At 41.2% G+C, this 72,089-nt stretch overlaps 1 protein-coding gene across 5 annotated transcripts; it reads right to left on the bottom strand.

Moving 5' to 3' along the window:
• Positions 1-2,541: 2,541 nt before the first annotated feature.
• si:dkey-283b1.7 (von Willebrand factor C domain-containing protein 2-like) lies at positions 2,542-35,339 on the bottom strand. 5 transcript variants are annotated; one of them, XR_007447800.1, is made up of 6 exons: positions 34,854-35,339; positions 32,462-32,591; positions 10,442-10,507; positions 10,082-10,123; positions 5,855-8,016; positions 2,542-3,482 (listed from the first exon to the last, which is right to left on the bottom strand). XR_007447800.1 is itself a non-coding variant. In XM_049560323.1 (5 exons), exons 1-5 carry the CDS (start codon positions 35,283-35,285, stop codon positions 7,775-7,777), a joined length of 912 nt encoding a protein of 303 aa, XP_049416280.1. In that variant the 5' UTR covers positions 35,286-35,339; the 3' UTR covers positions 4,599-7,774. The 5 variants fall into 5 exon arrangements, 4 of the variants coding, with proteins under 4 accessions (XP_049416280.1, XP_049416282.1, XP_049416284.1 ...); XM_049560323.1 differs by lacking the exon at positions 2,542-3,482 and having other exon boundaries at positions 4,599-8,016; XM_049560325.1 differs by lacking the exons at positions 2,542-3,482; positions 10,082-10,123 and having other exon boundaries at positions 4,599-8,016.
• Between the last annotated feature and the right edge of the window lie 36,750 nt (positions 35,340-72,089).

A 72,089-nucleotide genomic window follows, 5' to 3' on the forward strand; every position in this document is an offset into this window, starting at 1 on the left:
CCTCCGAAGGGACACTAACAACTCAAAGTACACGTCAAATAAAATTTCTCCAGACATGTTTCTTGTTATTTTGGGTAGTTATTATCACGCTAATGTATGTTCAAGTGTCTATTTCCCCCAATAAGTTGGTTTTAATTCATTATTTGATTCTATAAACACAGTGTGACCATCTCGAGCTTTTATTTTGGTACTTCCAGTGACCGGCAGTGTGAATTTGCATATTAGCTAAATATTTAGTTTCACCCAGAACATTTAGATTTAACATTTAACATTTAGATTTATATTTAGCATTTAGACTTAACATTTATATTTAGATTTAACATTTATATTTATATTTAGCATTTAGATTTAACATTTATATTTATATTTATATTTAGCATTTAGATTTAATATTTAAATTTAGATTTAGCATTTAGATTTAGATTTAGATTTAATATTTAGATTTAACATTTAACATTTATGTGCCACATTTAATATTTAGATTTAACTATTTAATATATTTCTAAGTTTACAAATATTGCTGTGAATGTGGTAAAAGGTGACATTAAAAAATTCACAATACTTTTTTAAACATTGTTTGAAGCTAAATGTGGCAAAATGTTGATGTTATTTTCAGCGTGAGACACTTTACAAATGGCACCCCATAACCAAGTAACAATTGTCAGATTTATCTGAAGAAAAAACATATAGTAATGAAAAATAATTATACAAGAACGCACAGTACAAGTACTACGGAAGACGATAACGGCCATGTATTATTCTTTTTTTGTGCACTGTTATCTCGTGATAACGACTTATTAATTCGTTATCTCGAGATAACAGTCTTTGTTATCTATGTTATAACGACTTAATTAATTCGTTATCTCGAGATAACAAAGATTGTTATTGCGCTGCTTAATGTGTTCGTGCTGATTTCAGCCTACAAGAGCTGCCACTGGTGTCCCAGGGAGGTGAAAATGGCAGATCACATTATTGATCAACGCATCAGGGTGTACTTTAATCAAGGTCTAACACAGGCAGAAATTGCATTGTGGCTTTCTGTTAGAGATGGCATTCAGATTGGTCCTTGTCATTTAAGGAGAAGACTAGCACGGTTACAACTTCACAGGCGACGGTTAAGTGATCCTGTTCATCAACGGGAAATCACATCATCCCCCTTTCCATGAGAGTGGCTAAGTCTTGAGCTGGACATACTGAGGGATGTGTGTAGGGGATGAGAAGTTAGCATCATCCAGGATGTTGCATCCGAGCGCTCTTTCTCAGCCTTGTGCAGGCTGAAAACCTGGCTGCGCAACACCATGACGCAGGAGAGACTAACACATTTGGCCATTATGAACACTCACAGTGACCTTATGGATGAAAGCCATGTCTCGACCCTACTTAAAGTCTTCATCAGTAGGTCAACTGAGAGAAGGTCCACTTTTGGAAATGCATGAGTCAGGAGCGCAGACTTTTTTTTTTCATTCAAGGTTACAAATAATGTTATGTTCCTTAAATGGCTTGATTTAGTTATCAAAGTTTCATTTTCTTAACAATAAAGATGTCGTGTTCATCCATTCTAGTTCTCTTATAACTGCATGTTATTATAAACTTCAAGTCAAATCTTTAATCACTGATAAGTGTGCGTGCGTCCCCCGCCCCTCCCAACAAAAATCCCGCACCCCCTCTCAGAAAATAGTTCCAACGTCCATGGGTATTCCCCAGGCACCGTGAACCTGTGCCTCCCGTGACTTGTAACAGTAGCGTTGTGACATAAGCTTCAGTTTCTGCTGTTGGCGAATTATTACAAGCTGATGAATTCGCTGGTCAAGGCAGGCCAAACAGGTGAGATGACAGACAGATGGATGGTTTGTCTCTAACAAAATACTTTCTGTAGATGTGCTGCAAGAACGGATTAATGCTTAGTACATCTGCAGCCAGAGCGCATTACGCTGTCAATAGGCTTTATGTGTGGGGAATACCACGATGTGTTATCCAAATAAGGGCATGTACGTCACATATAGCAAATGGTGTGATTTCCCGTCGATGAGCAGGATCACTTAACCGTCGCCTGTGAAGTTGAAACCACACTAGTCTTCTCCTTAAATGATGAGGACTAATCTGAATGCCTAACAGAAAGACACAATAGCTACAATTTCTGCCTGTGTTAGACCTTGACTGAAGTAGCCTACATCCTGATGCGTTGATCAATAATGTGATCTGCCATTTTCACCTCCCTGGGACACCAGGGAGGTGAAAATCTTGTAGGCTGAAATCAGGACGATCACATTAACCAGCACGCAATCATCAGACTTGACAATTATCAAGAGAAAACAATCTTTGTTATCTCGACATAACGAATTAATAAATCGTTATCACGAAATAACAATCTTTGTCATCTCGAGATAACGAATTAATTAAGTCGTTATCACGAGATAACAGTCTTTGTTATCTCGATAAAGAATTAGCCTAATAAAGGCCCGAACATACTCGGGCAGAACATACGCGGAACGGACTCCGCGGAGGCGTGGACTCCACTCCGCGCACCAGTGACTGCTTGGCATGTAGCCTATTTTTCATAGATATATATACATGTATATATGTCTATGCACAAAACAAACTGTGAACTACGGTGGCTGCGGATGGTCAAAAAGACTCAAAACTACAGTGGGCCAAAAAGGACAGAAACATAAATACCGCCCTCTGCTGGTGAACATGAACTGAAGCTGATAGTCTGATTTTACTGTGGCCACTACTCTGTGCAACCCACATTATTTTCATAATGATATATTCAGGAAAGGATGCTATCTGTTGCCTGTTTAAGGTACACATCAATTTTTCTCAAAGATGTTTTCTGTCTTTTAAGGTAGTTTTTATTATGCTGCTGTTTGTTGAAGTGTTGGTTTTTCTGATAAGTTTGGTTTTAACTAGTTACTTGATGCTATAAAGAGGGGATTTTACATTATGACTGACAGCTGTGTGTGCCAATCAGTGTGCTTGCAATCAATGACGCTGCTCACTGGTCTGAAGGGTGTATGCATGGGAACTCAACACCCACAAAGATCGCTGCTGCACAGACTCCAAATGATGTCACTGGCTCAAAATGGCAGTTGCCTTATCCGTCCATCTTTATGTACAGTCTATAGACCCAAGCATGCAGTGTTCTCTCACCTGTATCTCTGTTGCATATTGTAATTCCCCTATGTACTTTTGGCAGTAAATAGAAATGTTACTTTTTACTTTTTCAAATAAATAACGCAATTACAATTACTGAAATTTAAATGGGCTCGTTACTCGACCCGCAGAGCTGAAAAATGAAGCTAATATCGAAGTGCCCGAAACTTCAGAAAAACAGGTTTGGTCTTTATAGCTAATTTCCCCATTTATAACAACTGCACATGTGCTGTTAATGCATGTATATATATACATTTTATTCAGGCTTACAGTTAGGCATAATTAAGGGTGTGGTAGCTTTGAGTGAAAGGCTGTCTGTGGGGCCTCACCTCTTGTTCTCAGCAGTTCCTATTCTTGAGATAAGGGACATAACAGGTTTTAAAAATCTTTTTTAAAAAATGCACACTATATTTATTGGAATTGGATATGTCTGTAGAAAAAAAGTCTTAACTATTTAACTATGTAAAGGAAAAGGTTCTAAATAAAAAGACTTTTTAAAAAAATAAACATGTTTCACTTTAGAGCTTCATTTGTGTCAGCTCCGTCAGAACCACTAAAAAGTCTACAATTTTAATTCTTCCAGTCCAAAAGAATCAATCTTTCAATCTTTGTTTTTAATTTTAATACCATAAAAACAATTTCCTTAGATAAATAATACATACGATGATGTAGATTAGATAACCCTTTATTACATAAGCAACATTAACTATAAAAATAATTAACATTTTTTTCAAAAATCAACAAAAACATACATCTGAACTGACGGTATTGACAAAGAACTTCTGTGCATTACTGATTAATAAACAAATATGATTTTAAACATATTGAGGTGACAATAGATGAAGAACAAACTATTTTTCTCTTTTACTGAACATAAATAACATAAGTAACAGTAAGCAAACATCCTGTAAATTACACTGTTTACAACTATCTAAAAAACAGTGATGGAGCATAGGGCCCCTCCTTCTCCTCCACCAATAATTAAATTGACATTCCTAAACAACAATACTGCTCAAAATGATTGATTCTATATGTTGCTAAAATCGAAATACTGGCTTCAATTTATTTATAATTACATAATATAAATGCTGGGAAAGTTACATTATAATCATGAAGACAACAGATGTGGAAGTGCTGCTGGGTCCTTCTGTTGGTCACAATACAGGTGCTCTTTGGATACTTCAGGTATTTTGCACTTATTCCTCAGGTGAAGGGCTCATTGCGTTCTCATTACATTATAATCAGTAGGCCACAAAGCTTGTCCATACTCTACATGTCAGAAGTGTAGGGTATCTGGTACGAGTTTAAATTATGTAATTTAATATATATATATATATATTTATATATATATATATATATACAGTATATATATGTATATGTATATACAGTATATATACAGTATATACATACATATATATATATATATATATATATAATCCCTGAAATAAACCTTTATTATGTTCACAGACAGGGCCGTCGCAACCGGACAGGCAAACTAGGCAATTGCCTGGGGCCCCGAGCTGGAAGGGGGCCCCCAGAGACGGCTGACATTGGTCTGCATCAATGACAATATGATGGAACCCCTATAGACACTGCAACAACGACAACACGTTGGAATCCCCCCTAATGGGGCCCCCTACTAGCTGCTGCTTGCAAGTGGCTAAGTAGAGTGACCAGACACCCCGCATTGTGCGGGATTGCACAGCATTTCTTTCTCTTTTCACGCGTCACGCATATTGAGACCATGTCCCGCATGATTGGTTGCCACCTGCACTGGCATTGTTGGAGTATCGTAGTACTATGGTACCTCACGGTACCACTACTGTGAGATAAGTTCAAAGTCCAATCTCAAGAGGGTGAGTGTCCATGCGCCGTCCAACAACGTCGCGCGCTGGCAACCTGGCACTCAATATGCTGCTTTCATGACTGCCCAGAAATACCTGAACAGCTGAGCTGTGGCAGCACACAGGTATGTGATGTGTCAGAGGAGAAACGAGCCTTTCACATTTCAGCTTTCCAGCTTTCTCTCTTTGTGGCAGGTAACGGTCCACAAACCTCACCGCACTTTAGGGACTGTTCTTTACTTATGAAGGGACTGTTCTTTACTTGTCAGGGGAGGAGGGTGGCTGGTCTTGAAACAGCCCTGTTCACAGATAATATTATATTCACACATTTAGAGGTTATAGGTGGATTTGTCAACTCCGTCAACTCCGTCACAGAGTTGGCAAAAGGGAATGTATTTTCCCGCCAAAACAGGAGTTGTACACTGCAGCTACCTGGGTTTTCCTTGCTTGCTAGCTGTCTCAGTAACCTCGCTAACATGTCTAAATTCGATTCACTACTGTTTTAAAAAAAAATCATCATAATGGAGAGACAGTGTTGACATGTTCCAGCTGTGACCGTAGGAATATCAACATTTTTCTAAAATATTAAAAAAAACTTAAAAAACTGTAAAACTTAACAGAGCATATTTGGTAGTGCTGCATTCAGCACAGTCAGGAAGATTAAAAGGTGTCCTCAAGGATTTTGCTAACCATGCTATTGCCTGATTTAGTTAGAATTATGAAAAAATATGATGGAGTTGACAGAAACTGAGGACATAACTTTGATAGGCATTTTTAAAACATTTTATTCAGGCTTACAGTTAGGCATAATTAAGGGTGTGGTAGTTTTGAATGAAAGGCTGTCTGTGGGGCCTCACCTCTTGTTCCCAGCAGTTCTCAGTCAGATTCACTCCTCACTCCTCCACACCTCCACTTCCTCATCCAGATATGGTTGATTCCAGCTAAAGATGGTGATGGCCAAGATGCTAAAATCAATGCTTCAAACAGGAGTCCACAAACAAGTGTGTGACATCATGGAAGCTATGTCCATAATTTGACACAGCCTGTGAAAAAAGTCACATTTTGACACATCTGCTGGCTGTAAATATGTTCATAATAGACTGAGAAGTATTTAATAATTTACATGCAGCACAAGAGCTCTTGTTATAGGTTTTGTGGGTGTGTCAATGTCCAACTGCAAATTGGGGCAAACTTAACGGTAACTTAAATTACTTGAAACTTTTTTTTTCATATAATAGAATAGAATACATCTTCATCATACATCAAGGTGGAAATTCTGTCCTCAGCCCACCAGACTCAGGAGAGAAACTTAAGAAAGAAAAAGGCAAGCAATAAGTAAAACAGACATATAGACAAGGACATTACTTTACACATTAAATGAGTTCATGTCAGTGTCTGTCTGTGGTTTAAAATTCATCAGTCACTTGCTGACTGAAGAATGTTGATGCCATTTGAGATAAAGGACGTCTTGACTACATTTTTAGTTGCCGGAGGGACTCTATAGCAACTCCTGGAGCTCTCGAGCTTAAACTGGCTGAAGAGAGGATGAGAGCTAACTGCTAAGATACTACCTACTTTAATCCTCTTGTTTGTGTCAAGGGCTTTTGTGGCTAGGCAGCTATTTTGCCTGCCATTGACACAACCCTAAAGAGTTTATTCTTAGATGTGCAGTTCTGGTGACCATACTAGACAGAAAGGTAAAAAGTTGAAACACTCAATCTTAGTTTTGTACACTAGTTCTGAAATATGCTGTCTAACACCGAGGCCACTAAGGTTCCTTAGAAGTTGCTGTGAGCATTTCTTTAAACTACACTCAGTATTTCCAGAGAAGCTCACCTGAAGTGTACCAAGGTATTTAAAGTTTTCTACAGTTTCAACATGTTGGCCATCAAGACATACTGCCTCTGTGTTCAGATCTTGATTTATGCAAATAATTAATACTTTAATCTTGGCTACATTAATTTCTACCTTGTGCGACACCATGCTTGAAGGGCCTTAGTGTGGGCCAGATAGGCAGCTTCACCTGATGGGTTTTTTTGGGGAGTTTTTCCTTATCCGCTGTGAGGGTCCAAAGGATAGAAGGATGTTGTATGCTGTAAAGCCCTCTGAGTCAAATTGTGATTTGTGATATTGGGCTTTATAAATAAAACTGATTGCTTGAAATTGATTGATTGAATGTGTTTTCTGTAAAACACCAACTATGGCCATATCATCAGCATACTTAAACAAGGAGCCATTGGAACTATATCGGTAGTGTCAGAAAGACTTTCATATTAGCCCCGCAATTAGACATCAATCAACTCAACTCAACAATACTAACTAAAGCTATGAACAAAATTTCATTTTAAAATTACACCAGTGATTTTCCTACTATGACATGCCAAAATGTCTGCCTTAAAAAAGGTCTATGGTGGCAAAATTGATGGAAATGAGAAGCCTACTTTTATCTACTGAAATCAAAGAGCAATTGTTTAAAAAAATGACTCAGAATACTGTTGGTAAATCTGCCACTGTATTTAAATATGGGACAATTGAATAAGTGAATTAAAATGGAAATTGCGCGAATATGAAAATGGAAAAAAAAGTCTTTTTTTTTTAGGATGTTGCTAATTTCACCTCCAACACCAACAACCCTGCAGATTATCCCACATTTCTTCAGGCAATTATATATATAAATTTAGATATTCTGATACTAATACATACAACTTTTAGTTAGTAGTTTATTTGTACGAGCTGACTGGCTTTGTCTCTATGAAATTGGTATTTTACACTCCACTTCATGGTATCACATCTAGTCTGGGAATAAACGGCCTCCCTGCTTTCCCGCTAAAATCCTTGTCATCGGGGGGCTTGATGTGGGTGCTGGGTGTTGGGCTGGGCTGGGGGCGCCGTTCACAGGTGGCCTGGGGATGGGTGTGCCACGTCCCATCCCGGTAGGTGCAGTAGCATACTGTCTGCTCGTCAATGTTGACACGCTCCCCTGCTGGAATCACCCTGTTCCCAGCAAAGCAGTTTGGACCTAGAGTGACAGCAAAGGCAGTGAAGGGGCAAGTTACTCTCACAACATTTATTATTATTATTATTATTATTATTATTATTATTATTAGGGATCAAAGCGGTGACCTGCTGCTGGAGACCTATAGTTTTTTAGGGGTTCCAGGACAAGGGGCTTAAACCCTATTCTTTTTGTGCTGATTTATTATCATTTTTCCTCACAACTGATTTTTTTTTTAAAGATATTTTTGAGGGGCATTTTGTCTTTAATTGATAGGACAGTCAAGCATGAAAGAGGGAGAGAGAGTGGGAGTGACATGCAGCAAAGGGCCACAAGCTGGAGTCGAACTCGGGCCGCTGCAGCAACAGCCTTGTATATGGGGCGCCTGCTCTATCCACTAAGCCACCGACACCCCGCTCACAACTGTTTTTAGCAAATTCCTGTGAGATGGTACATCATAGACCCATGAAATGTACTCCAAAGATTGGAAGTTGTGTGCAAATGCTGCCCAAGAAATATGGCCTCAATAACCCTGACAGGAGCAGTATCAATACAGGTCAGCTTTAGAGAATGTGTGGCTCAGCACATAAATAAACCTAACTCCATAACCCTTATGCAAATAATCACAAAACCTACAGGAAATGTCTACAGAAATATTAACAACATACCTTGCAAGTTTCATCCAAATTGACCACAAGGGGGTGCCACAAATGCAAAAAATGGGGGTGGCATAACACAAATTAAACTATAAATCCGAAGTTGTTTGTCCAGTCATTACAAAACTAGCAGGATATGTTGAATAATAATGTTGAACCACATATGTAAACTTATTTTTATATTATATTCATAATTGTTAAATCGGTAGTATCATAGTTTTTGATTGATATTCCCTAGCTTTAATGATCTGGTCCAGTCTCACCACTGTCATCAGTGCCCTTTCACTGCAGCAGTCAACTGTTTCCAGTTAAAAGCTCTTAAAACCCACTGAACGCTCCCCACCCTCTCTAGATGGCAAAGTCAGAAACTAAGAACATGGTAAAGCATTTAGCAGCTGTAGAGACAGATTATTTCTCCAGAGTTGGTAGAGACCAAACACAGAACTAAGACTGAGTGAATATGATTCTTCAGGTGGCCAGAAACACAAGTCCAAATAAATACTAATGTTGCTCCATAACTGCTGAATGTGTAAATAGGTTACTGCTTTATTTGTTTTAAGTCATTAGGTGATAATATTTCAGTGTTTTATTTATGGATTTTTTTCTCTGAAGTGAATGCAACATTAAGTGAGGCTGTAGACTGAAAGTTATGTGGAAAAAAAAAAAATAGAATTACCGCCCCACGGTTGTATGCCAATCAATTTTAAATTTTAAATGTCTGTGAAAAGATGGATGCTTCATACACAGAAGAGCTATAAAATCAGCACAATTTCAAGGTGAACATCTAAGATGAGTGCCACCAATTAAGTATCTGACCAAATATATGGTCCTGAGATATGACATTGAATAATGGCCAGTTAAGTGTTTTATGCAGAACATTATGATGTAACAGTAAAGCTGACCTTTGACCTTTTTGGTATAAAATGGCATCACTACATCATTTTATAATCATATTATATGTCACATTTTGTCATAATTAGCATATAAAAACATATTTTGTGAGATCACATTGACCTTAACCTTTGACGACAAAATTCTAATCAGTTTATTCTGTAGTCCAAATGGACGTTTGTGTCAAATTTATAGAAATTCCCTCGGGGTGTTCTTAAGATATCGTGTTCATAAGGATGGGACAGACAGTCGACAGACAGTCGACAGACAAGGCAAACAACCTTGAAACACAATGCTTCTGGATTGCGGACATTGGACAATACATATTGAGAAATCTGGCATTGACAACTGCTTGGACAGCAACATAGAGCAAGGAAAACGGACTGAAAGACAAATGTTGGTAAGCTGGCTGCTAGCAAAGATAGCTAGCGTGGCAGGCTGGAGCAGTACTCCAGCGTTAACAACGTGATCATAGCAGGCTGGAGACTAAGGTGTTCCTATGCCAGGGCGGTGACACGGTCGGAAAACAGCAGGGAACCCACCGAGTCTGACTTGGAGTCCCTTGAGCATCAGGTGACGGCCTTCTTTAAAAACAAAGGAATTACCATCAACATCTAAATAATACATGTTGCTACTGCAACGATGAACAAAATAACAGCAACGTACATCTGAGCATGGTATGTCAATTATTCACTTTAATAGTAGAAGTTTATATGCTAATTACCATAACATAAAAAAATATTTCAATCAATTCAGAAAATGATTTAAGGTCATAGCTATATCCAAAACCTGGCTTAAGGGAGCAGGCTTCAAGTTAGAAGAATACAAATTCTATTACATGAACAGGAAAAATTAAAAAAAGCAGGGGGTGTAGCCTTATATGTCGGTAATAATAACCTTACCCATAAGGTGGTAGAGAACATGCCAACCACAAATGATGATGTAATGGAATGTATTTCTGTAGAGATCTGCATGGAAAAGCAAAAAAATGTGATTGTCAGTTGTGTGAACTGGGCACCAGGATCCAGCATTGAAACCTTCACAAACATTATGGAGGGAATATTTGCTAAAAACAACCAGAAAATTATGTTCCTCTGTGATGATTTTTACATAGACCTGTTAAATCTTAACAAACACAAAATGACTGATGAATTTATGGATATAATGTACAGTATGAGTTTATATCCACTGATCACCAAACCTAGCAGAATAACAACACACTGTGCCACTGTAATTGATAACATTTTCACTAATTATATGGAAAACAGCTTAAGGAGTGGATTGATGATAAATGATATCAGTGATCATTTGCCTGTTTTTGTGATGTATGACTGTGATTGTGGAAAAAAGAAAGAGAAACATAAAATCAAATACAGTAGACTAAGAACAGAAGATTCTATAAATGCATTTGGAGCGGATTTGCAAGCGCAAAACTGGGAAAGCCTTCATGAAGAAAAAGATATTGACATAGCTTATGAATCTTTTCAAAAAAAATATTTAAATCACTGTATGACAAAAATTGTCCAATAAAGCAATATAATATGGCACAAAATCTTACAAACAGGCCATGGGTCACAAGGGGATCACTAAATGCCTGCAGAAAGAAAAATACTCTATATAGACAATTTATAAAATATAGAACCAAAGAGGCTGAACAAAAATACAAGAAATACCAAAATAAACAAACTACTATTATGGGGTAATGCAAGAAGGATTCATTCATTCATTCATTCATTCATTCATTTTCCATAAGCACTTATCCTGTTGGGGGTCACTATAATATTATTACTTCCATTAATGTTGTTGTAAGATACTGTCATTACCTGCATATCTCTCTCTCGCTCTCTCTCTCTCTCTCCCTCTCTCTCTCTCTCTCTCTCTCTCTCTCCCTGTGTCATATGGATTACTGTTAATTTATCATGTTGATCTGTTCTGTACGACATCTATTGCACGTCTGTCCGTCCTGGAAGAGGGATCCCTCCTCAGTTGCTCTTCCTGAGGTTTCTACCGTTTTTTTTCCCCCGTTAAAGGGGTTTTTTTGGGGAGTTTTTCCTTATCCGCTGTGAGGGTCTTAAGGACAGAGGGATGTCGTATGCTGTAAAGCCCTGTGAGGCAAATTGTGATTTGTGATATTGGGCTTTATAAATAAAATTGATTGATTGATTGATTGACATGGAGGCTGGAGCCTATCCTGCTGACACTGGGCGAGAGGCAGGGTACACCCTGGACAGGTCGGGTTTAATGATTTTTTTTGTCAATGTTGGACCAAAGTTGGCTGAAAACATCAGGGACAAACATTCAAAAGACAGGTAGGTTGTTGAAAACTACATCGAAAGAAATCCAAGCTCAATCTCTATCTATGCTGTGGAAACAAGAAATCATAGATATAGTAAACAAATGTAAGAATGAAACATCTACTGATTGGAACAGAATTGATATGACATTAATCAAGAAAGTCACTGACAGATTTGCAAACCCATTAAGTTACATCTGTAACCTATCATTCTCAGCAGGTACATTTACACAAAAAATGAAAGTTATTCCATTATATAAAGCCGGGGACAAACAACAGTTCATCAACTAGAGACCTATATCATTACTCTGCCAGTTCTCTAAAATGTTAGAAAAACTGTTTAATAGGAGGTTGAATCATTTTATTGAAAAGTATAATTTACTCTCAGACAGTCAGTATGGGTTTAGAGCAAACAGATCAACATCAATGGCATTAATGGAATTAACAGAGGAAATTACTGGTTGTTGGTTGATAGAAGAATTACGCACACTCAAAAAATTGATTCAAGCTCCTCTTAGAGGTGACAAATATTGTTTGCCTAATGAAAATATATTAAATCCGTCAAAACCCAAATATGTTGAACAAATGTAACCTAAAATTAATTAATTGGGCCACCTGTGCCACCCTTCAACCCAAAATGAACAAGTTTAAATTGGGAAGCATGCGCAGGAGACCACAACGTCTGACCTTGCCAAGCAGGAACTGTCCACCATTTTCTGCCTCTGCTTAAGACCGCAGGACTGGCATGGCGGGTGTAAATCCTTTTCTGGTTAAGTTTTCGGTCTTTTTTTTTTTTTTTTTTTTAAGTAGGCCTAATAGATTCATGTGAAATAATGTTCATGCTGTAACATAGATGGACATGTGTGCACTTAGCTTGATGAAGGTGAGAAGATATTTCATTCAGCTTATAAGTCGGAGTTGGCAGGTGGTGGCTGTATGAAGCCTCATTTGAGTTTTTAGACACTAACAAGTAACTTAGCCTATATAATGGCAATGTCTGCTATGTTACTCAGGCAAACAGGGACATAACATTGTTTTACTTTTTCGCTCGATTTAGCTAGTTTTCATGTGCTCTTATCGATTTAAGTTCAAAAGCTGTTCCTGCATGAATGTCGTGAACGTCGAGGAACGCACGCACACAGTGCCGGGGTTCAGAAGATGAGTCAGACACAGAGAGGGACAGTACAGTACCGATCAGCTCAGTGTCCTGTTTGCCAGCTATAGAAACTGTAATGTTAGTGAAAATATAGGGATGCTTCTGAATTGGTCGTCTGTTGAGCTTTGCTAGGTAAGCGGCAAACAAAATTTTTATATAAGGTTTTTTTTTTTTTAATTATATCGGTTTCACGGTATCTGACAGTAATTTGCTCGGGTTCAGCCCACTTGACCTGCTGCTGTGTTGTGCTATGGCCTATTTCAGTGCTGGAATTTGTTATTTACGTGACAACGCCTGAACGCAACATAGGCTCTGCTCCATTAGTGCCTTTGTAGGTACTGAATGTGTCCGGGCTGCCAGATTTGTCTGGGGTCCCGCAACTTCTGATGACGCGACATACTATCATTGGCTGAGTGGTGCGTAGACGAATGGCACTGGCTGAGTGGCTGCATTTGAATGCGAGAGAAACAGCGTTATGCGAGAGGGAAAACAGCGTTAGTGGCAGGATGGCGAACGAGTCGAAAAGGATGGAGAAAGATCGGGAAAATTTTAATTTCTATGTTGAATTGAGACACTATATTGAAAATAACACGTACCACCAACTTACAATGACATGCTGTTATGGTTATTTATTTTTCATACTGTATACAGATAGCCTACACATAAATATAGTGTATGATACACTAACCCTGGATTTGTGAAACACTGTACATTGATTTGTGAAACGCCCTTCGACCCGAGCCGATCTAACAGTAATTTCTTATGTTTCTTATGCATTTCTCTTCTTTTTAGCCATTTTATTATTAGCCGCTAGCTGTTAGCTTAATGCTAACTTAAAAGAAGGCTAATCCGAAACGAGCCGATCTTGTTGTTTGCCGCTTGTCAGGTTAATGTTTTAATACTTCATTCAGCATACAGCTGAAGAGAAAACTTTCAATTTATTATTTTTATTTCTCTCCTCAAACTCTCTACAACCATTTCCTCAAACTTCCAGCAACAACCATGGCTACAACCAATCAGGATTTGTGACTGCCATAAAGCCAATCATAATGTGTAAAGTCATCAGTTAGCACAGGACACCGGACAAATCTGGCAGCCCGGCGGCGGTGTGCCGCTGCTAGTTGCATGTAGGGGAAACACTGCTCTTTTTGGTATGAGTTCTTCTGGATCATCGTGTACAGTTCAGTTTCAGGACTCTCTCTGGCAGCCATTCTTGCCTCTAAACTTTTCTCTATGCTCTCACTCTCACTGGCTCTAGCACGCCAGTGGCGTGCAGCGGTGAAATGGGTCCCCGCTGAAACACTTTCCCGCCGCGCACGTTCCAGACGTTGTTTGGGCTTTTCACCGGTATTGCGGTATATGAAAAATTCATATCATAACGAAAATAAATACCGGTTTTCAGTATGAACCGGTATACCGCACAGCCCTAAGCATGAGGCTAACAGCTAAAATACCTGTTAGCTAGCAGACAAACTAAAGGAGGCTAAGCCCGAGTGGCTAACTGTGCATGCACGTGTTGTTGTGTGCACCTCTCTATCTCTCTGTGTGTGTGGTTTTATGTTATGTCGTTTTTTTTTTTTTTCAAGAAATGTTCAATAAATGCATTATGTTTGCAAAGTCAAAACATACTCATACAACAACTGTGGTTTCAATAGGCCTACTGACCAAAGTAATTGTGATTATGTGTGTCTCACTATGTGTGTGTGTTAGGGCTGTTTGAATTAGACTGAATACCCTCTAATTTAGTGTAGTTAAGGTGTGAATACAATGTCATGATTTTTTTTTTTTTTTCATCAAGGGAAAGTTATGAAAACATTTGTGTACACTGTCAATTAGCCTATAGGGTTTGGAAAGAAATTTGGTTCACTTAGTATATTTGCACATCCAATCATGTTTTAATTTGTATTTTTTCCATTTATATTTAACCCTATGAGCCCGAATGACGCATAGTGCGTCCAAATTCACTTCTCTATGGTTTTTCTCCGCGACCATGCGTCATAGGAGAAGCCACGCATACCAGGTGAAACAGCAGAATCGTAGCTTTCCGAATGTTTTCACAGCGAAAAAAAATGATAAAGTTACACTAAAATAATGTATAACAGAGCTTTCATACAGCTCTGCACACACATTACTCTTGGATGGCTTACCCGCGAATGCAGGCTCGCACAGAAATGTCACGCATATCACATGGAAGCGCAGGAGCAGAGCTTTCCAGTGATACCACACACATCATTGTGCTGTCATCCCATCACGCTATAAATCCAGATTAATTGTCTACAAAACAAAAACCTGACGAATTTCTTTACAATCCATTATACAGATCTTGTTATCAGTCAGTATCTTGGAGGACATCAATGCACTTGGTTGACTATTTTTCTATGATCTTAGACGTAAACATTGCATGTTTCTTTCAGATAAAACACATTTTTAACTTGTGAATGAATCAATGGAATTTCTTGCAATAATGAAAAAATACTGGCAATAATGTCCGCCTAGCACAAACCACATGTTTTGGACAACTGTGAAGTGACAGAATGTCCCACCATCATGGTTCTCATATTGCCAGATTCCAGAGAGTCTCCCCTCTTCGTATATGGCAGAATATGTCTTCTTCCAACTTGCTATGGTGAGATACATGTAAAAATGTAAGAATTTAGGCACACAGATTTGTTTATTTCATTAATATAAAAAATAATATAAAATACAGGCACATAGAAGGACATGTAATGATGGCAAATCTGGTCTCCTATGTCTGAATTTCATGTTCATTGGTCAGTCTGAACTGGTAATAATGGCCGAGCCCTGCGCCTCAAACATTTGGTCGAGTGTCCCTTTTTTTCACAAATCCAAGGTGTCAGCCCTTCAAAAAAATCATGAGGGAGTAACATGAGTGAGTTATTATGGTGATAGGAACACAGTGTCTGGTCTGAAATTTTGTTGAGAGGAAAAGTTGTTTTGTTCACTTTGCTCAGAAGAGAAGTCAGATCAGTCTCAATGAAGACAGTGTGATTCATAAATATAGCTTGTGATTTATATATGATTTTCTAAATGAATACATAAAGAGAATGTCACAAAAATATTTAAATTTTAAAAGTTAACATGTATCTTGTTGATGCACACAGATGTTTTAAATAAGAATACAAGTAGAATAGAAACCCACAAACATATTTCAAAGTCTTAGCAATTTTCATGATATAGTAACAGTCATGTACAAACTGTGTAGCCAGCATTTGGCTTGGAATTTTTTTTTTTTTTTTAAATCTCAAACAAATAACAATTTTTTTGCAAATAATATTCCTAATGCACATGATTTAACATTTACGTAAAAAGAAACAAAACAGAGCCAAATTTGGTTGACATGCTTTCATGATTTGATCTGTTACATGTAGCTTCAGAATTGCTGTGCAAATGATAGTTACACATAATGTTATGGTTTTTATGTGTACATTGGCCAGTGCATTAAATGCAATTTTGACGTGAAACAGTCCTGTAGGGCTGTGATTATTGAAGTGAAGCCCTGAAGGCCCTGCAGGTGGGCCTTGAAAGGTGATGTAAAATATGCAAATAATGGCAGCACCATTACAGGCAAGCAAGCGGCATGTCAGCAGTGTGGACATATTTTAAGATAAAGGACGACGACAGAAGCAAGGCAGACTGCAAGCTATGTGCTGCCAAGGTGTCAAGAGGAGGAAAGGAGAATACGTCGTTTAACACCAGCAACTTGATAAAACATCTCAAGACGCATCATAAAGCTGAGTATATGGAGTTTGCTAATGCTAATGCTAATGCAAGACCGCAACAGCCAACATTAGCTCAGGTTCTACAAAAGCGACAGACAATGGCAAGAGACAACCCACGGGCCGTTAAAATAACGGAGGCTCTAACCCATTATATAACTCTGGATGACCAGCCACTGTCAGTTGTAGAAGACGAAGGATTTTGCCGTCTTCTCGGCGCACTCGAGCCCCGATATGAGATTCCTGGTCGCCATTACATCACGGATGTTATGCTGCCAAAAGTATTTGACGAGGTAAAAAAAACATGTTAGCGCCCTGGTGCACGGAGTTTCAGCCTTCAGTTTTACAACTGACATTTGGACGAGCAGTGTCTGTCCAATGTCTCTGCTTAGTTTAACCACACAGTGGATTAATGATGATGAGTTCACTCGTCATCAAGTCACACTGCATGTGAAGCTGTTCTGGGGCTTGCACACCAGCCAAGCCATAGCGGGTGCTTTCAATAACATGCTTCAGACCTGGGGAATTCCGAAAACATCTGTCCATGTTGTACTCCGCGACAACGCTAAAAATATGATAAAGGCCATGAGTGATTTCAGAACTCCCCAGCCTACCTTGTACTGCTCACACTCTCCAGCTGGTGGTTCAGAAAGGCCTTTTGTCACAGAGGAGTGTTGCTGATGCGGTGGCAACCGGGCGCAGAGTAGTTGGACATTTCAAAGACTCTGCTCTGGCCTATTCCCGCCTCGAGGACGTTGAACTTGAGATCAACCAGCCTGCCAAGCGACTCCAGCAAGACGTACAGACCGACTGGAAAAGTACATTTTACATTTTACATTTTACATTTTCTTGGTTGAACTGAAACTGGCTCTGGGAATATTTGTCTCTGAACATGGACTCCCTAATACTCTCATGGCCCACCAGTGGACACTGCTGGAGAAGGTGCTATCTGTTCTGGGTCCGCTCGAGGAATTAACTCGAAAAGTGAGCTCTTCAGATGCCACAGCCGCAGACGTCATTCCAGTGGTCACTGTGCTGCACAGATTTCTAACAAAGGAGACCAATGAAGACCATGAGATCAAAACAACGAAGGCAACCTTGGCTGCAGCCGTCAAGAAGAGATTCTCTGATGCGGAGGAAAACCCTCTCTACACCATGGCAACGCTGCTCGATCCCAGGTGTGTGTGTGTGTGTGTGTGCCTCTGTGTGTAACTGTGTGTAACTGTGTGTGATTGTGTAACTGTGTGTGACCATGTGTATGACTGAGTGTAACTGTGTGTGACTGTGCTTGTAACTGTGTGTGTGACCCTGTGTGTGACTGAGTGTAACTGTGTGTGATTGTGTGACTGTCCTTGTAACTTTGTGTGACCCTGTGTGTGACTGAGTGTAACTGTGTGTGACCCTGTGTGTGACTGAGTGTAACTGGGTGTGACCCTGTGTGTGACTGAGTGTAACTGGGTGTGATTGTGTGACTGTGCTTGTAACTGTGTGTGACCCTGTGTGTGACTGAGTGTAACTGGGTGTGATTGTGTGACTGTGCTTGTAACTGTGTGTGACCCTGTGTGTGACTGAGTGTAACTGGGTGTGATTGTGTGACTGTGCTTGTAACTGTGCGTGACCATGTGTGTGACTGAGTGTAACTGTGTGTGACTGTGCTTGTAACTGTGTGTGTGACCCTGTGTGTGACTGAGTGACTGTCCTTGTAACTGTGTGTCTGACCCTGTGTGTGACTGAGTGTGACACTGTGTATGTGTGTGTGTGTGTGTGTGTGTGTGAGAGAGAGAGAGAGAGAGAGAGAGAGAGAGAGAGAGACAGAGAGAGAATGAGGGAGGGAGGGAGAGACAGATGACATGCTAAAAAGTTCATTTTAGGATTTTACTTTCATTTAATCAATAATTTGATCATTTTACTTTTATGGCTGTCAAGAAATTGGACTTAAAACAGTGAGCGCATTTACATGCACACTAGTAAACCGATCATTATCTGATTTCTGGAGTTACCTGATTATTCAAGTGGTCATGTAAACAGCATAATCCGATAGGCTTTATCAGATAAAAGCCATTATCTGATTATGAAAAATCAGATAAACACACCTAGCTTTTTCCCCAATAGTCAGATTATTCGGTGCATGTATACCCTTTAATCTGGTTTCTTTCGGGTTTTGCTATTTTATACTCCTACTCCACTACATTTTAGAGGGAAATATTGTACTTTCTACTCCACTACGTTAATCTGACAGCTTTTGTTTCCTTTCAGATAAAGATTTTACATAAAAGAATATATTTTTATATTCTCAGTGTTTAAATTGTCACTTTTATTTTATCTTACTTATATGTTATGCACTTTGTGTGACAAATTTATATACCATACACTAAAAGTATTGCTCTTTGCAGTACTTTTACTCCAAATCTACCCAAAGTATGTAAAATTGGCTCCACATTGAAAAACTACACATTAGAATGCTCTCACATGTATTTGTTAATGATAAAAACAAACATACTGTAAGAATATAAGCTGTCAGCATGATGAGTGCTTTATTTTGCAAATATATGACTTGCGTACTTTTCAAGGTTTTTCAAGGATATGAGTACCTACTGTAACAGGAAGTTTGAGTTTTATGTCATGTACTTGAGGAGAAATCCAACTGACGGACTGAATCATGTAAACCAGGTTTTTCTGATTATCAGATTATTGAAGTGCACGTAAACGTGTCAAATCGGATTATTACCATTACCTGATTATTCCCAGTTATCTGATTATTGTGCGCATGTAACTGTGCTCAGTGTGGAATGCCCACAGCCTGTCTAAACAGCCTGAACCAGCCTTAACTTTGGATTTCCCTATAGTTTGCAGTGCACTTGAATGCACCCTGTGAGGTGACACCTGAAGGGCATTGACTAATTAGTGTGGACTGAGTGTGTGTGTGTTTAAGCTGTGTTTCAGTGCTCACAGAGGACAGAGCTGGGCAAAGGACAAGACACTGCTGTGAAGGACAAAAAGAACCCTCTCCTCACCTGGAAAAACCCTCTAAAAAAGGAGCTCAGGCTAACCGGCCAACAGAAAGTAAGCTGCTGCATGTGTGCTCTCCCTCCCCCCTCTCACCTTGGATTTCCACATTATGATCAGCAGGCTATGGAAGGACCAAGCTGCCTGAACCTCAATTGACATGCTGAACAGGAGGAATCTAATAACCAGCCCCTGGATCGCCACAAAGGTCTGGACCACAAGTTCTCACCCAAAGCGCTGAGGTAACAGAGCCTCTTTTAACCTCTTTTGATTTTATGGTGACCCACTTGCCTGGACCTGTTTTTAACTCTTTGTATGTCTTTATAGAGCCAACCAGCCCCCCTCTGGTGACCGAAGGCTTTGCTGTTGCCATCTGCAGTCCAGTCTGAAAGTGTTTTTCACTATTTTAAATAAATTGTGCTTTACTTCTTTTAATCTGTGGTTCTCTGTGTCTGGTTTTTGGTCTGATGTGGCTTCCAACTGGTCCAGTTTTTAGAATTTGGTGTGTTGTGACATAGCCAAAATGGCAAGCATACCCATTGTCAACTAATCTTTTCCCCTCTCTGTTATAGGTACAAGAATTGTTTTTTCTCCAGCACCACCGCTGAAAATGCCAAAGAGATGCTGACACTTGAGCTGCAAAGGTTTCCTGGAGAAGCGGACCAGCAGGAAGACCATGACCTGAATGAACCACCTGCAAGAAAACGCTGTGACCAGGCCAGTAGCAGTCTAGACAGCATATTTGATGAAATTGCAGGTGAGCAAGCATCAACATCACTGGCCAGAGCTGCAGTAGGTTCTACTGCACAACTGCACAAGAGACATATCCTGGAGAGACCACGATTTCCCGGGAAGAGAACCCACTACAATACTGGGCGGTTAACAGAATCTGGTTCCCTACTCTGGCTAAAATGGCATGCAGATACCTGTCAGCACCATGCAGTAGCATTGACAGGGAAAGGCTGTTCAGCTCAGTGTCACATATTGTGAATGAAAGCAGAAACAGGCTCACTGCTGAACATGCAGAGATGATTCTGTTCATCAAAAAGAACCTGCCTCTCATGTTCCCAAAAAAGGCTTAGTGCAGAGACCACACACAGATAACACCTTCTCCAGCACTGCCCACTGGTGAGCCATAAGAGTCAGTATGCTGACTGAAATAGTTTGATATTTTGTTTAATTGACTCTCCAATAGCTTCATTCACTTTTTTTTTTTTTTATCTGAAAGCTGGAGACAGTACTTCATAGCTTAATTGATTTAATTCAGATTGGAGACTGTACAATTGTTTCATTGATATGTTAAGTTAACTGTGCAATAAGTTTTTATTGACATTTTTGTCAAATGTCATTGATATTTTCTTAAATGTGAAGACAGTGCCAGTGTGGAGGCTTTTTGTTTACACAGAACATGTTTATTTTTTGTTTAAAATGTCTGCTAGTTATTTTATACTCATTTTATTTATTTTTGTTGAATTTATTATCATTTGTTGTAACTTGCAGAGAAGCAAATAAAACCTGTCTTCCAATTTATTGCATTTTTAGCCTAGTTATTTTTGTGGTGGAAGTATCGTATTGGTACTCGGTATCTGCAAGTACACAAATGAAAATACTCGTATTCGTACTCGGTGTGAAAAAAAAAAAATGGTATCGGGGCATCCCTAATTAAAACCAATTTAAAAAGCTGTGGTATTTAAATCAAGAGTTATTCTTACACCACAATTGTTGAAATGACACTGGAACATGTCTCATATGTCATCATGGTTATGATTAGTCTCTTGTATTTATCAGAGTTATGATTAAAGTTCGGGGCGTGCTACTGAAGCTTTTCAGATTTCAAAATGGGCTGTGGCATTGCGAAATTTGGGAGTGGCTGCTGCAGGGCAAAACCTTTAAAGTATTTGGACATGTGCATACTTCTAAAATACTGTATCTCATCTTTTGCAGTTATCTCATGCTGTGCTTGAGATGCTTTACATTGTCAACAAGCTCTTCTCAGCAACCTCTTAGTGATAAGTTATTGGCTACTTGGTAATTGATGACACGATCTTATTTCTATTTGTTCAATGTGAGGTGACTAATTGTCTTTTTAATTTACAGGATAATGTACAGTACAGGCCAAAAGTTTGGACACACCTTCTCATTCAATGCGTTTTCTTTATTTTCATGACTATTTACATTGTAGATTCTCACTGAAGGCATCAAAACTATGAATGAACACATGTGGAGTTATGTACTTAACAAAAAAAGGTGAAATAACTGAAAACATGTTTTATATTCTAGTTTCTTCAAAATAGCCACCCTTTGCTCTGATTACTGCTTTGCACACTCTTGGCATTCTCTCCATGAGCTTCAAGAGGTAGTCACCTGAAATGGTTTTCCAACAGTCTTGAAGGAGTTCCCAGAGGCGTTTAGCACTTGTTGGCCCCTTTGCCTTCACTCTGCGGTCCAGCTCACCCCAAACCATCTCGATTGGGTTCAGGTCCGGTGACTGTGGAGGCCAGGTCATCTGCCGCAGCACTCCATCACTCTCCTTCTTGGTCAAATAGCCCTTACACAGCCTGGAGGTGTGTTTGGGGTCATTGTCCTGTTGAAAAATAAATGATCGTCCAACTAAACGCAAACCGGATGGGATGGCATGTCGCTGCAGGATGCTGTGGTAGCCATGCTGGTTCAGTGTCCCTTCAATTTTGAATAAATCTCCAACAGTGTCACCAGCAAAACACCCCCACACCATCACACCTCCTCCTCCATGCTTCACAGTGGGAACCAGGCATGTGGAATCCATCCGTTCACCTTTTCTGTGTCTCACAAAGACACGGCGGTTGGAACCAAAGATCTCAAATTTGGACTCATCAGACCAAAGCACAGATTTCCACTGGTCTAATGTCCATTCCTTGTGTTTCTTGGCCCAAACAAATCTCTTCTGCTTGTTGCCTCTCCTTAGCAGTGGTGTCCTAGCAGCTATTTGACCATGAAGGCCTGATTCGCGCAGTCTCCTCTTAACAGTTGTTCTAGAGATGGGTCTGCTGCTAGAACTCTGTGTGGCATTCATCTGGTCTCTGATCTGAGCTGCTGTTAACTTGCCATTTCTGAGGCTGGTGACTCGGATGAACTTATCCTCAGAAGCAGAGGTGACTCTGGTCTTCCTTTCCTGGGTCGGTCCTCATGTGTGCCAGTTTCTGTAGCGCTTGATGGTTTTTATGCGACTCCAATTTGGGGACACATTTAAAGTTTTTGCAATTTTCCGACTGACTGACCTTCATTTCTTAAAGTAATGATGGCCACTCGTTTTTCTTTTAGTTAGCTGATTGGTTCTTGCCATAATATGAATTTTAACAGTTGTCCAACAGGGCTGTCGGCTGTGTATTAACCTGACTTCTGCACAACACAACTGATGGTCCCAACCCCATTGATAAAGCAAGAAATTCCACTAATTAACCCTGATAAGGCACACCTGTGAAGTGGAAACCATTTCAGGTGACTACCTCTTGAAGCTCATGGAGAGAATGCCAAGAGTGTGCAAAGCAGTAATCAGAGCAAAGGGTGGCTATTTTGAAGAAACTAGAATATAAAACATGTTTTCAGTTATTTGACCTTTTTTTGTTAAGTACATAACTCCACATGTGTTCATTCATAGTTTTGATGCCTTCAGTGAGAATCTACAATGTAAATAGTCATGAAAATAAAGAAAACGCATTGAATGAGAAGGTGTGTCCAAACTTTTGGCCTGTACTGTATATAGATGAGGAAAGGTGTTAACATTGGGGGGTAGTTGGATTGTAAATAAACTGGGTTTATTACTTATTTACAGTAATAAACCCAGTTTATTTACAGTCCAACTACCCCCCAATGTTAAACTGTAAATAAACTGGGTTTATTACTTATTTATTTAATTGGGTGGTAGATAGACTAGGGATAGCTGTAAATACTTATTCAATAAAATTGGGAATTTGTTAAAATAAACACATACAGTAAGTTTTACTTCAAGCAGCCCTAGACTCAAGTCTATGTGTTTCCCCCTTGCAGCAGCAGCAGTCCTCTAAAAAATTATTCTGGAAATATTATACATTATACATATTATACATGTTGAACAAAGTTAAATGAGTCTTTTATGGAGTGAAGAGCCATGGATGTAGTTCACAAACAGAGATTTTGATCAGATCTTTGGATCCAGCAGCAGCTAAGCTCTCTGGCCCAGCCAGGCCCATCCAGCAGCAGCTAGGCTCTCTGGCCCAGCCAGGCCCAGCCAGACCCATCCAGCAGCAGCTAGGCTCTCTGGCCCAGCCAGGCCCATTCAGCAGCAGCTATGCTCTCTGGCCCAGCCAGGTCCATCCAGTAACAGCCAGACTACGACAGCCTGAGGCCTTCTCCATCCTGCTCTGCAGCCTGAGGCCTACTCCATCCACTGCTCTGCAGCCCGAGGCCTTCTCCATCTACTGCTCTGCAGCCTGAGGACTTCTCCATCCAGTCAATCCAGTGGTGAAATGGCAAGCAAAAACTGTGAAGAGTGAGCAAACTGGACATTCTTGAGTTGTTACAAATGGAGATCCGAGCTTGGAATTCAGCCAAAAACAGGTGGAAGATTTAAGAAAGGAAAATGTTACTCTCAAAGAAGCAGTGAATAAGGTCCAACAGTCTTCAGTCTCTCTCATGCAGGATAACAATCGTATGAAAGAAACATTGTTGGACATTCAGTGCAGAAATATGAGAGATAATTTAATTTTTTCTGGCATTCAAGAGGACAATGCTGACCTTGAAAAAAGGGTGAGAGAATTCATGTCCAAACACTTCAAATTTTCCTCTGAGGTTGTTGAAGTAATTGCCTTTTCCAGAGTTCATAGACTGGGCAAACCACAAGAAGGTAAAAACCGGCCAATAATAGCTCATTTTGAACACTACAAGCAGAAAGAAATGGTGAAGAGCCATGGAAAGGAACTGAGGGGGACCTGCTTCTGGCTGAATGACCATTCAGTGCAGAAATATGAGAGATAATTTAATTTTTTCTGGCATTCAAGAGGACAATGCTGACCTCAAAAGTAACTCCCTGGCTCTATTATTCATACTTGTTCATGTAAAAAATTTAATGCAGATTGCTTTATCAATGATATATCAAGTACAAATTGGAGTGATGTATATAATGAGGATGACCCCGAGGCTGCACTCACTTTATTTATGTCCAAGTGTATGAAGATTGTAGACAAGCAAGCTCCTTTTAAAAAAGTTTGCAGTCAAGCATAAAAGAGCCCCATGGATTGACCATACTTTATTTAATGACACAGAGAGACGCTGCTAAAAAGGTTGCTATAAGATCTGGATCAATTGTTGATTATAATGAAAAACAAAGTATGCACTTTTGAATTTCGCCAGGTTAAAGTCAGAAAGGTGGAAAGACTTCTCTGCTCTCTCTCTGGCGACAAACTAGCCGGTGTAGACAATCTGGATAGTAATTTATTAAGGAAAACTGTTGTATTTCATCTCCTGTGCATTGTACTCACTTAAATGTATCAAACTGTCTATATTTTGTCAGTGTTTATACTGTAGTTAGCTTCCTTAGCTCCTAAGCTAAGCTAACATTTGCTAACTTTTCTACAGAGCTGTGCCTTAACATTGCTGTGCCTACGTGAATGACCAGTGGACTTTCATGCTGTATTCAGGCAATAAACAGTCAAAAGTCGAAGAGTGTCAGTCCATACTTCACACAACACAACACAGACTGAAGGAGACTGAACAACAGTTACATCAACATGCATACAGAACTGGCCATTCCACATCTACTGCTATGATAAAAATGACTGATGACTGGTTTAGAGCCATTGATAATTCTCTGATGGTGGGGGCTGTGTTGTTAGATTTAACTGCTGCCTTTGATTTACTCGACCATTCTTTCTTCTTCTTCGTTCTTGGCCTCTTCATGCAAGAAACTTAATGATGTCCTTAATATGGAACAGCAAGTAGTGCACGATTGGGTCCTTTGTAATAAATTAGTTCTTAATATTCCCAAAACAAAAACATTTTATTAGGTTCAAAACATCTTGTAGCCCAAAGCTGGATTTAAAGTTATATAATTTGACTGTTGAACAAGTGGAGAGTGTCAAACTTCTTGGTGCAATGTTGGACTCCAGGCTTTCCTTTAGTCATCATATTAACCAAATCATCTTAAAGATGGGAAGAGCTGTTGGTATCTCCAGCTGGTGCTTCTTTTGTTGCTCACCCCCTCTTGTGTCAGATTGTGCAAAGTTTAGTATTATGTCACCTTGACTGTTGTTCTGTGGTCTGGGCATCTGCTGCTAAAGGTGAGCTCAGAAAGCTGCAGATTGCCCAAAATAAGTCTGCACAGTTGGTGTTGGGTTGCTCATCCAGATCAAACATTAGCTGCATCCATGATTCCCTCTCATGGCTGATGGTAGAAAACAGGTTAGCAGTAAACACAGCTGTATTGTTTAAATCAGTCTTGATCAGTAGAACACCTGATTTTATATTTGAACAAATTGTTTTTTGAAATACTGTGCATGATCATAGCACTAGAGGGTCCAGCAACGGTCAGCTGGTACTGCCTCACCCAAGAACAAAATGCTTTATCACAATCTTTTATTTATAGAGCAATAACTCTCGGGAATAATCTGCCTCATCATCTCTGTTGTACAGAAAGTAAACAGGTATTTAAAAAGAAACTGAAATCTCGGCACTCAGGGAGTAGAAAAATAAAAAGCCTTTAATAAGTCATGGCTTTGTTCTGATTAAAAATGTCGACATGTTTCGGCTGTGTGGGCCTTCATCAAGACAAATAAAGAGACTCTCCTTCAGACAACCTCTTAACACTAGTAAACAGTCACATGATCAGCGTGGCCAGGTGGAATCTCTTCACCTGATTGGGGTGAGCAAACAGATCAATTAGGAGCAACAGAGAGAACACACATCATACCATCAAAACATCACAAGCAGGAGAGAAATATATCTCTCAGAGGCCCAAAGTGTTCCCCAACTTTTGGGAGTGGGGGAACACTACTCTCTCAGAGGCCAAAAGTGTTCCCCTACTTCTACTTTTACAAATTAAGCACTGGTGTTCAGTGTTGTTTTCAGAGAAAATGAATTGTTAGATTTATGAAAATTATTAAATGTTGCATGTTTTAATTAAGTTTTATCATTAGGTATATTATAATTGTATTTTTAACATAAAATGAATGTGTTCTTTTGTTGATGATATGATTTGACTGATTGTTTTGTATTTTTTGTGGACCACAGGAAGACTAGTTACCACGGTACCAGCTAATGGGATCCTTAATAAACTAAACTAAACTCCTGTTTGGACACTGTTATCTTTGTCTTGTTTGTTTTTTTTTTTATTTTATATTTTGGTTGAAATAAAGTCATTCATTCATTCATTCATTCATTTAAAAGCTACAGAAGCTTACACAAGGTCAAATCCAACTGTCCCTGAAAAAAATCCTTCCCATAGAAGCTATGTCTTTTCCTGTGTGTGTATATAACATAGTATCAGGCACATAGTTATATGTTGTTTGGGCTGGACATACTGAATACCATGTAAGCAAAAATGTAAACAGCCTGCCTTTGTTGTCATTTGCATCCCCCAATCACAGATGGGGGTTCCTTTATTTGGCAGCTACCTGCGAAACAATTACCGACACCAGTCAGCAGGAGGACAGGAAGTACAGTTCATCTGATGCCAGATCCAACCACGTTTGATAAAACACAGCTGACGTGAGGGAATTTAGCAGCGGGGAAAAAAACAAAAACAAAACAGTGATGCAACAAACCAAACCATCTGTCCCACTGCCTGTCCAGCAGGGAGGCAGTAAAAATAGAAACTACAACTTAGCTACAACTGCCATAAGGCAGCAAGGTAACTGGAAAACAGAAAACATGTTTATGTGTCCTTCGTTCAGGTGCTCATGAAAAAATCAGTGAAATAATACTTTTCATTGTTTAGCTGCTTTGGCCTTCCATTTCATTCTACAAAAAGCAACACATAATACGAGAATTATTATTATCCCTACCTACTGCTACTCCTGTCTGACATGCACAAAATCCACCAGTAGGGAGGGACTTTAATGCCAGCGGCAGTGAAAGCATGTATGACATAACAGTGATGGCTCTGTAAGCTTCAGGATGTGTGAGGTGACGTAACTGCTGCTGCTTCTGAGAGCTACAGGGTGAACACTGCTACAATACCAGCCTTCTAATGATGTATAGAACACATGCAGAGGACATGAGCTTCAGTGTGTGTGTGTGTGTGTGTGTGTGTGTGTGTGTTAGAGTCAGCAGGATGGGTTATGACAGCACATGTGGCAATGCTTCTGCTGTGAGCTGCCTGTAGCACAAAGGGGAGTGGATGAGTTTTGCACATAGATGAAACTGTTGCCAGTTCAGAGGCTGTGACTGGGAAATTGGATTTCAACCTAGTCATACACTGTATGGAAGGTAAAATAAGAATATCTAATAGTTGGAGCCCATGATTCATAAACAAAATTGATTTGCCTGATTATGATGAATTTTTGTTTTTGTGCTGTATTATGCCAGGTTCAGACAACACAATATCATAGTCCAACAGGGCTATCGTACAGTGTCGGCTTGGTTTATGACGGCAAATGATTATCATGTGCGGTAATCCATGGTTTTATCTTGTGTGTGTCATAGTAGACAGCAACCCACGCAACATCTGGGACACCTCACGACATCCCAAAAGAACGTCTAGCATGTTTGATTTTCTTTTTGTCTACCACGACTTCTGCCATCACAGCCGTCACTTTGACCAACAAAATAATACAGAGTGATCTGCTGCCGTCAACAACTGTATGGCAGCGACACCCCCGCCTTTTAGATATTTTCTCTAAGGATGTTACCATGACGGAAAAAATGATGACGTGAAATAGCAGAGGCACTTTAGCGACCCGGTGAGTACTGCCATCAGCATCAGGCTAGCAAAAAATGTTATTTCTTCATAATACAGAGGGATATAAAATAATAAAATTCACAGATAGTGGCAGGGCCTTTGCTCACCGCGATTGCAGAGGGTACCAGCTTCATTTGAAACAGACTACATCAGAAACAGGCCTTTATTTCTCATTCCCTCTGTATTTTTCTATTTTTACTTTTAACCAGCCCCCATTTGCCCCATTAAAGCATTGCACCGTCATTTCAAACTCAACCTGTATCTATTTAAAATTTAAAGCCCCTAATAATTTCAGTTGATAGAATACCTTCATTTTCTAAATAGGCTTTTATTGTGAAATATTTGCAGGAACTTGTTGTGAAGGATTCAGTGACGGTGCTTGAAATGTAGCTCCTGCAATCTGGTGGCACTTTTTACGTTCGTACATAGTGACTGTTGGGACAGACAAAACTTTTCTGCAGTCTGAACCCGGCATTAGACTAACAAATCTCACTTGTTAACTTATAGTCCAAGTAAAATGTTGATTATTGCTTTTTTATTACTATTATTAACTTCTAATTGTTGTTACCCTTCAAAGTTTTTACCGTCTAATTATTATTACTCTTCAGAGTTTTTACCTTCTAAAAGCCTTTTGCACTGGAAATAAAGCACAATAGATCACTTTTAGAGCAAAGGAAAGAAAAATGCCATTAGAACCACATGCTCTCAGCTCATATGGTCATGCAATCATATATACTTTTGCATGTTTACCACACCCCTACAAAAATGCACCCATACACACACTCACATGCTCAAAGCCAATAGCCTATACTGTAACTCATAAACAAAAATGAATTGCATCTTGGAGGCATGATATGATCTATCAAATTTGAAGTGCACGTGCATGTGTGTGTGAGTGGTTGGGTGGGTGAAGTATGTGTGAGAGAGAGACAGGGAGCAGGGAATTGTGACCTGAAGTACAACATAATTTCTCTCTCTCTAGCTACAAGCAGATACACACAAACAAATACATCAATCTCCAACATCAATATCAACAGATATGTATTAATTTAGGTGCATCCATCTGCTACACTGGCCTGTAGTGCTCCATAATACAGCAGCAATGCCCCTAGTGGATAACAGGAAAACTGCATGTATTTGCCTCATGGGGCAAACATGAGAAAAGGGCTCAATCTGGTGGAAAATAGTACAAACTACAATTTTAAAGTAGGGCCGTAACGGTACATGTATTTGTGTCGAACCATTCGGTACGCGACTTTCGGTTCTGCAAGACCCTGTACCGAATTATTGGGCGCAGGATATTATTTTATTTTATTTTAATTCAGTTTTTGCGAGTCGAACAATTTAAAATATCTAGTTCCCCAATGGACATAATTGCGTGACGGACCGAGTCCGACCGGAAATCTCCGCTTTCACTTTGTGCAGCGCATTCTCACATTTTGACAACGTGGCAAGTGAGCCTGACGAACCTGAACACCCACCCGCAAACCTTAAGTCTTCCGTTTAGGAACACTTTGGTTTCAGGGTAAAATACGAAGATGGAAATAAACAAGTTGACAAGACAAAAGCAGTGTGCTGACACTGCAGAACAGCGGTCGGGTATGTACGTGGAAACACGTCTAACATGCTAACGCATCTAAAGCGACACCACCCGAGTTTGAACGTTAACCGGCACGACTAGAAAAAGCAATCTGGTGCAAACTACAATATCGTCATCATTTAAAAAGAAAGAGCGCTTCCCTGACCATCGCACTAAAGAAATAACCAATGCCATTGGAGCTGAGTAAAATTGTTTAAGCTGCACTTTAGATATAAGCATGTTTTGTTTACTGCACTTTAACAAAGTGGGAAAGCTAAGTAGGACCCTAGTAAAACTGAATCTGAGCAGGCTTTAAAGCTGACCAGCTGCACTATACTTTTTATTTTAACTGAGTAAAACTGTTTCAGCAGAAATTTATATTTATATTTTTCATTCAAAAAATGTGTTAAAAAAACAGCAGGATTTTATTTTTAACTTTTATATTTCTATTTTCATTCAAACAATGTGAAAAAGCAGGATTTTATATATATTTGTTTCATTCAAAAACTGTGTAAAGAGTTAACTGCTGTGGTGCTATGTTTTAATAAGGTTACCAATAAGTAAATATTTAGTAGTTGTCTATTCTTTTTCATTACTGTACCGAAAAAAAAACGAACCGTGACTTGTGTACCGAGGTACATACCGAACCGTGATTTTTGTGTACCGTTACACCCCTATTTTAAAGCCATGGGCTCTAGATTGAAAGTCTGATGTAATACAATACATGAATTTATACCAGGGGTCATTGACTACACACACACACACACACACACACACACACACACAGATCCAAGGGTATAGGTTTTGTTTCAGCTTAGGGAAATGCATATACACACAAATTTTAAGCGTCAAACACTTAATTTCCTGCTTCCTGATTTTTTTCATGCCCCAGTTTGTGTCTTTTTGGCACAATAAAAAAAAAATGAGAGTGATCAAAGCTTATGTTCACCTTTGTTCAGCTTTGTTGTCCTTGTTTAAACTGTGTGTTTATTTCTGTGTATGTACACTGGGAGCACAAAACCAGAGTCAGATTCTATGCATGTGTACGACATACTATTGAGGTTGATTCCGATTCTGATCTCCATAAACAGACTCTGTGGGCCCACAAAATTCCTCAAGCAACTTTTCAACTTTTTTTTAGGTTTAGTTTGTTTTCTTTCTTTCTTTCTTTCTGTCTTCTTTCTTACTTTCTTTCTTTCCTTTCTTTTTTGGAACCTCTTTTCCATTGTTTGTGCTCCAGCAGCACAAGCAGTCACTCACTTAGCTCTAGCTGCGTTTAAAGACAAATTCTAGTGTAGGGGTGGATTTAACCATTTTGCACCATTAAGGGGTGAGAGGGGTCTCAGAGAGCTTCCACTATTTTATAAAAGGTTTAGTCTTTCAACCAATTTATTCAGTCAATTTTAATTAAGTTATGGCACTAATTACTTAGAATTAAATATTGCAAACAAAACCAAACTTCACTTTAGGCTTTTTGAGGGGCCCCTTGCACTGGGGCCCTGGATAATCAGTCCCACTTTTCCCCCAGTATGAGGCCCCTGCTGATCTCACCAGCTAGCTTTTACCCTCTTGCTTTTTCCTGTGTAGTTAGAGGTTCTTTCATTATTAGCTGTAAATAGTTAAAGAGTTGAGTAATTCCAAACATGTGGACGAATGTGTGCCAGTGTAAACTGTGGCTTTGAGTGGCGCAGGAGAAAAGATCTACGGGTGACCAACACATTGGTTGTCCTCTGTGGATCATGAATATCCACAGCAAATGTGTGTGTACTCATGGACCAAAGTGTTTAACATATCTTCATAAAATGGTTAGTATGATACACTATGAATTAGCGCCCCACGAATGGATGTTACGTCCTTGATGTAAAGATACGTAATTAATGTAAAGTTATGGGGATTAGGTTTAGGCAATGAAAGTTACTGTGGTTAGGTTCAGGAAAAGAAGCATGTACCTTAAAATGACTCAAAATTCATGTGGTTCCAAACACACATCTCCAGGGAAAAGTCCTGTGTTTTGTGACCAATCCACCACCACAACCTGCCTACTTACAAGACTGCTCTGGACTGTTTCCTTGCTTACTGCCGTCAGCACATTGGTCATGTGATCGCCTTTCAAATTATGTGGGATTTGGGTCCATTACTTTTCAAAGGAAAGCGAAGGAACAGTTTGTGAGAACAGCCTGAAATGCTGAACTGACAAAGAGAAAGCACTTGGTGGAAACCCAGCCCTGACCAAGTCCTACCAGTCTTACAGATGGGGCAGCAGTGGTTGGGTTCATAGGTGGGGTTGACGCAGTGAGGGGCAGGGCAGTCCGAAATGCTGCAGTACACCTCTCTATTGGCCTCGCAGCGACATCGCTCACACCTTGACAGCTGGAACACATCAACAATTTTAATGTCATTGACTTCAAGTTTTCACATCAATTGTGACCATTTGGTGTAATACAACAAACAAATGAGAGCAGGCCAAGATGACTGGTAAGCTCCATCTCACCTTTATGTCAGTCAGTGTCAAGCAAACACACAAAGACAGCTGATCTGTCTCTCAAGTTATTAGACTGACTGGATGCACTGTCTAATACACCATCAGTTATATAAAATACAGTCAGTAGCTATCCTTCCTCAATCCCCATTGAGCACATGGCTGCATTGAAACTGTTTGCTGATGTAAAGATGCAACAGCATCAATAAGACAGCCCAGATTTAGTATTGAAGGCAGAGCAGCTACTAGACTTGGCTTATAAACTCACACACAAATTCTCTCCTTCACATGTGGCAGGCAGCACATTCTGTGATTGTCATACTCTCAGGGTTAGATTATCCAGACAAAGAAGACAACCATCCTCAGACCCCACCCTTATAAAACAGGCATGGGTGAATTTATTCAAAGTGGAAAAATTTCACAATACATCTTCAATTAATCATTTCACATGTGATATACTTCGCAAGATATGTATTATTATCTAATCCCACGGCAGTATCTCATGGGGAGCTCCTGTGTCAATTTCTAATTTCTTATTGTAGTAGATATATTGCATATATGGCACAAAACTGTTACAATAAAATAACACCACAAACTTATTATGGGTATGGAGCCCTGTGGCTGATTTATGGGCAAAATATAATGAAACTGCATGTGTGGTCTGCTTTGTGCACCATACCAAAAATACACAATGCACAGAGTAGGAAAGGGGGAAGCCCTTGGGTTAAACCAGCAGTGAAAATATGCACATATAGTATTTTCCCAACCCTATGTAAATATATTGATAATCTCATATTCATGTGACAGAATATCACTTATAACGCCTATAAATTTACTTGTCAATAATATATCCAGGGGTGGAACGTGACAAACTACAATTTTGAGGTACTTGTACTTTATTCGAGTATCTACATTTTATGCTGCTTGACACTTTCACTCCACATTCATCTCACAGCTGTAGTAATAATATTTACTTTTCAGTTCAAGATTTTATAGGCAACATCAATCACGTGATTTGTCAATAAAATATCACTAGATGAAACTACCCAACTACACAGTTGTAAAAATATTGCTTTACCTTGACAACATTAAGATTCTGACATGAATCAAGAAAAAAATCCAATAATAAATAGAGGGGTCTGATTAATGTAACACTTTCAATGGAGCCATTTTGCATAATGAGTACCTTTACTTTTGATACTCCACAGGGATAGCTCAGATTTTTTCAAGTGTGGTTGTATGAGGTACTTCCATAGTCAGTATATTACATACAGTAGATGTCAGTCAACACACCCCCAGTTTTGATAAGCAGGTTAGAGACCTACATTAATGCCAAGCAATCTACTGCTGTGGAGGGGTCAGCAACAAACCGTATTTCAGCAACCTAAAAAAAAAAGTCCCATCTAAATCAATCAATATCAGTTTAAATGTAGGCTACATTATATTATATATTAGTATTTTCACTCTTTTACCCTTGTGTCAGATAGTAATTTACATCAGGAAAATGAAGCTGTTATACAGCTCTCTTCAAACCCAGACTCCGTTAAGAAAATAGTGATAAACCACTGATGAACCCAATGGAGCCTGGTGGATTCAATATGAGCATAGATGGGGTGCTGAAGCTATTAACAGCTTCTCCATCGGAACAGGCTGTTTGACAGAAGGGTAAAGCAGTGAAAATACTCAACATTTTACACTTAAAGTGATAGTGATTTTTTTTAAGTGGGATTTTTTGTTTGTTTGTTTGTTTGTTTGTTTTGTGGCTAAAATGCCTTAATTTGGGGGGGCCCTCGTCCACAGCAGTACATTATTTAGCTTCCGTGTCAGACTCCAACCTGTTTCCCCAAACTAGGGGTTGGCTGACTGACATCTTGTAGAATTTAGAGTTACTGCTGCTGCTGTTACTAATATCAAAGTAGGGTACTTTTTCCACCCTTGATAATCTCATGCATACAAAAAAGTAAAACAAAAAACAGGAACAAGGAACTACATGTAAAAAAGCACTAATTCATGATGTGATGTGTATAAATCTTAAATAACGCACTATCACTGACAAGCTGTGGCATTAAATAGCTGGAGCTGTGCGAACTGTGACTGGGACAAGGGAGGAGGGAGAGAGGAAGGAGAGGTATAGAAGTTTGGATATGTCTTACCCTGAACTCCTCCAGGAGCCGGTACGTTTTGCCCCCGTAGACACAGACCCTGGCCACAGCCTCGCACACCGGACAACATGCCCTGTATCTGATCCGCGTGCACCGGGGGTGGATGCGTGGACACTTGGGTCGGACGCACACTGGACCGTCCACGGTGCACGTGCACGGACACGCCGTGGGGCTCGGGTAATAAACCTCTCCGATTCCGTAAACAAATCCGTGGTCGTCGATGCACCACTTTCCCCGGTAGTCCCCAAACTCGTAGTCCAAGTCGGTTTTGGAGGAGTATTCCGCCGCCACCGCGAGCTCCGCTGTGCATCTCGGACCGTGAGCTGGGAGCAGAAACAGCAGCAGGGCGATGGAGAGGCAGCGCGCACGGTACCGGTGGCTCATGGTGAACAGGTTACCTGCACCAACACCGACACTGACCATCTGTGTGTGTGTGTTGCGCTGCTGCGCCTTAGTGTGCTTCTTCCATCGTCAGGGGCGCCGGTGACGCCGGTACATGCGCAACAGTCCGGACTGTCACTGAAATGCAGCCCAGGAATTCATTTATACACGCGGCGTCGCCCAAGGGGGGGGGGGGGGGGTTACTGCCTTAATTATATTACTGTCATGTCTTTGGCTAAGGAAAGGAAACTAGTCCATACCCACTGAGTGCACAGTTGCCCATGTACAGTTTCACATGGTGCATGTTTGGGATACAGGTCATAGGAAATTGCAGATTTAATAGTCAACTGAATCCATTAAGAAGAGCAATGTATTCAGACAGAGTTTTTGTGAATTTGATAGTACGATTGCTTTACTGAAAGTACAGTTCCATTGCCAATAGTGGGATAGTTAGTGGGCTAAAACTGTACATTAGTAGTTGAGGTAGCACGATGAAAGGCAGATAGTTAAAGTGTTTATGTTGTATTGACTTAAAAGTGGGGCGCGGTAGTTCACATGGGAAAGGTGCAGCTAGCCCTTGTTGCAGCGGTGGGAGTTGGAATCCAGCCCTCAGGCAACCCCCCCCCCCCCGAGTTTAGTAAAAATCGATATGGGGGTTAGGCCTAGATAAGAAATTAGCTCTCTAGCGCCCCCATTTTGTTTGATGGGGTCAATAATGGAGGGGTCCCCTCAGATTATGTGTGGTCTGATTAAAAAAGAGATTAACTCTCTTCTGAGGCGCTGTTCAGAATTCGTCATGCACAAAACAAGGTAAACTTATTATTTTAATCAATCAATTCAATCAATTTTATTTATAAAGCCCAATATCACAAATCACAATTTGCCTCACAGGGCTTTACAGCATACGACATCCCTCTGTCCTTAAGACCCTCACAGCGGATAAGGAAAAACTCCCCAAAAAACCCCTTTAACGGGGGAAAAAAAACGGTAGAAACCTCAGGAAGAGCAACTGAGGAGGGATCCCTCTTCCAGGACGGACAGACGTGCAATAGATGTCGTACAGAACAGATCAACATGATAAATTAACAGTAATCCATATGACACAGGGAGAGAGAGAGAGAGAGAGAGAGAGAGAGGGAGAGAGAGAGAGAGAGAGAGAGATATGCAGGTAATGACAGTATCTTACAACAACATTAATGGAAGTAATAATATTATAGTTATAGTTCTGGTTACTGCGGTACAATATGTTGAAAGTATGTATTAATACCTGGCAGTATACATGTGTGACAATAATCATATGTGTATAATAACAGAAGAAGTATGACTAATGACTAATGATGGCAGCAGCAGCAGGAGGCATCTGGCGGGACCACGGCAGCAGCACAACCACACACGCCACGCTGTCCAGGCACCGCTGTGATATGAGTTAATCTGAGAGACAGTGGAGCACAAAGGCTCCGGAGAAGAAGCCGATTTATTGACAGTCTGTATGTCCGGGTTTGATTGATGCAGTAATAGTATTAGAGAGAGAGAGAGAGAGAGAAGGAGAGAAGGGGCCCGGTGTATTATAGAGGGGTCCTCCGGCAGACTAGGCCTAAGTCAGCCTAACTAAGGGCTGGTACAGGACAAGCCTGAGCCAGCCCTAACTATAAGCTTTATCAAAGAGGAAAGTCTTAAGTCTAGTCTTAAATGTGGAGACGGTGTCTGCCTCCCGGACCGTAACAGGAAGATGATTCCACAGGAGAGGAGCCTGATAGCTAAAGGCTCTGGCTCCTGATCTACTTTTGGAGACTTTAGGGACCACGAGTAACCCTGCGTTCTCAGAGCGCAGTGTTCTGGTGGGATAATATGGCACTATGAGCTCTCTAAGATATGATGGAGCTTGACCATTTAGAGCTTTATAAGTTAACAGTAGGATTTTAAATTCAATTCTGGATTTTACAGGAGCCAGTGCAGAGAAGCTAAAACAGGAGAGATATGATCGCGTTTCTTAGTTCCTGTTAGTACACGTGCTGCTGCATTCTGAATTAGCTGGAGAGTTTTTAAGGACTTACTAGAGCTACCTGATAATAGAGAGTTACAATAATCCAGCCTTGAGGTAACAAAAGCGTGGACCAATTTTTCTGCATCTTTCCGGGTCAGGATAGGCCTAATTTTCGCAATATTACGCAGATGAAAAAATGCAGTCCGTGAGGTTTGCTTTAAATGAGAATTAAAAGACAAATCTTGATCAAATGTTACTCCGAGGTTTCTACGGTAGTGGCAGGGGCCAGAGCAATGCCATCTAGAGAAACTATGTCATCAGATAAAGAGTCTCTGAGTTGTTTGGGGCCAAGAACAATAACTTCAGTTTTGTCTGAATTTAACATCAGGAAATTGGTGCTCATCCAAGTTTTTATGTCTTTAAGGCAATTATGGAGTTTAGTTAATTGATTGCTTTCTTCTGGCTTCATTGATAAATACAACTGAGTATCATCCGCATAACAATGGAAATTTATAGAGTGATTTCTAATGATGTTACCTAACGGAAGCATATATAGAGTAAACAGGATTGGTCCGAGCACAGAACTCATGGAACTCCAAAACAAACTTTAGTACGTAAGGATGGTTCATTGCGAACGTCAACAAATTGAAAACGATCAGATAAATAAGATTTAAACCAGCTTAGTGCTGAACCTTTTAAGCCAATTAAGTGATCCAGTCTCTGCAGCAGAATTTGATGGTCAATTGTGTCAAACGCCGCACTAAGATCTAATAAAACAAGTACAGAGACGAGTCCTTTGTCTGAAGCAATCAGAAGGTCATTTGTAATTTTAACTAGAGCTGTCTCAGTGCTATGATGCACTCTAAATCCTGACTGAAATTCCTCAAATAGATTATTATCCTGGAGAAAATCACACAGCTGGTCTGCGACTACTTTCTCAAGGATCTTTGACATAAAGGGAAGATTAGATATTGGTCTATAGTTGGCTAACACCTCTGGATCCAGGGTGGGCTTTTTTAGTAGAGGTTTAATTACAGCTACCTTAAAAGACTGTGGTACATAGCCTGTTAATAAGGATATATTGATCATATCTAATATATGAGTGTTAACTATAGGTAAGACCTCCTTAAGTAGCCTAGTTGGGATGGGGTCTAAGAGACACGTTGATGATTTGGATGAAGAAATCACTGCAGTCAATTCTTGAAGAGAAATTGGGTAGAAGCAATCTAAATATATATTAGATTTTACAGCTGTGTTTGAGGTTAGATAGGTACTATCTGAGGGCAGGAGGTCATGAATTTTGCCTCTAATAGTTAGAATTTTGTCATTAAAAAAGCTCATAAAATCATTACTGCTAAGGGCTAAGGGAATACAAGGCTCAATAGAGCTCTGACTCTCAGTCAGCCTGGCTACAGTGCTGAAAAGAAACCTGGGGTTGTTCTTATTGTCTTCTATTAGAGCTGAGTAATAGTTTGCTCTGGCATTGCGGAGGCCCCTCTTATAAGTTTTGAGACTGTCTGTCCAGATTAAACGAGATTCTTCCAGTTTGGTTAATCGCCAATTCCTTTCAAATTTTCGCGATATTTGTTTTAACTTACGGGTTTGAGAGTTATACCAAGGAGCGAACTTTCTTTGCTTTTTTAACTTCTTTTTAAGAGGAGCTACAGAGTCGAGCGTTGTTCGTAGCGTGAGCGAGCCTACGGTGCTATCAACAAAATGATCAATTCGAGAGGTTAAAGTCGGCACGGAAACCTCTGTTACTGAAGGTATTGGTATTGAATTTAACAAAGTAATCTTTTCCTTAAGTTTTGCGACAGCACTATCTGATAAACATCTAGTATAGTAACTGTTGCTGAGTGGCGTGTAATCGAGTAAAAGAAATCAAAAGTAATCAGATAATGATCCGATAGCGAGGATTCTGTGGAAAGACTTTTAGGTTATCAATTTCAATTCCATCGTCAGAACTAGATCAAGGGTATGGTTAAATCAGTGAGTTGGTTCATGTACACCCTGACTGAAGCCATTGTAGTCTAATAATGATATAAACGCGGTAGCCAGGGAGTCATTATCAACGTCGACATGAATGTTAAAATCGCCTACAATAATAACTTTATCTGATTTAAGAACTAAACTGGATAAAAACTCTGAGAATTCAGATAAAAATTCAGAATACGGGCCAGGAGCACGGTACACTGTAACAAATAAAAGTGGCTGCGAGGTTTTCCAGGTCGGATGTAAAAGACTAAGAACGAGGCTTTCAAATGAATTATAATCTAGTTTAGGTTTAGGACTGATTAACAGACTAGAGTTAAAAATGGCTGCAACTCCCCCTCCTCGGCCGCTGCCTCGAGGAATGTGGGTATTATTATGACTGGGAGGAGTGGACTCATTTAGACTAACATATTCATCTTGACACAGCCAGGTTTCAGTGAGACTGAGTAAATCAATATGATTATCTGATGTTAATTCATTTACTAACACTGCTTTAGACGATAGAGACCTGATATTTAACAGTCCGCATTTAATTCTCCTGTTTTGTCTTTCTGTCACAGAAGAGGTTTTAATTTTTATGAGGTTGTTATGCACAACTCCTCTTTGTTTAATTTTAGATTTAGATAATTTAGGCGGTCGGGGGACAGACACCGTTTGTATAAAACTATTAAAACTATGGCTGGGTAACTGAACTAGAAGCTCAGAGAAGCGTTTAGGACTGCGACTCTGAGTCCTGATCTCAACTCTGGGTTGTCAGGGATTTAAATTACTAATAAAGTTTGCCAGGTTCCTAGAAATGAGAGCAGCTCCATCCAAAGTGGGATGAATGCCGTCTCTCCTAATAAGACCAGGTTTTCCCCAGAAAGTTTGCCAATTATTAACAAAACCCACATCGTTTGCTGGACACCACCTGGACAGCCAGCGGTTAAATGATGACATGCGGCTAAACATGTCATCACTGGTCAGATTTGGGAGGGGTCCAGAGAAAACTACGGAGTCCGACATCGTTTTTGCGTATTCACACACCGAAGCAATATTAATTTTAGTGACCTCCGATTGGCGTAACCGGGTGTCATTGACGCCGACGTGAATAACAATCTTACTGAATCTACGTTTAGCTTTAGCCAGCAGCTTTAAATTTGATTCAATGTCGCCCGCTCTGGCCCCAACTCCTCAAAACCCAGTCATCTACTAGCAATGAAACTTCGGAAGGATGAGCACTTTGCTGATATTTTTTGCATTAAAGACAAAGATGGCATTATACATTGTGACCCAAAAAAAGGAAACGCTTCTTTTGCCTCCTTTTATCAGGAGTTATATAATTAAGAAAGTAATTTTGACAAACATGTCTGCAATAATTTCTCAAATAACATTAAAGGTGCTGTATGTAAGAATGTGGCCAAATGTACTGGGGACACTGCTAATGCTGCTTGCCGTGCTGCTGTAGCTCAGTCGTAACTGTAACTGATGCTGAGACTCTACTGACTGTGTGACTGGAGACGGCAGTGGGTGGCGCAACAGGCCAAAACACAAATTCAAAACATAAACATGATTTGCAGACTGCAAAAAAAAATTTTAGATGCAAATATTCTGGCTGTACTATTGTTGTTGGTGAGATCAGTATGTTACATGAACATTATTCCTTAGTCTCTGTGACATATTAGGAGGATTTTACGACTATTTGCTTTAGATTTCTTACATATAGCTCCTTTAAACTATCCCGCCTTAGTAATGATGACTCCGTAAAGCTAGATGGACCGTCACATTGCAGGGGTGTTAGGCAGCTGTTAGGGACATGCAGATCACCACGGCCAGACAGAATTCCACCTGAATTTTACCTCAACCTTTGGCCCTTGATTGGCCTGTTGATCCAATATTCAATCAGAGTGGGATCATTTTCCAGGGATGTTAATTTGGCATTAATTTCACTGCTTCTTAAAAAATGAAAGGATCCGGTTGAGTGCTCCAGCTACGGGCCTCTTTCGCTTTTAAAAGATTCACGAGAAATTACTGGCCCTGCGGCTTCAAGGCCATATGACAGAACTGGTTCGTAGTGACCAGACAGGGTTTATAAAGTCTAGACTGGCTACAGATAATGTTAGAAGACTACTACATGTTATAGATGGGGCTCAGAGCTTAAGTTTCCCTGCTGCTGTCCTTTCACTAGACGCAATGAAGGCATTTGACCGCCCGGAGTGGCCCTTTCTGTGGTCAGTGTTTGAGTTTATGGGGTTCGGCATCCCGTTCATCAGTGATTAAAGTGCTGTATAATAACCCAACAGCTGTAGTGGTTACAGGCAAAACTAGCTCTCCTCCTTTGCTATCTCAAAAGGATCAAGACAAGGCTGTCCTCTCAGCCCTCTGCTATTCGCCCACAGTCTCTCCAATTTCCATTCGAGGAACACACCATCACATCTCGCTGTATGCTGATGACATTTTATTGTATATAAACAACCCAGTGCAATGTATCCCACATGTTTTGTCAACTTTTGAACATTACAGCAAGCTTTCCGGTTTCAAAATAAATTGGCAGAAATCAGATTTGCTACCTTTAAATCAGGCCATGTGTAATGCTCCCATCCCTGCATCTATTCAATTCAATTCAATTCAATTTTATTTATAAAGCCCAATATCACAAATCACAATTTGCCTCACAGGGCTTTACAGCATACGACATCCCTCTGTCCTTATGACCCTCACAGCAGATAAGGAAAAACTCCCCAAAAAAAACCCTTTAACGGGGAAAAAAACGGTAGAAACGGTATTCCAGTCACTAAAAACTTTATTTATCTGGGGATAGATGTCTCTTCTTCCATACAGACAATAATTAAAAACAATTTTTGTAACACACTTAACAAAGTCATGGTGGATCTGGACAGGTGGTCTAACCTGCCAAATACACTTTGTGGCAAGGTAGCCATAATTACAATGAATATTCTGCCCAGAGTCAATTCTGTTAGTTCAATGCTCCCCCTTCCCCCGCCCCCTCAATATTGGAGCAAATTACAGTCAGCAATAACTAAATTTCTTTGGCATGGCAAACGACCTCACATTAAGCTCACCACAATGCAGCGAGAAAGGCAGGCCGGCGGCCTGTCTCTCCCGAACTTCAAGTTTTATAAGTGGGCCTTCACATTTAGACCTCTCCTAACTTGGTTACACTCTGATGCTCAAGTGTTATGGCGAGCTTTGGAGGAGCGGATGATAGCTCCATACTCTTTTACTAACATTCTGCATTCTAGTATCTCACTCCATCACTGCCGTTTGAGATATGGTCCTATGATTTCATATTTGCTATTGATATGGAGGAGGGTGGAGAAATTAGCTGGTTGCTCTTCTGTTTGGGGCCCACACTCTCCAATATTTAACATTGAGAGTTTGTTGATTGGCAGTCATCCTGTTTGTTTTCCTGATGGGGAAAAAAAACATTTGCACACTTGGTGATATTTATGGGGAGGGAGGGTTACTTACTTTTTAGAACATATGTATTAAGCATGGTATACCACGTACCTCCTTTTTCTTTTATTTGCAGCTGAGATTGACTTTAAAAGACAATGATGTCCCTTTACAGGGCCCTCTCACACCACATCCACTTCCTAAATTGTGAATGGGGCAACTTCCTACGTGCACATACACTTACACAACATGGCAATTGGTTAGCTTGTCAGTGTGATATCAATGTGCATGTTTTAGCAGTGTAAATGTAATTAAGTAATTAATAAGCCTACCTTTATCAGCTGCAGCTGAGATGATGTCTGTTTGAGGTGGATGCATACATTAACGCATGTGCATAGTGTAACTCTGCTGCTCAGTTACAGCTGATGTTTGAGGTGGATGCATATATTAACGCGCGTGCACAGTTTAACTCTGCTGCTCGGCTACAGCTGTTGTCCGTTTGAGGTGGATACATATATCAACTAACTTGTGGGGTGAATGCATCGACTTTGTAAAAGAATATACTAATAATAGTGTAATTTTTGGAAAAAGTAGCTTTGTCACCTTCTACCTATGCCAATCCTCAATACCTATGTGCAGTTTCACATATTTAGATTGACCACGTCAGTGAGTAGAAAAACGTGGAACAGACACACCCACAGACAGACAGAGTTTGTCATTATATAGTAAGGTAAAGAGAGAAAATGAAAATAAATCAGCTGACAATGTTAGAAAAAATCAAAAGCAGCATAAGAGAGACATGGATCAAAAGAGAAAAGGCAGGGGGCCCACAGAGACTGCCTATAGGACCCAGAATTTGGTGCTACACCCCTGAATAAGACAGAAATATCAGACTGCAACAGTGGAGTTAAAAAGGATTCTCACCAGCCTGAAATAAAATGATCTCAAAAGGGCTTAAAAAGATATCAACAAAGCTGCAAGTAGTGATAACCAGGCCCTGCACCTTCGCTCATGGCAACAATGCAGCAGGGACTAAGTAGAGAGAACTTATACTGGTGATACTGTAAAAGAGGGGATACTATTTGTTGTCATCTAGGCACCAGTGGTATGTTTTACACTGCAGCACCATTTGTTGTGACTTAAGCCGTAACATTAAATTAATAACAGTAACCAAATTATGGATAATATGGCACTATGAGCTCTCTAAGATATGACGGAGCCTGACCATTTAGAGCTTTATAAGTTAACAGTAGGATTTTAGATTCAATTCTGGATTTTACAGGGAGCCGAGAAGCTAAGAAGCTAAAACAGGAGAAATATGATCTCAAAGATAATTTGTAATTTTAACTAGTGCTGTCTCAGTGCTATGATGCACTCTAAATCCTGACTGAAATTCCTTAAATAAATCATTATCATGGAGAAAGTCACACAGCTGTTCTGCGACTAGGCCTACGTTTTTGAGGATTTTTGAAAGAAGGGGAAGATTAGATATTGGTCTATAGTTGGCTAACACCTCTGGATCCAGGGTGAATCCAAGATGAATTTAATGATTGAATTGTGGAGAATCTAACAGAGCTAAAGATGTGCAGCATGTCCTTATTGACAAATGTTTCAACATTTATATATGTGATGGTCGATCTAAGCAGCTGTAATGTTCATGATTTATAACATGTGATGTTATGATGTTATAGTTGTTCCACATATGATGTGTCTTAGGTTGTAAACAGACATTGTTTTATTCAGTCCACAAGGGGGCGTTTTAGTTTCACTGTTGGGTTCATAGACACAGTGGGGACTGCAGAAGCAGCGAGGAATTGGAATCAAGATGGCGGAGATAACAGAAATGTAAACAATTGCAACGGAGATTTATAAGTTCACTAAAGAGACTAAAAGCTACTTTGCTGTGTCAGAGTTTTATTCCAGAACTTTACACTGGTGACGAGGATTCAACTTTTATCCCCCCTCCGCGAACATGGCGTCTGCACTGCCGTCGTTCCCGGCTTTTGATATCAATGAAGATCAAAACTCATCCATCCGCTGGAAGAAGTGGTTACAGCGCTTTGAAAACTTAATAGTTGCTCTGGATATAAAGGATGATACAAGGAAACGTGCATTGCTTTTGCATTATGCTGGGGATGGTGTACAGGACGTCTTTGACACACTTACTGACACCAGAGAAGCAAAGGACTATAAATGCGCAAAAGACAAACTGAGTGAGTACTTTTCCCCTAAAATCAACATCGCCTATGAGACTTACAAATTCAGACAAGCTAAACAACTAGCAGGGGAAACACAATCACATAAGACTAAGGCAATTAGCAGCAACTTGTGATTTTCCAGATGTTGAAAGAGAGATCAAAACTATGATCATTCAAACGTGCATGTGCAATAAATTGCGGCGTCAAGCGCTACAGAAACCAGAGATGACGTTGACTGAACTCCTGTCACTCGGCAGAACCATGGCACTTGCTGAGATTCAAGCATCAGGAATGGAAGAAACACAACAAGGTGCAGCACAAGTAAATCCACGGGAAGAAGTTATGGCTGTTGAAATGGGAAGAGGGGTGGGAAAGAAAACTTGCTACAACTGCTCTGGTACTTTCCCCCACCATGAGGGAATGGTGTGACCGGCAACGGAGAAAATATGCAACGCTTGTGGGAAACAAAGACATTTTGCCAAATGTTGTCGCTCTAAACGGCCACAAAACAGCATCAGTGGTAAACATGAAGTGCATTATGTACACACCAGTGGAAGCAGCAGCACTACACCTCAAGCAACAGGTACCACAGACTCAGAGACTTCTGAGGAATATGTGTACACAGTTACCCGATCAAAAACAAATCTCCCACATACAAAGATAAAGGTCAGTGACTGCAATGTAAAAGTGATGCTTGATTCTGGGGCAACTGTAAACATCATTGATGAAGCAACTTATCAGAGATGCACAGAAATGAAAATTTGTGGCCGAAGTCGAATATTATTAAACGCTTGGCCGAATACCGAGTTCCGAATACCGAATATCATTGTTTAGTTTTTCATTAGTTTTTGCAGATGAACCCCCTCCAGATTAGTGTTGTCACGGTACCAAAATTGGGACCCACTGTGCGATACCAATGAAAATATCATGGTTCTGAGTAGTATCATGATACCACGGCAAAAATGAGGCAGATGTGCCTTTTGTCATTTATGCAAAGATAAATGACTTTTGTATAATACATCAATGATATTTCAGTGGAATAAATTACTTATTGACTTATTCATACTTCAAAAACAGCATCAATAAGTGATTAACATAGGGGGGATCAAAATAAAATAAATAAATAAAATAAAAATCAACCAGCGGGCAGGACGGTGGTGTGGTGGTTAGCACTCTTGCCTCACAGAAAGAGGGTTGCCGGTTCGATCCCGGGCGTGGGAGCCCTTCTGTGCGGAGTTTGCATGTTCTCCCCGTGTCAGCGTGGGTTCTCTCCGGGCGCTCCGGCTTCCTCCCACAGTCCAAAGACATGCAGACTGGGGACTAGGTTAATTGATAACTCTAAATTGTCCGTAGGTGTGAATGTGAGCGTGAATGGTTGTTTGTCTCTATGTGTCAGCCCTGCGATAGTCTGGCGACCTGTCCAGGGTGTACCCTGCCTCTCGCCCGATGTCAGCTGGGATAGGCTCCAGCCCCCCCCGCGACCCTCAAGAGGATGAAGCGGTTAGAAGATGAATGAATGAATGAAAAATCAACCAGCCACCCTCCTCCCCTGACAGTCCCTTCATAAGTAATGAACAGTCCCAAAAGTGCGGTGAGGTTTGTGGACCGTTACCTGCCACAAAGACAGAAATGTGAAAGGCTTGTTTCTCCTCTGGCTCGGCTGTTCAGGTAATTCTTGGCAGTCATGACACCAAGAAGAGGATATTATTGGAGCCGACTTCTCCATCGCTGGGTAAGCCGATGGCCGCCGTATTTGACAGGAATACATTAACGTTACTGTCTGTGTCTGTGACTCCCGTTCAACCCACAACAGATGGGATTCGCCTTTCATTTCTGCTGCTGGTTGAAATCTGTAGGCTGCTCGCACAGAGTGCTGAATGATTTAAGCCTATTTTGCTCGCTCAAAACTATTTTTAGTCGCAAATGCGAGTGCCATGACAGGCGGATCGCCACACTGCCGACATTTTATTCCGCCCGTCACGGCACGCCGTTTGATTGCGTTATCAAAACACGCCACTATTATTCGGCCTTGCTTTTAACTTATTCCACCGAATACCATGTGTTATTTGCAATATTTGGCCGAATATATTCGGTTACCGAATATTCAGTGCATCCCTATCAGAGACTGAGACATAAGCTCTCACTCACTAAATGCACAGTTCCCATCTTTCCTTATGGTTCGTGCACACCACTGCCTACCCTGGGAAAATTCACCTCACTGGTGGAATCCAAATCACGGTTCACAAACGCAAGTACAACACTGCCAGTCAACTGGGACTAATCAAAGTTGCTAACACACTCCACACAGCTCCACAGCAGCCAGTGCAGCCTACGACAATCTCAAACCAGACAGAGATGAATGCAGTAGGTGAACTCCTCACTGAGTATGCTGACCTCTTTCATGGGGTGGGAAAATTAAAGGACGTTCAAGTCAAGCTGCACATAAGGAAAGACATTCCTCCAGTCATGCAACCTCACAGAAGAGTACCGTTTCATGTCAGGAAGTGAATTGAAGGTGAACTACAACGCTTAGAGGAACTTGACATCATCGAGAAAGTGGACGGGCCCACTCCATGGGTTTCTCCAATTGTTCCTGTTCCAAAGCCAAAAGACCCAGAAGGAGTGCGTGTTTGTGTGGACATGAGGATACCAAATCAAGCCATCGAACGAGAAAGACATCTCACATCTACAGTAGATGACGTAATACAAGCGCTCAATGGAGCCAGGTTCTTCTCAAAACTGGATTTAAACTGTGGGTAACATTGGCTGGAACTGGAGTCATCATCACGATATATCACAACATTCTCCACTCATGTAAGACTACAATGCTACAAAAGACTGAGTTTTGGAATTTCCTCGGCAACAGAGGTATTTCAAAATGCCATTCAGCAAGCCCTGGATTGTATCCCAGGAGTCATCAACCTGAGCGATGACATTTTGGTGTTTGGCAGAACGAAGGCTGCCCATGATCAAGCTCTAAGAGCAACATTTCAGCGACTTAAGGAGAAGAACCTGACTCTCAACAAGGCCAAATGCTCCTACGCACAAACCACTCTGGACTTCTTCGGCTACACATTCACAGATGGAGGTTTCTCTCCTGATCCCAAGAAGGTTCAGGCGCTGCATGATGCTGCTGCCCCAGCCAATGCCAGCGAGGTCCACAGTCTGCTTGGCATGGCAAATTACAGTGCCCGCTTCATCAAAGATTTTGCCACTATAACTCAACCTTTGAGGGAACTTACCAAAAAAAATGTTTCCTGGACTTGGACAGAGGAACACCAGAAGTCCCTTGATAAAATGAAACAAAGTCTAACAAGTGATGCTGTCATGACCTACTTTGACCTGTACAAACTAACTGAACTGGTGATTGATGCAAGTCCAGTGGGTCTTGGGGCTGTGTTGGCACAGAGAAGTGGCCCACATGAACCAGCCAGAGTGATAAGCTATGCAAGCAGAGCCTTGTCCCCCATTGAGCAAAAATATTCACAAACAGAACGTGAGGCTCTCGCCATTGTGTGGGGCTGTGAACATTTTCACATGTATCTTTATGGGGCACCATTTACCCTTGTCAGTGACCACAAACCTTTGGAATGCATTTTCAACAACCCCAAATCCAAGTCGCCAGCTCGTATAGAACGCTGGAGTCTACGTCTTCAGCCTTACAACTACACAGTCTGTTACAAATCTGGCAAGAACAACCCAGCAGATTACATATCACGCCACCCTGCACATGTGTCACATGTTTTTCAGGATGTTTCAAACACCGAACAACAAGTGGAAGAATATGTGAACTTTGTTACTGCAAATGCCATCCCTAAGGCAATGACACTAACAGAAATTCAGAATGCAACCAAAGCTGACCCCACTCTATGCAAAGTCATCCAACTCATCAAAGGAGGCTCATGGGGGTCGCTATCTGAAAAACAGGATTTTGATGGAGTTGATATTGCTGCACTAAAATCATTCCATAAAATCAAAGATGAACTGACAGTAACCGCCACTGATGACACTGTACTTCAGGGCACAAAGATTGTTATCCCCATTCTTTACAAGTCAGGGCAATATCACTTGCACATGAAGGCCACCAGGGGCTGGTCAAAACAAAAAAACTGATCAGGGAGAAAGTCTGGTTCCCTGGCATTGACAGACAGGTAGAAACCATGATAGCTAGCTGCATCCCATGTCAGGCCGTTGTGCCCAATCACACACAAGAACCTTTCCGTATGTCTGAACTGCCATCATCGCCGTGGGAAAAAGTTGGTGTAGACTTCTGTGGTCCATTCCCCTCTGGTGACTACCTTTTAGTGGTCATTGATGAATACTCCAGGTATCCAGAGGTAGAGATTATGCAGTCCACGTCAGCCAGAGCCACAATTCCTAAACTTGATAAAATATTCTCGACGCTGGGAATTCCGCTTGAGGTCAAAACAGATAATGGCCCACCCTTCCAAAGCTCGGAATTTGCAGATTTCGCAACATACATGGGCTTCAGACATAGGAAGATAACTCCACTCTGGCCTCAGGCCAATGCAGAGGCTGAACGTTTTATGCGCACCCTTGAAAAGGCTGTATGTGCTGCAGGGCTGCCCCTGACCAAATTGGGGCTCTAAGCAAAATTTTATTTGGAGGCCCCCATCCCAAATGTATCATAGGTACAAAATGACCGTACAACAACTTGCCATTTAACTTGACAACCTTTACTGGCAATGACAAATGTATTGTAGATACAGTAGTTTGGCTGTATGAGTCAAATAAAATAAAAAATTCAACCTGAAATAAATAAATAAATAAATAAATCTGAGTCACAAATAGCCATCAATTACTCATCAAAAGAAAGTAACTTCCACCACCTCAATCCCCCACCCTTGATTAAACACTGAAAATAAAATAAAAGAGGGAGACAGGTTTTCCCTATTTAATCTTATTTTGTTATATTTCTCCCTCTCCCCTCTCTGGAGGCGTCTGATCTCCCTCAGTCCTCTGCCTCTCCCACCTTAATTAAACACTGAAAACAGAAATAAAATACAGAGACATTCTTTTCTATTTTCATCTTATTTAGCTATATTTCTCCCTCTCCCCTCTCTGGGAGCATCCGACCTCCCGGCCCCGCACATACCCCCGAGGCTTGGGTCTCCCCCTCCGTGGAGCCCGCCCGCCCTCCCGTCCCAGCACATACTCCTGAGGCTCTTTTGGACGACATGTCGACAACTCTTCACCTGCTGCAGCTCTGCAAGTGCCTGCCAGCGCATGTCTCTTATTGGTCAGATGTCGAGTGCTGTCAATCATTGCAGCGACAAATGGGTGGTCAGGTCTCTTCTCTCCTTCCTCGAGCTGATTCTACGCACGCCTCACGGTACCGCATGTGCGCATCCATTGCGCACATGCGTCCCCTCGCGCAAAATGTGGACCCCATGGAAGATGAGGCCCTACGCACAGCGCGTGTTCTGCGTTTAGGGAGGGGTGGCCCTGACGTGCTGCACATGTTGAAGGCCACCCATGGAAATAGACTCTGTACGCATTCCTCCGTAATTACCGTGCCACGCCTCACTGCTTGACTGGAATAGCTCCTGCTGATGTGCTGTTTGGGAGGCCCCTTCGAATCAAGCTACCTGGATCTCCTCTTCCCTTCCAGTCTCCGACTGATGCGTCACTATGACAGGCAGATGCCCTGGCAAAGAACAGGATGAAACAAAATGCTGAGTGGATGCGCCATGTTGCTCCTTTGGCTCTGAGAGTGGGCGACATGGTCCTGTGTCGTCAAAAGAAGGAAGGGAAGCTATGCCCTGCCTACAACCCCCACACATAAAAGGTCATTGCTATCAAAGGTTCCATGGTGACAGTCAAACGCAACGACCATGTCATCACCAGCAACTCATCCCACTTCAAGACTCTACCAGCAAATGAAAATCACCCCTCTCAGTCAGATGGTTTGAAGGTCACGAGTGGTGGACGAGATGTCATGGACTGGACTGAAATCCTTCCTGAACAAACCCCAGCACCCTTAGCCCCTGATCCCCCTGACCCTCCTGGGTCACAGTCACCTGTTCGCAGATACCCAGTCAGGATGAATAGAGGATCCCCATCATACCTCACTGACTTTGAATAATGTGGACAGTTTTCAAAAAAAAAAGTAAAGAAAGGAGGGTTGTAATGTTCATGATTTGTAACATGTGATGTTATGATGTTATAGTTGTTCCACATGTGATGTGTCTTAGGTTGTAAACAGACACTGTTTTATTCAGTCCACAAGGGGGTGTTTTAGTTTCACTGTTGGGTTCATAGACACAGTGGGGACTGCAGAAGCAGCGAGGAATCGGAATCAAGATGGCGGCGATAACAGAAATGTAAACAATTGCAACGGAGATTTTTAAGTTCACTAAAGAGACTGCATTTTTTCATCTGCGTAATATTGCGAAAATTAGGCCTATCCTGACCCGAAAAGATGCATAAAAATTGGTCCACGCTTTTGTTACCTCAAGGCTGGATTACTGTAACTCTCTATTATCAGGTAGCTCTAGTAAGTCCTTAAAAACTCTCCAGCTAATTCAGAATGCAGCAGCACGTGTACTAACGAACTAATAAACGCGATCATATCTCTCCTGTTTTAGCTTCTCTGCACTGGCTCCCTGTAAAATCCAGAATTGAATTTAAAATCCTACTGTTAACTTATAAAGCTCTAAATGGTCAAGCTCCGTCATATCTTAGAGAGCTCATAGTGCCATATTATCCCACCAGAACACTGCGCTCTGAGAACGCAGGGTTACTCATGGTCCCTAAAGTCTCCAAAAGTAGATCAGGAGCCAGAGCCTTTAGCTATCAGGCTCCTCTCCTGTGGAATCATCTTCCTGTTACCGTCCGGGAGGCAGACACCGTCTCCACATTTAAGACTAGACTTAAGACTTTCCTCTTTGATAAAGCTTATAATTAGGGCTGGCTCAGGCTTGTCCTGTACCAGCCCTTAGTTAGGCTGACTTAGGCCTAGTCTGCCGGAGGACCCCTCTGTAATACACCGGGCCCCTTCTCTCCTTCTCTCTCTCTCTCTCTCTCTCTCGTATCCTATTACTGCATCTAGCTAACCCGGCCATTCTGGACGTCACTAACTGGGCTTCTTCTCCGGAGCCTTTGTGCTCCACTGTCTCTCAGATTAACTCGTATCGCAGCGGTGCCTGGACAGCGTGACGTGTGTGGTTGTGCTGCTGCCGTGGTCCCGCCAGATGCCTCCTGCTGCTGCTGCCATCATTAGTCATTAGTCATACTTCTTCTGTTATTATACACATATGATTATTGTCACACATGTATACTGCCAGGTATTAATACATACTTTCAACATATTGTACCGCAGTAACCAGAACTATAACTATAATATTATTACTTTCATTAATATTGTTGTAAGCTACTGTCATTACCTGCATCTCTCTCTCTCTCTCTCTCTCTGTGTCATATGGATTACTGTTAATTTATTATGCTGATCTGTTCTGTACGACATCTATTGCACGTCTGTCCGTCCTGGAAGAGGGATCCCTCCTCAGTTGCTCTTCCTGAGGTTTCTACCGTTTTTTTTTCCCCGTTAAAGGGTTTTTTGGGGGAGTTTTTCCTTATCCGCTGTGAGGGTCTTAAGGACAGAGGGATGTCGTATGCTGTAAAGCCCTGTGAGGCAAATTGTGATTTGTGATATCGGGCTTTATAAATAAAATTGATTGATATTAGCACGATCTTTTCTTATAAAGATGCTCTTGGCTCTTCGGCTTACATGCATCCAAGTCCAACGCGCTCCAGCGCTGTCAAATGTTTTAAAGTGACCATGAAATCCAAAACACTTCTCTCCTCTGGTTCAAAACGTTTATTTCCAAAAAACTTAGGGGTTTCTTACCGCATCATGGAGTGACAGACAGATCATATCGGTTCATTTCTTTCTTTTCCATTCATTCAAACAAAACAAAAAACAACACTTAGCAGCGGTCTAAAACCGTATGGCTGCGTGCCTGAAACCGAGAGCTCCCCCGGCCCCAATAGCCAACACTAATATATCCCAGGTGCTGCAGTCACCTGTCTGCAAAGAGGAGGCGGAGGTGAGAAATGGCATCAATTATGCATAGCAGCGAATAATCAAAATTAGCAACAATTCACAATTTCATAATTGTTATCAAATCAACTCATTATTCAAACCAGAATATTTCATGTTCATATCTCATAACCAATCAGACAAATAATAATAGCAAACTAGAAAAAATAAAATATTCCTCAAAACATAAATCAAGCATTTGGCTCCAACAGAGACCAAAAGCTACTTTGCTGTGTCAGAGTTTTATTCCAGAACTTTATAGCAGCTAACTTTCGCTGGCCCAAGCACTTATCTGACAACACAGCAGAAATCAGACCTGGGGTCAAATTAAAACCTGCATTTATTTGCCAGAAGTGTGGCCACGCTGGAGTTTAATTGTGAATCGGCTTTTGTAGAGGACCTACTATGCTTTCTCCCATCTCCTTCATGTTTTATATAGCATTATAGCTGTAGGTCTTGGCTACCTAGCTAACCAAAGATATTCTGTTGAAACGCTTGTGCTTGTGCTATTCAGCGTACAGTAAATTAAACTGCTGGCTGGGTGGTCTCAGTAAGATGAATTTAATGATTGAATTGTGGAGAATGTAACAGAGCTAAAGATGTGCAGCATGTCCATATTGACAAAAGTTTCAACATTTATATGTGTGAGGTGTGAAACTCTTCCACCCAGGCCCTGAGCTTGTCCTGGCAGAAATGAGACACAGGTATTGGATCCTGCGTGGCCGCCAAGCAATACGGCAACATCAATACCAGTGTCAAGACTGCCGGAGATGGAGAGCCAATCCCGTCATTCCCAAAATGGCAGACCTTCCTCCGGCCCGTCTCAGGCTTTACAAACCCCCCTTTTGGTCCACAGGCATGGATTGCTTTGGGCCTTTCACAGTGAAAATTGGCCGACGCACAGAGAAAAGGTGGGGTATTCTCTTTAAATGCCTAACAACACGCTGCATTCATATTGAGCTGCTTGACCATATGGATGCAGATACATTTCTCATGGCCTTCAGGAGATTTGTCTCAGGTAGAGGAAAACCCTTCGAACTCTTTTCTGACTGTGGGACCAATTTCAAAGCAGGAGAGGCAGAGCTACAAAGTGCTTTCCAGGCCATGGCACCTGATGTGCAGGAGCAACTAGCTCACTCACAGGTAAACTTCAGGTTCAATCCTCCATTTGCCCCGCATTTCGGTGGGAGCTGGGAACGGGAAATTAAATCCATCAAGATAGCCCTCAACGCGGCTGTAGGAAGCCAAACAACATCAGAAACGGTCCTGCACACAGTCTTAGTGGAGGTGGAGGGCATCTTGAATTCAAAACCTCTGGGATATGTCTCCTCTGACCTCGCTGACCCGGACCCGGTCACACCAAATGTGTTGCTCATGGGGCGGCCGGCTGCTTCCCTTCCTCAGGCCATCTACTGTGAAAGTGACCTCCTTAGCAGACGTAAATGGCGTCACAGCCAGATCTTGGCTGATCAATTCTGGACAGCCTTCCTTCGCCACTATCTCCCCAACCTTCAAACCAGGCAAAAATGGGGAACTGACCAGGAGAACCTGGACACCGGTCAGGTGGTGATGGTCATTGATCCACGATATCCTCGAGCATCCTGGCCTGTTGGAAGAATAACCAAAACTCACCCTGGGAAGGATGGTAATGTTCGCAGTGCCACAGTGGCAATCAAAGGCCACGAATACCTATGTCCTGTCTCCAGGTTAATCCCTCTCCCTGAAATGGACACCTAACTGATACGTATTTGCTGCACAAATCCGGGGGCGGCTGTCAGAAATCCATTCATTCCCTGCACTAACCCTCCTCTCCAGAAGGAGACACTGAACATTTTAATCTGAAGCACCAGTCTCAGTGGGACTACGCCCACTTCCTGGGACGCCTCCTATAAAAGGGCGGTCCAAATTGACACTCACTCTTTGTCCTTGGTTCCAAACAAATGCCATGCCATGTGTCTGTTGAAACCACATCAATGTAAGTAATGAAAGCTGCAAAGTGGTGATTTATTCGCTTCAAGAGTTTATTTGTTATTTTATTCATTTATTCTGATATGACCTTAGTTGACATGAAATTTAATATCTTTGATCCTTGATGATATTAAGTGATATTGATATTTGTTGATATTGATGATATTACCTAATGCTATTTTCTGTTCTTGTCTAGAACCATGGCAAACTCAACTTTGAAACTCAACTTTTGAAAAATAAACATTTGTTGATTTAACAGAAAACATTTCCTGGTGGTGTGTGGCTCCAGTAGAACTCCATTGTATACAACACCTATATAAGCAGCTAACTCGTGCTAGTTCAGTTAGCCAACAGCACAGCAGCAATCAGACCTGGGGTCCGTTTCACAAAGCAGGTTCAACAAACTCTGAGTCTAATCCTGAACTCTGAGTTGATCTACTCTGAGATAGGAAACTCTGAGTTTCCGGTTCCAGAACAGCTGATTTGAATCAGTTTAATCAACTCAGAGTAGTTTCACCTGGAGTTAAGCGCCTGCACCACGACTATAAAAAGCCAGCATCAATGGAGCCCCGATTCGACGAGTCACCATGGCAACGGGGAAGAGGAGGGCTGCGTTTTTCACCCCACTAGAATTAGAAATCTTAATGCGCTCATACGGCGAGTTTGCACATGTTTTCAAAAAGAAGTGCAACACCGCTGCAGCTGCAAAAGAGAGGGAGACGGCGTGGGAGAACATTGCTGCTCGGGTCAATGCATAAGTTTAAATGTAGTCCTTTGCAATCACAATAATATTACTGGGGAAAACTGCTTGAATGGTAGCCTATTAATTTATTTCATTTAGGTGCAATCCCGCGGGGGAGAAGCGCACTTGGCAGCAGTTTAGGATGAAATATAAAAACACTGTTCAAACAGGTAAGACCTCGGCATAATCTCATGGGGGTACCTCATTTTGATCATGTTTTACATTGTAAAGTAAATATTAAGTGGCTGTTTGACTGTGCAGTTGTTTTATCCCCAACATAATGCTGTTTTCACACACATAAATGTCTTCTCATCTATATCATGTTCTGTTAAATAATTAAGCCTGTTTAAACTAACACAGACTTCTACTCAGCCAACAGAAAGAAGGCAGATGCCCGTAAAACGAGCACACTTTTCTGACCGCACTGCATACAGTTGCTTTACTCAAGTGCTCAGCGTCTCCGACATTGTACAAAAAACTTCCATTTGCAAAGAAACGCAACGCAACACACAATATCTGCTGGGATGTGAGAGCATGACTATGACTGGTAATGTTGCAAATGTAAGGACGAATTAGGTTGTGTATGTAGATGATGGACTGTGACGTGAAACGGTAGGATACAGCTCAAAAAGATAATTGTGTGGAAATGCTAGAACATCTATGCGCGGTCTGATAACCATCTCCCGACGAATATTTAATTCTCTGCGCAGTAATTCTGCACCTTCATCCACGGGATCGTTATCAAAAGGACATGCCATGTAGTAGTGAAAAAAGTCGCCACCTACTGTGCCTAATGGACTTCTAATATACTGACTCTGATTTTTTTTTTAAATGACAGACAGCAGAACTAGGCTTCGCCAAAACTCACCTGCTGACTGAATGAATGAGGAAATCAAATGGAGTGTGTGGCTCTGAAAGAGGGCGGAGACAGAGAGAAACTGGAGGTTCATTGAGAAAAACCTGGTCCCGACCAGGTTAGGTTCATAGAGTCTGTTACTGCGGTAACTGACCGAGAGCTTAAGTTACCTCTCTCTCTGAAACAGGCTAGAGTTACCCCTCTTTCTCTGGTTTGAGTTACCTCCCTTTTTGAAACGGAAAACTCAGTTTCCCTCATTTCAGGGTTAACAGACTCTGAGTTTTCACTAAACCTGCTTTGTGAAACGGACCCCTGGGGTCTAACTAAGACCTGCATTTATTTGTCAAAATGTGTGGCTGCACTCTGAGGGGCTGTCCACACCAAAGCGGGTATTTATAAAACCGTGACTCTTTGCTCACGGTTTGGCCTTTCATCCACACATAACCGCAGTTTTGGGCCCCTGTAACGAGTTATTTGTAACCGGAGTCCAGGGTGAACTTTTTGGAAAAGTCCGGTGTCAGCAGTCATGTGTGGACAGGATAACCGCAGTTATTTTGTCTCCTCTCCATTGTATGACATCACAGTGTGCGATGTAAACAGAAAACAGCTGTGTTATTACCCAATCCAGTGTGTGCGAGAGACGATTACTAAACAAAATACTTCTGCTATTTAGCAGCATATCAGCACTTTGTGGCTGTATCATACAACTAACGCTACACAATGTTGCCCCCCCCCCCCCGATTGAAAAAATATGTGATAGCCTGTTCTGAGCAGAGAACAAGGGCATTAAGATCTGCATCGAGAGGGGACTGCAAGGTTCCACAAAGAAACTATGCTTTTGGTCAATCCTCCTTTTCTGTCAAGGCCATCAGAGAATGGAATAGGTTTCCCAGTGACATGAAAATTAATGCAAATCATAAAAGCTACTGCCTTGTCACAAAAAATGGCTCCTAAGTAATCAGTGTTGCCAACACTAGGTGGTCCTGTCTGATTTCCTGCCAGTGTTGTTTGTTTTTTGCTCTTAGGCTCTGTATACACTTAGAATGTTACTACTGTTCACTGTTACCTCAGTCCTGCTTTACTACAACTCTTCTGTAACTCTTAATTACCACTGCTGGTATTTGATTTCTCTCTGCAACTCCGAACTACCATGGTTGGTACTTAAAAAGAAACTGTAAGATGTCAATATTGTCTTTTCACTGTAAACTTAATTTTTATTTATATTTATAATAGGCTAAACAGCACTTTATATAAGCACAATAGGTGCATTTTACCTCACTGTAAACTGCTGAGTTTTAAAAATGCCGGCTATTTTGTTGCTTTCTGTTGACATCACATCCCTCCTTGAGTATATCCAATCAGCACCAAGTAATCCCCAAGCCCCAGCCAGGAGTCTTTCGGGGCCGTTCTGAGTACCTACTCCGAGGCAGGGACTTGTTTAGCCTCTGTAAAAGTTCCGGAACTCTGCCCTTCAGGGGTGGTTCCTGCGGTGGAGACACGCACCAACGGCCCCGGCCCCGTAAAATTACCCCGAAGTTCCTGCGGTGGAAACGGGCCTACTGTGTGGTATGCTGTGCATATTGTGTGGTATCATATGCCGTATAGCATTATGTGCCATGCAGCGTGCGGGGCATACATGTGCATGTCACGTGAGACTCTTATATATGTATATGATGTGTGTGTATCTGATGTTGTGTGTTAATTGTGGATTGTGTATTTTGTTGTGTTTCATGTTTTATGTTAGAGGACTACAGATGGAAATTAGCCTTTAGCTAAATCTGGTGCAAACATCTTTTTGTTTTGTAAACAGTTAATGCATGTGCATGCTGTCCTTTTTATAAACTAAAATAAACTAAACTCAACCACATCCAGCAACAGAGACGCAAGAGTGTGCTATTACGGAGACTGCATAATAGTACACTTGTTGTTGTTTTTCCGGTAATGACGTTTTACTGCCTTCTGATTGGCTACAATGGCCTTACAGTTAGGAGTTATATTGCCACCTACTGCTTTGGCATGTGTATTACATTGCTTGTTAGTGGAATTTGCGGTGTCATGTGGACGGAGGTATTTTTATTACACCGCTTGTATGGATGCAGATTTTTTAAAAACTTGAGGCCAAAAAAGTTCAGTTTTAAAAATACCCCTGCTCGTGTGGACTAGGCCTAAGTTTGATTGTAGATCTGCTTTTGAAGAGAACCTATTATGCCTTGAAGAATATTTAGGACTTAGGATGCTCTGGTTTAAGGCTTTAATTCAACTCAATTGTATGTCGGTTACAGTGGCACTATATTCACCTTATTTTCAAACACGGAAGTAAATAGTGATCAACTTCCATGTTTTTGTGCGTGACTTCCGGTCAGCTGCTTTCCCCTGCTGGAGCTAATGATGCAAGCTAATTTTTTTCAGTTTTCAATTGTTTATGTCAGTCAATCAGTTAGTTAGTTAGTTAGTCTGTGTAATTTATATAGAAAACTGCCCACGTTTCCGTTATCCGGTAATTGCCGGTAAAAATAATTCCCTCTAAACGCAAATAAGTCGCACATCAATCAAAAACTATGAACCAAAAAAACACAATCTATTCCGAGTGAGACAAACTGCTTGATCCCTGTCTCCAGTGTACCAGCAGAGAACCTGCAGAACCGAATCAGCGAAAAAACACACCGGACTACACAGCCTCTCTACCTGAGCACCTGAAGCTGCCGCTTGCACCCTCGACACACAGACACACAGACGGTGCTTCTGCATGCCAGCCAAACGTTTGTGCAAGTGTGAGAAGTGTTATTAAGCCAGTTCAATTCAAATAAACACAAGAAGTTTGTGCTCTAGAGAAAGGAACAGCACTCAGTGAATAACCTCCTAAGCCCTATGATAAGCTATTATGGCAAGGCTTAACTATACAGACCAGTGAGCAGTGATAACTAACATGTCTTTGGGGTCATCGGGTGGGAACCTCCTTTCACCAGTATTTCGTCTAGTTGGTCCCACGACACCTCCAGGAGGCTAGACAGTGATCTCTGGCGTCCCAGAGGCACTCCCCTAATGCCAGGTCTCACTGCTCCCCGCACCAACCCAATAACCTCCTTTACCTTATTTACGCATGGCTTTCTCAGCCCAAACAGCACTGCCACCTTCAACCAAACCCAGGCTCCGTACATGCGAGCTCCAGGTGGAAACAATGCTGGTACTACCTTTCCTAGCACATTCACCATACTCTGTTTCACACGCTACATAGCATAATTCCAATATAAGCTAAAGTTAAAGGAGATAGATTAACTCACAGGATCAGCAAACACACTCACCTTGCAGCATGGTCTCAAACAAAAGGGATTCAAATAGGCCACTCCCACACTTAAATAACCTTCCTCTTCCTGGATTTCCTCCTGAGAGGAAGTGGATCTAGTCATAGTGATGCACGGATTGGCTCTGATAGCACCCGAATCAGTATGCATGCATCAATCATCTAGCTGCACCCTGGATGATTGACACAGGTATTGATAAACAGAGTGTAAGACACCGAACAGCTGCTGGTGTCTGTCAGGGAAGTTATTGTGCATGGACATTTCCACCGCTCTATGTAGGCTAAGTTACCTTTTAAATTATGTGGAGCAGCGCCAGCTTTCCAGGTGATTTATTCTTTAACGATTAACTTCAAACATTTAATGTTAGTCCTTAAAATTGCTTTTAGTAATGTAAACATTTCCATGCGCGCAGTAATGTCACTGTAGCAAATACTGTGGGACATTTACACAGTGGTCAAGAGTGCTGGACCGGAAGTGTCGCACAAAAAAACGGAAGCTGGCTGCGTTCTGTTTTGCCTCCGTATTTCCGTGAAAAATAAGGTGATAAGTTAGGATGATTCCAATAGGTAAAAATTAATATAAAATTATTAAACCATCAGCATTAAACTTTTTTTTTCCAAATATGGTAATACATGATCTCTTTGTTTTTACTTGTGTTTGGCAGTAAAAGTTAAATACCCCCATTGACCAAAAGGTAAACATCCATATTGACTAGCTGCAGACTAGTGTTAGCCTACATTTCACTCCTTTTTAACCTACATTTAATCAGTGCAGGTAAATGTTTAGCAAGATATTCATATTAAATCAGTTGTCCCTGCCCCTTTTACCAGACTCAACAACAGATGTGTCAGAAGCAGCAGCCCTGTCTCCCCATAACTTTACCCCTCCCCATCCCAATGAAGAAGGTGAGCAACACTGGGTTGAATGATATGCCAGATAGCATCATTGCAGGGAGTCTGTAGGAATTTCTCTCTCTCTCTTGCATGTATCTAATGTATGTAATCTAGTGGTGGTGACTCAGAACTGTAGGTAATTTGGGTCAATGTAAATCTGTAGGATTTAGTGTCATTCATTTATTGGTATCAAAGATGTGCTGTTTTCATTATTTTGAGATGATGATCTTAATTTATTTTGATTGAAAAGTTAATGTATATTTAAGTTGTTTTTTAAGTCTTTCATTAATGCTAAGAGAATTTTCCATTTTGGGATTTTACAATAAAAAATACATTTAGACTGTAAAAGATGGCCTTTAGCACATTTTTTTATGGCGGCTTTTAATCTTGCATCAAATAGTGAATTGCATATGTTATGCAGACTGTTGTATGTACAACTCATTAGCAGTAAATATTGTACTGGTAGTATTGAACTGCAAGAAGCAAGACAGTTGCAAGCCTTCAAAGTTAGAGTTATGTAAAGCTTTTAATGGGTCAGTTTGGTCCTAGAGATGATTTTATTTCATGGGGCCCAAAATTCCTGGTTGCATCATCTGGTAAGCTCTGTGGTGGCAGTATATACACAAACAATTCATGGTGCTGTGATGTGAAGAGGATCTCCCAGTTCTGCTCTCAGGATGTGGTGTTTTTGACTGTGAAATGTTGACCCTTTTCATCTTATTATTGCACTATATGTTCTTTCTTACATTTTGCACAAATTGTTTTTTAATGTTTTGTTTCTTTTTGCTTGGGCAGGGTTCAACGCTAAGGTTTTTTTTCACTTGCCCGGTCAGGCAAGTTGGTCAGAGATCTACTTGCCTGAAGTTAGTTTTTACTTGCCCTATAAAAATTGTTTAATTTAAGCGGCTATCAAATAACAAAGACTGCTGTTATTTTTATGTTATGTAATCTTTATTCACACTGTATTTATTAATTAAAACAACATACCGGTATGTCATGTATTGTAGCTTAATTCCTATGCGGCAATCTTTGTCAATCCTTCTCCATCTATAATTTTGCACCCTACTTGAGCCATGCCCACTTCTATTTATTTTTCACCCATCTCTCCAGTTCTGCTGTATTAAGACCGGGTTTAATATATTTTGCTTCCATCTCTCTGCCCTGCTCTACTCTACTTCAACGCTACTTACACTACCGCTCAAAAGTTTGGGATCACTTGGCAATTTTCTTGTTTCCCATGGAAACACCTATGAAATTAATCTGAATAGGCAGTATGGCAAATGAACATGACATGCTGACATTGTCAGAGTTAGAAATAATGATTGTAATGGAAATGATGAATGTGTACTTCAAACTTTGCCTTCATCAAAAAAAACACCTTTTGCAGCAATTATAGCCTGGCAGACCTTAGGCATTCTAGCTGTCAATTTTTCAAGGTAATCAGATGAGATTTCACCCCATGCTTCCTGGAGCATCTCCCACAAGATGGACTGGCTTGACGGAGTCTTCCTCCGTACCATACGGTCAAGCTGCTCCCACAACAGCTCAATGGGGTTCAGATCCGGAGACTGTGCTGGCCACTCCATTACAGTCAGAATTCTGGCTGACTGCTTACTCTTTAAATATTGCTGACACATTTTGGAGGTGTGTTTTGGGTCATTATCCTGTTGTAGGATGAAATTGGCCCCTATCAAGTGCTGTCCACAGGGTATGGCATGTCTTTGCAAAATCTTGTGATAGCCCTCCTTCCTCAAAGTTCCTTCCACTCTGTACAAATGTCCTATTTTACCACCTCCAAAGCACCCCCAGACCATCACGCTGCCTCCACCATGCTTGACTGATGGTATTAAGCACTGTTCTTGCATCTTTTCATTTGTTCTGCGTCTCACAAATGTTCTTCTGTTTGATCCGAAGACCACAAACTTGGACTCATCTGTCCACAACACCTTCTTCCAGTCATCCAGTGTCCAATGCCTGTGCTCTTTTGCCCATCTCAGTCTTTTCTTTTTATTTGCCAGTCTGAGATATGGCTTTTTCTTGGCAATTCTGCCATGAAGTCCAGCATCCTGAAGTCGCCTCTTCACTGTTGATACTGACACTGGTGTTTGACGGGTACTATTTAGTGCAGCTGCCAGTTGAGGACCTGTGAGCCGTCTTTGTCTTAAACTACTCACTCTCAGGTATTTGTCTTCTTGCACAGTTGTGCATCGGGGCCTCCAACTCCGTTTTCTGTCCTTGTTAGAGCCAGTTTGTGCTGCTCTCTTAAGGGAGTAGTTAACAGCATGGTAAGAGATTTTAAGTTTCCTCGCAATTTCTCGCATTGAATAGCCTTCCTTTCTGAGGACAACAATAGACTGACGGGTCTCTATAGGAAGTTCTTTCTTTCTGGCCATTTTGAGTCTCTCAACAAACAAACAACTGCTGATTCTTCTGATACTAAACCAACCTAAAGAATGCCATGTTCCCTTTTGTGCTCCCTTATTAGTACAATGGTTTTCAGCTGTGCAACACACCTGCAAAGGGGTTTTCTAATGATCAGTTAGCTTTATAAAATGATTAACTTGAATTAGCAGCCATACCAGGAGATTGATGCAGAGGACTGACAGTTGCTGATAATAGGCCTCTTTGCAAAAATGTAAATCATTCTTTCAAAATCATCTGATTAATTTTAATTGTTTGTGAAATGGATCAAAATGTTTGTGAAAGGGAAAAAAATGTTTGTCAATTGCATGAAAATGTGTCTTTCTTTGGAAAACAAAGAAATTTGCAAGTGATCCCAAACTTTTGAGCGGTAGTGTATATCTCTCTCTACTCTACCAGTAGACTACCACATCCACCTGTTGCACAAAACGCACACAGCAATGTTTCCCTTAGGATGGGGTTGTAGCAGCGGAGGTGAAGCACACGCATGAAATTTTTTTTTCACATGCCTGAAACTTTTTTGTATGCTTGCAAAGCACAGCCTGCTGGGATGTTTCTATGTATCTACTGGCACCAGAAGGGCTCTTTAGGACTAAGTACATACAGTACATTTGTGCACAGTAATGAGCAGGTGAAATGTCTGTCTAGCTTACATATGAGGTGTCTCAAGATTTAGGAAAATACAATTTTAGTGAATATAATAAAGGTAATAAGTCCCTTGACATGCTGCTGTTTTGTGCTATGCCCTATTTAAGTGCTGGAAGTTGTTATTTACGGGACAACGCCTGAACGCAACACAAGCTCAGCACCAACAGTGCCGTGCTGCACTGCTGTGCGAGCAGTGTGTTTGTCTGTGCGTATCAGCAGTCTGTTGATGGTTATTTACACACTGTCCATAAGAAATAAAGACGTTCAGTTCATAACGTTATACATGACAACACAGCATCCAGTTGCTAATGGCTAACGTTAGCCTACTGTAGCGTAGCGTCTGAAACATTAACGTTATCTTCCTTGTTACGTTAATGCTACTATCTATTGTTAGCACTGTAACTTTTTTCTAAAACTCATCAGTGACTGACTCCAGTTGAGTTTTAAAACTCCAGGGTTGCGTTGCACTGTCTTGGTTGTAACGTTACACTCGCTCTCCTCTTCCGTGCATCTAACGTTACCTACGATACGATGGCTTGTACCTGGTGGGATAGTTCAGGGCTTGTGCCCTTTTCTATCCATTGATGGTTCTGGTGGCAGCGGGAGAGGTGGGAGGAGCAGGACTCTCGAGGGAGGAGGGCGCATGTGGGGCAAGGCATGAAGGAGAGAGAGAGAGGGGAGAAGAAAACAGGACAAGAAAAACAAACAAAACAAAAAAACAGTGTATAGTGCATGTTGTGTAAAATTTACATTGTTGTCTGTGTGTTCATGTGAGCATGTGAGTAGTTGGTGTTGTAGTGTTTCATGTACTCAGTTACTCAGGTCATGGGGGGTTTGAAGGTGGGGTGGTGTTGGTCAGTTGGAGGAAGAATGACAGGGGTGTGTTGGTTATGAGGTGGGCTTCCTTGACGGTCTTCTGCAGGGCGGGGTTGGTTGTTGCGGTCTTGAGATATTTCAGGGCTATGGTTTGGTGACGTTGTCTTATGGTCTGGATGCTTGTTATTGAGTGTATGTAGTGGTTACTGATGAAGAAGGGGAGTCTATGGGCAAGTTTCAGTGCTTTGTTTTGTATTGTCTGTAGTCGTTCTAATTGGTTGTCAGAGATGGCGATCCAGGCGGGGACGGAGTATTCGAATAGTGGTCTGATAGTGGTATGATAAGTAGACTTTGATAGCTGTTGAGGGTGATGTGCCATGTTTTCCATAGATGGCTTTGAGTTGATTGAGTCTATTGTTTGCTTTTTGTTCCATGTTATTGATGTGTTTTGTCCAGGTCATGTTGTTTTGGAAGGTGACTCCAAGGACGGTTGTTTCTTTACTGAGGTGGATTGGTTGGTTGTTTAGTGATAGGTTGATGTTGGGCTGTGGTTGTTGGTTTTTGGTGAAGAGGATGCATTGAGTTTTGGCAGGGTTTAGCTTGATTCTCCAAAGATTTGACCAGTTTTCTATTTCAGTGATGCATGTGTTGAGTTTTTTGGCTGCTAGTTGTGGGTTTTTTGAGCTTGACCAGTAACAAAGATCGTCGGCGACCTTTGTCTATGGTGGCTGGGGGGTAGTAGATATCGTAAATGTATAGAAGGAAGAGGAGGGGACTTAAAACTGCACCTTGGGGAACTCCTGCTTGGGGGGTGAAAGGTGATGGGAGGGTGGAGGCCACTTTGATTTGTCGGTTACTGAGGAAGTTGGAGATGATGGACTGGGTGGGTTGTGGGCGTTTGAGGTTTGAATCCAGAAGTCTGAATTTGAGTCAATTATGCCATACTTTTTAAATGCTTTTTCAATGTCGAAGAATATTACTAGGGTTATTTGTTTTTTGTTGAAATTTCTGTGGATGTCTTCTGATAAACTGAGGATGTTGTCTGTGGTGGCTCTTCCTTTTCTGAATCCGGCTTGGTGTATTGCTATGAGGCCCATTGATTCAATGTGGTTATTGAGTTGTGATGTGAGGATTCGTTCAAACAGTTTTTCAATATGACTGAGGAGGTCTTATGGGGCAGTAGCTGGTGACGTTGTGGGGGTCTTTTCCTGGTTTATGGATCATGGTGACAAGTGCAGGTTTCCAGGGTGAAGGAAGTGTCTGGTAGTGAGGCAGGTGGTGAAGAGTTGTCCAAGGTGTTGAAGGTAGGTGATCGGTGCACATTTTATTAATACGGTGTCTACAGTGTCTTCTCCCGGTGCTTTGGGCCTCTAGTTTCACAGACCGGGTGAGGCGGAGGCACAGCGCACCTGCGCTTCGCCAACTGGGTGTGGTCAGGCGGATTTTGCAAGTTTGGCACACAGTGCGCGCTGGCGCAGCTACTCCTCTTTCCCAACTCCGTCCCTCCTTCCTGCACAAGTTGGAAAGAGGGAGGAGAAAAGGCGCGGACACAGCCGATTCACATCACACCAATCAAATGAGCCCCTCTCCTCGCCCTTAAATGCGCCGCACGAAGGCGTAATGAGAGTTTACTCAATTCGCCATGGCAGAAGAGAACAGCAGCGTCACCTAGCAGCCACCCATCTAGAGTGGGGTCCCCCTGAAAGACTGTAGGGATGACAGAATTCACCAGGATGAACGAGTCATGAGCGGACCCAGGAAAATTAGCATACATATGTGTCACCAGGCAATTCGAGTCACAAATCACCTGGATAGTAATGGAGTGTACTCCCTTCCAGTTCACATAAGTGATGACTTGGGTATCTGGGGCACGCAACTGTACATGTGTGCAGTCAATTGCTCCCAGTATCCCAGGGAATATACATTTCAACAAGAAACCTCACTTCGTTTCCAGCTGGCTCTCAGGTGTGGATGGAAAAATTTTATGTGCTCATTTGCATGTCGGACTAGACTAGACGTCACTGCATGTATGGCCGAACTGACAGCTCTCTGACTGATCCCCGCCACCGCGGCCACGGTGTGCTGGAAAGACCCGGTGGTGAAGAAGGTCAGAGCTTCTGTCACCTTTACAGCAACAGGGAGAGCACAGGTGCCACCAGGGTGCCACGATGCGCGTCACCACTTGGACCACCTCCCGGGTTGATGTAATTTGTTCCTGTGTAATGAAAAAGAGTACGACATGAAATGACAATTACATTGGACACGGCGGTATTCCAGTCATTATTCATGTGGCCCATCTGCATTCCAGCTCTGTCATGCCCAAATAGGATGTCCTTTGATGGTACACCCTCTCTGTGTAAGTCCTCCTGCTCCTCCTCACAATAATGTACTCCATCTTTGTAGATCACGTTAAGCAAGAACATTTTAACATTTGTATAGGCTATCACATGAAGCACATAAACTCTTAAAACACCGATCATAACTTACAATTTGTTGACAGCGTTTCTCTCGTGCGCGCACTCTCTTTCTCTCTTGCAATCTCACTCTGTTTCTTTTCTTTTGACTTTTCTAAGATGACAGATGCTGAATATATGCTCCCCATCTGATGCTGTGGCTGTTTGTGGTTGGCTGAGCTCATTAGTTTGCAGCTGTGTTAATCAAATCAGGTTGGGTTTCGCATGCCAAACGTGCCAAACGTGCCAAATGGTACCAATCCCCTTTGATCTGACATCAGATGTGACGGGACAGTCGATATAGAGATACATTTATGTGCTGATTGCAGATAGTTGCATTGAATAATGGTTTTTGTGGGTATTTATTGCATTGTTAATGTGCCTAACATTCTGGAAACCTGCCTGTGAGGTTTTAGTGACATGTGCGCACTGTCCGCTGGTCAGCCAAACTTCCACTACACTGGCTGCGCTCCGCCTGCGCTGACAGTAGACCTGGTTTCAGCTGGCAAGCTGTTAGCGCACCTTCAGCAAAGCCTTTTGGCACAAAACTGTCACTGCGCCAAGCTGGATCTGTCGACACCTCCCCCTGCTACGCCGCCACACCCATCTCAGCGCACCTCGGTCTGCCAAACTACCAAACTGAGCCTGCCTCGGGTTGCGCTGCTCGAAACTAGCTCTGCGTGGGGTTCGCCACCCTGCGCCGCGCTGGGAAACTAGAGGCCATATTCTTCTTTTTTTTTCAGGTGTAGTTGAATTTCTTGGGTGGTGATGGGTTTTGTGAGGGGGTGGTGCTCTGTGGTGGGGTTAATTGCATTTTGAACGTTACCTTGCCAATGCCTATGTCTATCATAGACGTAATGAGGACGTAATGGAGGAGGGGGGAGTAGGCCTTTGGAGGGAGATGGAGTTGCAGGAGGAGGAGGATGGGACTTTGGAGGGAGGTGGGAGTTGTGGATGTTCAATTTTTTTGCTATGTGAAATGCAAGAAAGGTAAGAGCTGCTTTAAGACCTTGACGATGCTGTCTGGCGAAAATTGTGACTTTTTCGTCAAATGGCATTCCCTTGGTGGCATGACAAATTTCTTTGTTTTGACACCTGAAACTGCTGTAACTTGACACCACATGCAGATTTGGGTATAATGCGTTACAAAGTAACGCATTAGAGTACTTTGTTTACTTTATGCAGTAACGAGTAACCTAACACGTTAGTTTGCTGTTTGAGTAATCAAATACTTGAGTACATTTTCTACAAGCCATCAGTTACTTCCGTTAATTTTAGAACGCTGGTCCTTCAGCTCTGAAACAGCAACGACTGTCTTTTGGTTCTAATAACGGAGATAACGTTAAACCTAACAGTCCGAAAGAAGCCACGAAGCTTGTGGCTAGCTACGTGGGAGAAGAAATGCTGCCATTGTCTACGGTGGAGTCTAAAAAAAGGTGGAGGAGGACTCGCTGACAGACAGGTCAGACTCAGGAGGACTTGCATTATGCCTGGTACATACTACACCACTCATGAATCTAGGACTGATCTCACAAAGATGACCTTTACCGGAAGTGTGTCTGTCTTCCACATTTGGAGGGCTATGCTGTCTTCCCCCTTCTCCATATCATGGAACAATGAAGCAACACTAAAAGTAAGATGATACATAAATCAAATATTCCAACATATACTGCTGGTACCAATATATAGTAATAAAACATAATAACTAATATAGTAACACAACTAGACTGACTTGTTTTCCTACTAACCCTTTAACCACCTGGGGGAGGATGACAATGAAAATGGACAGTTAAACAAGTGTTTTTAACTGTCAAATTTGAGAGTCCTTCACTAATTCTTTGACATCTTGGGTAACAATTAACAAATGTATGTACATGTGTGAACATGACTGTACTTTGACTGTAACATGAATGGTTAAATTTGGTGCACTGTGTTAATTAATGTCTCTCTACTTAACTTTCTTTACAGATGATCAGAAAGAACAAGGTTCAGGTATTTATGCACTCAAATACACATGGTTCTTCTCATTTTATTTTGAATTATACTTGCAGTATAAATAAAAACATGGAATATGTCACAGCAGGAAAGAGAACTAAGTTTCCAAAAAAGGACCCAGACTATGAGTACGGTGAGTATGACTTATTGAATATGTTAATGTAGGCTGCACATTTTTGCACAGATTTGATTGCATTATAAATGAATGTAATATATTCAATCGTTGTGTGCCCTAGATCTAAAAGAGGAGGAATGTGGAAAAAGACGGGTGAAAAGTAAGTTCATTGTGTATATGGGGCTACATTTGATGTTGTATAGCGCTTCAGCTGACAGTAGCATTGTTTTAATTTTTTGAAAGGAAAATTGACTGCTTTCCCACCACCGCCCAAAAAATTTCATCCCACACCTCAGATTGACCCTGATGCCAAAGGTATGCGTGTAAATCCAGTTTCTAGGATAATCAGGATTTACGATTTTTCTCTAATAAGAAGGGTAAATCACCATGTTGTGATTGTTTGTTGCCTACAGTTGTCCTAATGCCATGACATTATTAGCTGTGTTCTATGATTAATCCCAGATCTGAAGTCAAAAGCAGCGTGTAAATTATTCCTATTGCACAGAGGGAGTTGGGTGATACTAAAGGTGTTGGTTGTTGACGAAAAGGTTTTCCTGTTTGATGAGACAACTTCTGTCTGTCCAGATACCTCAAAAGCTGGAGCCTCAAATTTGAAGAAGGCATCCAAGGGGACAGCGCCAAGGAAGACCCCAGGTAAGCTCTTTTGCAGTTTATGAGGGTCTGTTTCATGTCACAACAATAATCCTGACATTAAAATAAAAATGTCAGTTATTTAAAATCCATTAAAAAAAATTGACACTTTATCTATAGTTGAAGACACAGAGAGCTCATCTGGTGAAGATCCACCCTTGGCTCAAAAGAAAGGTAACCTTTTAGTCAGTTACACAACAGTAAAGACAATTAGTCCTTTAATGTAATGTTAAAGTTAGATACCTCAAAAGCTGGAGCCTCAAATTTGAATCAGGCACCCAAGGGGACAGCGCCAAAGAAGACATTGTTATTGTTAGTGTAGTAGTGTTTGTGAATAGTGTCATAAATCCATTAAAGAAAAAGAAGCCCAAAGAACTAGTGCTAAAGAAGACACCAGGTCTTTGATAGTTTGGTTGTTTCTGATTATAGCATCATTACTGTATCATTTACAAGCAGAGTATATTGGTTCTCCACTCCTGTATGCACCATAGCTTTTTTGCAAAATGCAAGACTGTCATAATAAGCTGAAATAATACAAGTGCACATAAATTAGGCAGATAACATGAATAATCAGTCTTGTAACTTTTCCTGTCTTTTATCAAGTATGGTATATGGTGTATTTCTGCACCATACTTGCAATGGCAAGATGGCGTACATGCAAAAGTTATACTTTTCATTTAACTCCAATGTCTCATGCAAAGAAATTGTATACTTGCTGAAAATATATTGTAATTAATTACTTTCCACATTGTGCTTACACTATAGTGAGGAGAGGCCACCAACCTGTTCCCTTGGTTCTGCCACAAAGTCGCCGAAGAAGACGATGAAGACGGCAGGTAAGCCTAAAAAATATGCAGCATCAAAATTCTTAACCACATTGTCTATATTCTGAAAAGTTGAGGCAATGTTTTCATAATTGCTCTGTTTTATTCCTCTCCTTTCAACTAAATCGAGCATCAGCCTTCCCAGTGTCTGAAGAAATAAGTATAGCCATGCATATACAATGAATTTAATAACTGTATAAAAATGTAATGTTTCTGAAATGATTGCATCAATAACAAGATCCCCTCCCATCTGTTGTCTGTTACATCCTTATTTTGTATTCAAGTGCTAACAACTAAAATACTGAATTACCGTATTTCCTCAAATAGTAGCCGGGGCCTTTATTTACACAACTGCCCAGTATACCCAGCCTTTGTTTCTAAATCCCTCTGTTTCTTTTTACACATTAGCAACTAAGCTCATCATTCAGTAGCTCATCTTCATCTTTCTCACATGTTGTTCTCCTCGCTGCGTGATCGGACCCGGGTCTCTGTCTCTGTTGTGCACGCCGTAGTGCTTCGCTCCCATTCAGGTCAATCAGAGCATTTTCACAGCATGCGCTGTGGTCCGAGCAGAGACCATTATATGAGACCCGGCTATTAATTGAATACCGGCTATTATTTGAGGAAATATGGTAAGACACAAATTACAGTTGTAATAAGATGCATTTTCTTTTCAGAATTTCAATGTAAAGTCTTCAAGAAGCTCCTGGAAATTGAGGACATCCTGAAGGAGCTTCGGGGCCAAAGGATGTCCCATATATCCCTTCATAGGATGGATTCCGTCAGGGCGTTTTTGGAGTTTGAAGAGAAAGTGGAGTCCAACCCTACCTTTAAGGACCAATTGGTATTGCCATTTATCATCACACGCTTCATTCTTTGTGGACCCAGAAGAATTGTAAATAATTTGAATAATGTTGAGGTTGTCTCTTAAAGGAATAACATCAACTGACTTTAAACATTGATATACACAGATTTCCTATCTGGCCAGTGTAGGAGGGAAATCCTTGATTGACTATATCCACAAGGTTTTGGATCGGTATGGAGAAATGATCAGATTTAAGCACGGAACATTTCTTAACGTGAAATGTGTTGGGAGGTTAAGATAGTGGTAACAGTTAGTCATCAAGGAGACAGATGACTGATATTTTCAGTAAAAATGAATGTCCTGGAAGATGCAGACTGGTGCAGGTCAACACTGACAATTTATTTGATCGTGTTTTGACTTGCAGTTAGTTGGGGATGGGCAGAGCAAATTCAATTTTGATGTGTTTCGTATTACTATTAATTCTATTTTACTTGTAAATATTATATATAGGATAATAAGTTGATTTTAAAAAGTAACTCTCGAAGTATATGGGCTGTCAGAACAAACTTTGCTATTCGAAAACAATTCGAATTAAAGCTGCAAGCAGCGATGAACGGGCCCTCGCACCTTCACGCAACTCGGGGGGCTGGCAGGATGCCTTTTGACACATCAGTTCATTTCTGTCAAAGTTAGATATCGCATGCAGGAGTGACTCTGCATATCCT

Source organism: Epinephelus fuscoguttatus, linkage group LG19 (genome assembly GCF_011397635.1).
Source record: "Epinephelus fuscoguttatus linkage group LG19, E.fuscoguttatus.final_Chr_v1".
Classification (NCBI taxonomy): domain Eukaryota; kingdom Metazoa; phylum Chordata; class Actinopteri; order Perciformes; family Serranidae; genus Epinephelus; species Epinephelus fuscoguttatus.

Coding starts and splice junctions, on each gene's coding strand:
- si:dkey-283b1.7 (XM_049560323.1), bottom strand. CDS start 35,285: ATGGTCAGTGTCGGTGTTGGTGCAGGTAACCTGTTCACCATGAGCCAC. Junction 10,508..32,461: donor CTGCCCCATCTGTAAGACTG/GTAGGACTTGGT, acceptor TTTTCCATGCAG/ATCTCTACAGAAATACATTC. Junction 8,017..10,081: donor GGGACTCCAAGTCAGACTCG/GTGGGTTCCCTG, acceptor CTGTCACTCTAG/GTCCAAACTGCTTTGCTGGG.